This window comes from Rhinolophus hipposideros (genome assembly GCF_964194185.1).
Source record: "Rhinolophus hipposideros genome assembly, chromosome: 10".
Lineage (NCBI taxonomy): Eukaryota > Metazoa > Chordata > Mammalia > Chiroptera > Rhinolophidae > Rhinolophus > Rhinolophus hipposideros.
The window spans coordinates 4668629-4729576 of NC_138056.1; the positions used below are offsets into that span (position 1 = coordinate 4668629).

At 55.1% G+C, this 60948-nt stretch overlaps 7 protein-coding genes across 15 annotated transcripts; 5 read left to right on the plus strand and 2 right to left on the minus strand.

Annotated features, from left to right (window-relative positions):
- Positions 1 to 3322: 3322 nt before the first annotated feature.
- Positions 3323 to 7134, plus strand: CABP2 (calcium binding protein 2; the record flags this gene model as incomplete). Its single annotated transcript, XM_081062826.1, is given in 9 exon segments — positions 3323 to 3379; positions 3911 to 3946; positions 3949 to 4018; positions 4021 to 4088; positions 4625 to 4655; positions 5577 to 5711; positions 6165 to 6274; positions 6388 to 6535; positions 7109 to 7134. Coding segments are annotated over 9 exon segments (681 nt in total).
- A 5693-nt stretch (positions 7135 to 12827) lies between these two features.
- CDK2AP2 (cyclin dependent kinase 2 associated protein 2) lies at positions 12828 to 15010 on the plus strand. 4 transcript variants are annotated; one of them, XM_081063714.1, is made up of 4 exons: positions 12828 to 13499; positions 13807 to 13907; positions 13995 to 14127; positions 14498 to 15010. In XM_081063714.1, exons 1-4 carry the CDS (start codon positions 13418 to 13420, stop codon positions 14563 to 14565), a joined length of 384 nt encoding a protein of 127 aa, XP_080919840.1. In that variant the 5' UTR covers positions 12828 to 13417; the 3' UTR covers positions 14566 to 15010. The 4 variants fall into 4 exon arrangements, with proteins under 4 accessions (XP_080919840.1, XP_080919839.1, XP_080919838.1 ...); XM_081063713.1 differs by having other exon boundaries at positions 12860 to 13641; positions 14614 to 15010; XM_081063712.1 differs by having other exon boundaries at positions 12868 to 13499; positions 14614 to 15010.
- A 1134-nt stretch (positions 15011 to 16144) lies between these two features.
- On the plus strand, positions 16145 to 29383 carry PITPNM1 (phosphatidylinositol transfer protein membrane associated 1). 3 transcript variants are annotated; one of them, XM_081062214.1, is made up of 24 exons: positions 16145 to 16355; positions 17285 to 17403; positions 18885 to 19099; positions 19185 to 19306; positions 19500 to 19724; positions 21148 to 21474; positions 21550 to 21645; positions 21729 to 21836; positions 22535 to 22596; positions 22690 to 22940; positions 23248 to 23437; positions 23535 to 23642; positions 23885 to 24042; positions 24125 to 24333; positions 24806 to 24976; positions 25646 to 25810; positions 26031 to 26179; positions 26283 to 26393; positions 26842 to 26958; positions 27126 to 27274; positions 27360 to 27509; positions 27593 to 27776; positions 28088 to 28216; positions 28855 to 29383. In XM_081062214.1, the coding sequence occupies exons 2-24, from the start codon at positions 17326 to 17328 to the stop codon at positions 29116 to 29118; spliced, it is 3738 nt and encodes a 1245-aa protein (XP_080918340.1). In that variant the 5' UTR covers positions 16145 to 16355; positions 17285 to 17325; the 3' UTR covers positions 29119 to 29383. The 3 variants fall into 3 exon arrangements, with proteins under 3 accessions (XP_080918340.1, XP_080918342.1, XP_080918341.1); XM_081062216.1 differs by having other exon boundaries at positions 21732 to 21836; XM_081062215.1 differs by having other exon boundaries at positions 16153 to 16615.
- A 604-nt stretch (positions 29384 to 29987) lies between these two features.
- AIP (AHR interacting HSP90 co-chaperone) lies at positions 29988 to 36179 on the minus strand. Of its 2 annotated transcripts, none has more exons than XM_081062217.1 (6): positions 35895 to 36179; positions 32875 to 33054; positions 31411 to 31599; positions 30834 to 31010; positions 30604 to 30745; positions 29988 to 30294 (listed from the first exon to the last, which is right to left on the minus strand). In XM_081062217.1, exons 1-6 carry the CDS (start codon positions 35991 to 35993, stop codon positions 30089 to 30091), a joined length of 993 nt encoding a protein of 330 aa, XP_080918343.1. In that variant the 5' UTR covers positions 35994 to 36179; the 3' UTR covers positions 29988 to 30088. The 2 variants fall into 2 exon arrangements, with proteins under 2 accessions (XP_080918343.1, XP_080918344.1); XM_081062218.1 differs by having other exon boundaries at positions 30085 to 30294; positions 30612 to 30745; positions 35895 to 36118.
- A 5681-nt stretch (positions 36180 to 41860) lies between these two features.
- Positions 41861 to 46518, plus strand: TMEM134 (transmembrane protein 134). 3 transcript variants are annotated; one of them, XM_081062359.1, is made up of 8 exons: positions 41861 to 42106; positions 43064 to 43128; positions 43624 to 43713; positions 43867 to 43943; positions 45521 to 45566; positions 45733 to 45777; positions 45977 to 46030; positions 46121 to 46518. In XM_081062359.1, the coding sequence occupies exons 1-8, from the start codon at positions 41933 to 41935 to the stop codon at positions 46206 to 46208; spliced, it is 639 nt and encodes a 212-aa protein (XP_080918485.1). In that variant the 5' UTR covers positions 41861 to 41932; the 3' UTR covers positions 46209 to 46518. The 3 variants fall into 3 exon arrangements, with proteins under 3 accessions (XP_080918485.1, XP_080918486.1, XP_080918487.1); XM_081062360.1 differs by lacking the exon at positions 45521 to 45566; XM_081062361.1 differs by lacking the exons at positions 43064 to 43128; positions 45521 to 45566 and having other exon boundaries at positions 41884 to 42106.
- Positions 46519 to 51224: 4706 nt separating this feature from the next.
- Positions 51225 to 53924, minus strand: CABP4 (calcium binding protein 4; the record flags this gene model as incomplete). Its single annotated transcript, XM_081062785.1, has 6 exons — positions 51225 to 51253; positions 51370 to 51517; positions 51815 to 51924; positions 52907 to 53050; positions 53130 to 53160; positions 53559 to 53924. 6 exons carry the CDS (start codon positions 53922 to 53924, stop codon positions 51225 to 51227), a joined length of 828 nt encoding a protein of 275 aa, XP_080918911.1.
- Positions 53925 to 55864: 1940 nt separating this feature from the next.
- GPR152 (G protein-coupled receptor 152) lies at positions 55865 to 57388 on the plus strand (the record flags this gene model as incomplete). Its single annotated transcript, XM_081062494.1, has 1 exon — positions 55865 to 57388. One exon carries the CDS (start codon positions 55865 to 55867, stop codon positions 57386 to 57388), a length of 1524 nt encoding a protein of 507 aa, XP_080918620.1.
- Positions 57389 to 60948: the final 3560 nt, after the last annotated feature.

A 60948-nucleotide genomic window follows, 5' to 3' on the forward strand; every position in this document is an offset into this window, starting at 1 on the left:
CAGTGGCTTTTCTCCTTGATCACAAACGCTTCTACTCACTATATTCTGACCAGACATAGCCCCCATTACTTTGGCTTATACTTTGGGACACGCATATCTCACACTGCCCATCTTCTTAGGTGGTTATCTGGACAGGAAGTCACTCATCACATGTGGCACCCATCGTGTTTTGAGCCATTCCTATGTGCCAGGAACCTGCTAGGTCCTCCTTTATCATTTAATTTTCACAAAGGCACCATGAGGCAGATACTAGGTCAACCCCATTTTTCAGATAAGGAAACTGAGGCTTGGCAAGATGAAATACCTTGCCTGAGTCACACAGCGAATGTATGAGGAGCCCCACTCTGCAGGCCTTTCCTATGACCTTGCAGAAAATGGGAGAAGGCCCATCTCTGAGGGATGCCTGCCATTCTGCCTGGGAAACATCGGACTCCTGGCCTCTGGGGGGAGCTGTGACCCTGGTGCAGAGGGGCTGAAGGATGCTGAAAGCTGAGCCCCAAATGGTCAATAAGAATGGTCACCATGAGCCCTTCCCTCCCTTGACCCTTGGCCAGTGTCACTCGCCTCTGAAACATGGTCTTTCCTCAGATCCTCAGACCTGCTCAGGGCTATGTAGCAGCTGTTCCCTCTGCCCGCCTGGCCACCCCTCCCTTCACGATGTCATTCCCACCATCCGTCTGGTCTTGGCTCACAAGTCTCCACCCCCAGTCACAGCAAGGTCCCCACTCTCCTCCATCTCAACAGCCTAGTGGACCCTTCCCCTGCACTTACCCCTCCACTGTCATTCTGGGTGTGCTGAATGTGCATTTCCCGCCAGATGGAAGCTTCCAGGAGTCAGGGACCGAGTTCCAGCACCAAGGAAGGCACATGGCAGTTGCTCCACAAACATTTGCTGGATTCAGGCCGTCTGAAATCTTTTCCCACCTCTTGCCACCCATACCCTCTCCAGAGGCCACTGGCCCCCGCCTCCCTCCCGAGGGTCTCTAGCCAACATACCCTGTCGGTAAGTCCACAGCTGATTCCCGGCGCTGCCCCAGCGCCAAAACCACATTAAACATGGGTGGGCAACGCCAGCATGTTGCCCCATCCCTCATCTCCTCCATGAAGCCCCCTGATGGCTGCGTCCGTGCCCCAAGCACTTGGAGACGGCCTGTTCGCCCCTTTCTGAGTTAGAAATGCCTGAGAGCAGAGCCCTCGGGCAGATGGGGTCTGTCATGTGGCCCTAGCAGCTGACCTGGGTCTGGGTCCCAGCCGGCCTCAGATGTTTGCAAAAGGAATATGTGAATGGATGGCCGTGCGTGGCCGAGAACAGCCAGATCGAGCAGCTCAGATGGCAGGTGTCAGGCAGGATCTGGTTCCCTCGGACAAAAGCTGGTGCAGGGGGCAAGTAAATAAATCATGAGGGGCCTGGAGCAGAGCCGGGACAGGACAACTGACCTCATTCTGGGAGGTGAGGAGCAGGCAGCTAGGTGGTAAGTGGGCTGGGGACATAACAAGGGGGCACAAGAGGCCAGCGGGGACTGCCTGGCCCAGACCCACTGTTTTCCCTGAAAAGCAGGAGGTTGGAAGTCAGCAGAAGTAAGGTGGGAGGTGCTGGCAGGAGTCGGGAGGTGGGGAAGCACAGAGGTACCCTGCGGTGGGGAGAAGGGAGAAGGTCTGGGCTAGGGCTGGTGGGGAGCCTGTCTTTCCAGAATCCAGGAGCCATCCTGGGGGGAGGATGGTGGGGAGAATTTAAGAATAAGGATGGACAGACCAATGCGAGAAAGATCCCCACACAACAGAGGGAGGGAAGGGACAGAGAGACAGTCCTGAGTGGTCAGAGAGAGCCACAGATACCACAGAACAAATGTCAGCAGGGGGCGGGGGGTGGAGTGAGGGGCTGCAGGTCAGACAGACAGAGAGAGACACCAAAGGAGGGTGTCAGAGGACACCCCAAAGGAGGGGGGCAGAGAGGGGCAGAGAACAGAACAGAAACAGAGAAGGGAGTTCAGGGAGATTCAGAAACGAGGAGCCAGAGAGGCTGGGTGGCCCAGTGTCTGTACAGACAATCCTGTGGAACCCCAGGTGCCGTCCGTGGCCAGCATGAAGCTTGGAAGGTGGTGGGGTGGGGGAAGGCTAGGATTATGAGGGGCCGTGTGAAGGGAAAGGGGGTCCAGGAAAATATAGGGCTCGGGGGTCCCTGTGCCCTACCAGCCCATGGAGCAAGGAACAAGGAGGACAGTAGCAGGGACCCTATGGGGACACCCACAGGTGCTCACTAAGCAACCCCCCCCCACTAAAGCAGGACCAGGGGGACTGGAGTGGGGCCACGTCCCTCGGCCAGCAGGAGGTGCCAAGCCCTCGTCTCCATGGCCCTTCCCCAGGGCCCGGAAGGTGACAACCTCCCCACGGGGGACCCCAGGCCTTCTGAGGACACTGCGGGGCCCAGCCAGGCCCCTGCCAACCCAGCAGCCACCAGGCGGCGGGTTCTCCTGCAGGAGCTTGAGGCCCAGGTGCAGGCAGCCTACGGGCAGGTAAAGTGGGCAGGGGTGTGGGTCTACCTTCAACTGAGGGGACCATGAAGGGACAGAGGGAACCCCACACCCCAACGGGGGCCAGCCCAGGGAGGAAACCCCAGACATGTATGTTGATGGAGGGATCAGTAGTTTGGTCAGCTGACGTCCCTCTCCACCTCTGCCGTCACTGAGTCCTGTGGTCAGTCCATGGCACCCAGGGTCGGCTCCCTTTAGCTCCTTGTCCAAGTACAAAGGTCAGGGCACTGGTCAAGGCAGAGGTGCCAAGAGCAGTCTGGCTGGGCAGGTGTTCTGAGGTGAAAGCCAGGAACCTGCCAGGAAGGGGCAGGGGCTTCCTGGGCTGAGGTTGCTCCTCTCTGAACAGGCAGTGGGGGCAGGCTCTGCAGAGTTCATACCACCTGGTATCATCTGCCATTCTGACGGGAGAGATGCCCCAGCCCGCCCTGGCACACTGGGCACATGGCTTCCTCCTCCTAGGTTCAGGCCCTGCTTCTGAAGACATTAAGTTTCCTGATTGAGAGAGATTAGGGGTAGGGGTTGGGGGAAGAGGGATGCTGGAGAGAGGGCATCTGGAAGACCCTCAGAAGTGAGCACAGAGAGGCAGGGCATTCCAGAGGGCTCTCCTCACAGCAGAGATGCTCAGAGATAATCCCGGATTAGGACCCAAGTCCCTGTGTCCAGGGCTCCCCGCCTGCCCACCCGCACCCAATCTTCCCCACAAAACCCTAGGAAAATCCCCTGCAGTGCTCCCAGACTCGCTCTGGAAGCAGCTGGGGGCTGGCGGGAGCCCACAGCATCTGAGGCTTGTCATGATTCAGGGGCCCATGGGAAACTGTGCCAAGCGGCCCAGACACCGGGGACCTAAGGTAGGAGGGTCAAGGGGGAGAAGCCAAGCAAGGCCAGGAGCCTGGACTAGACCCTGTGGGTAGGCAGGGGCCTGTGTGAGGGCGGGGCAAGGGTTAGAGGGGGGCACAGAAGGGGGAAGGAGGGGTTGGTTCCCACTGCCCCAGGCTGAAGTTTTCTCTGGGAGTCCCTAGGCTCTGTCCCCCTGGTCTTGGCTCTTGTGGACCACTGGGCCTCCCCTACCAAGCTCATCAGGCCCCCCAGCTGCCCATCCAGCTGCCCATCCCTGCTCTCTGTTAGCCAGTCTTGACCTAGGGGACACAGAGCTTGAGCTCAAGATCTTCACCTGTCACTGGCTCTCTGAGTGACCTTGGCTAAGTCCCTTGTCTTTTCTGTGCCTCAGTTTGCCCAACTGCAAAGTAAAGGGTAGACCCTTCCAGTCTCCAATAGGTGAGGGCCTCCATTCTCCTGTGCTGGCTGCCAAAGACAGGAGAAGCTGATGAGTGCAGGTGGAGAGGTCCCAGTGCCCCAGCTCATGGCTGGCTTTGCTTCAGGACAGATGGCAGTGGCCCAGTTCCCCCCCCCAGGGGACTCCGGCCACAGCCTGGGCCCCAGCCTCAGCCCTGAGGAGGAGGGGGCCCCTGGGCCGGGCTTCCAGGGCTACTCGTGCTCAGCAGCCTGGTGGGGCCCACCTGCATCTTCCTGCGGTCCAGAATTGCTGCCACTCAGCTTGTATGTACGGCCGCCCGCCTGCCCACTGCCCTTGCCCCCTCTCTTTGCCTCTCCCTAAGTTGGGGGGCAAGGATTGAGTGGGGAGGTCGGTGCAAAGGCACAAAGATCTGGGGAGGTGGGCAGAAAGAGATCCAGAGAAACATCAAAGACAGCCACCCAGGGAATGGGCAGGGAGGTGGCAGGGTCCCCAGGAAAGGGATAGAGAGAACAAGAGACTGTGACATTGAGGCCCCCAGGGCCAAACCTGAGGTTCTGCTCAACCCCAGATTCACCTCTGGCAAACAGGGCTCCGTGCCCTAGAGGAGGGTGGCAGTGGGTGGGGGGAGGCCCTGGAAGAGGCCTGGGCAGGTAGCAGGAAAGGGGGCGACCCAAGACCCCCAGGCCAGTCAGCAGGAATGGGTGGGAGGAACCCAGTCTGAGCAGCGTCAGACAGACACAGGCCGTGTGCATGTGTGTTATGGGGGGCTGAATGGGGAGCCCCAAAGAACAAGAAAGAAGGGGTGCAGGGAATTCCTAACCCCTCTGTGCCCCCTCAGGACCGGGAGCTGCGGCCGGAGGAGATTGAAGGTAAAGGGTTTGGGAAAGAAGTAGAGTTTCTGGAAGGGTGGGTATGGGGGGTGCTCACAGGGGAGGAGGCATCGGGTGGGGGGGCCTTATCCCCACCTGGGCCTCACCCCAACCTGGGGGCCTCCCAGGAGGAACTAGGAACAAGAAGAAGGCTGCAGGAGACCCACACGATGAGACTGGGGACAAGACTGAGCAGGAGGGGTTGACAAAACCCCCAGCTATCAGTTGCCTGGTCTCATTTGCCAGATGGGTCATGGGCCCCTTTTGTATTTGTTCATTCAGCAAACATTTCCTGGGTGCTCACTGTGTGCCTGGCCCTGTGCTGAGCACTGGGAAACGTGGCCAAATGGACAGATATGGCCCGTGTCCTCTGGAAAGAGACATCAATAAGTCAACTACAAGTACAAGTGGTGCTAAGTGCTTTCAAGGAAATGAACAAATGGGCTGGAGAAGACTGAGTTTAGAGGGAAGACTTCCTTGAATAGGTGATAGAAGGACCAGAGAGGAGAGAAGCATGTTCCAGAATGTCAGCTCCATGAGGTCCGGGGTTTCCTTCCTCCCTCCCTCCCTCCCTCCCTCCCTCCCTCCCTCCCTCCCTCCCTCCCTCCCTCCGTTCCTTCCTTCCCTCCTTTCTTACTTTCTTTTTTTCTTCCCTCCCCTCCCCTCCCTTCCCCTCCCCTCCCCTCCCCTCCCCCCCTCCACTGTAACCCTAGAACAGAGCTTAGCACATAGTAGATGCTTCTTAAATATTTGCTGAAAGAATGAATTATAGGAAGAGCATGTGCAAATGTCCTGAGGCAGCAAAAAGAAACTGATGTTTAGGAGGAGGGAATGATTGGACCAAAGGGAGAAGGGTGAGCTGAGTCAAGCTGGGATCCAGGGGACATCGGGGGAAAAAACTGCCCCTGCCCTGCCTGGCAGAGCTGCAGGTCGCCTTCCAGGAATTTGACAGAGACCAGGACGGCTACATCGGCTACCAGGAGCTGGGAGCCTGCATGCGGACACTGGGTTTCATGCCCACTGAGATGGAGCTCATCGAGATTTCACAGCAAATCAGTATGTGCCTCAGACCTGCCCCACCCCCAGTTCTGCAGAGGCCAGGGCCAGGGTGGCTAGGCAGCCCAGCCACAGAGATACCTGCACAGGTTGGCTCTCAGAGCCTGGACCTTGGTCATTCTCAAGGCAAGGACTCTGCCTCCAGAGAATCTCAGCATCCCCTATGACAGCCCCATTTTTCAGATGAGCAAACTGAGTATCTGAAAGGTTAAGTGACTTACCTAAGATCACACAGCCAGATCCTCGGTGCTAGGACTTGAACCCAAACAAACTTGTCATGAAAATTAAGGGGAGCCATCAAAAAACACAGATGGTCCAGCCCGCGGGGCCCGTACGGAGCGGAGGGCACATGTAGTGCAGCAGGGGAGAGGGACACGAGCCAGAAGGAGAGGGCAGAGAGCAGAGGAGGGCCAGGGCTGGCCAGGGGTCTCTGATGAGCATGGCCGCCCCTAGGTGGTGGGAAGGTGGACTTTGACGACTTTGTGGAACTGATGGGCCCCAAGCTGCTGGCAGAGACTGCAGACATGATCGGCGTCAGGGAGCTGCGGGACGCCTTCCGAGAGGTGCGGCCACTGGGGCTGAGGGCGGGCAGGACCTGCGTGTCTGCTGTGAGTGAGGGGCTGAGTGAATGCATGATCCGGTTGGTGACCCAACTCCATGACCAACGCTGCCACAGTTTGACACCAACGGGGATGGTTGCATCAGCTTGGGTGAGCTCCGGGCAGCCCTCAAGACCCTGCTCGGGGAGCGCCTCAGCCAGAGGGATGTGGATGAGATCCTCCATGACATGGACCTCAACGGGGACGGCCTGGTCGACTTTGAAGGTACCACCTGCCACCACACCCTGGAAGGTTTCTAACAGATAAAGAACGATAAAGGCAGCATTACCACTGTGTGCCAGGCCCTGTGCTAAGCACGCCTGAGTCCTCTCCCAGAAGGAATGGACTATTATCATCCCCACAAGCAGGAAAAGAAAGTCAGTACTTAGGGAAGTGTGGGTGCTCAGCAAAAGGAAGTGGATGGAACCAAGATTTGAGTCCAGACAGCCTGATCCAGAACCCAGCTCTTCCTCTACTTTGCATTCCCACAGAGGGAAACAAGGATTAAATAATCATAGGAAGCCAAGGAAAATCAGTATGTAGGAATTCTCTGATGTAGGCCCCCAAATTGTTCCTGAGCTTCCTAGTGGCCAAAGCAAAGAGGAAAACAGGTTCAGTTACAAGATGTAACTGAAGCCCCTCTTCCTAGCCCAGAGGCCTATTCCCTATCAGATCCAGGGGACTCCCTTGCAGGCCCTGCCCTTGACCGAACTCCTTCCCACCTCAAGGCCAATATATTGGCCCCACCCTTAGTGGGGTCCAGAGAGCAGACCCGAAACCTTGGCTTTGTCCTGGCAGAGTTTGTGCGAATGATGTCTCGCTGAGCCTGCTCGGAAGCTGGAGGCAGCAGAGAGGATTCGGGGCCACAGCCACTGCCCACCAGTGTGTTCCCGGAAGCCCATAGCCTCTAGTTAGCCCCCTCCATCTCTCCTCCCCACCCTCTGCCTGTGTGCAATGCCCTTGCCTGCCCTCACCCCCACCCCTACTCCTCCACCAAGCCCCTTGTCCATCTGTTTGTCTGACAATAAAGTACCTTCATACCTGGGAAGACGGCTTCCACCTCTCACTTCCTCACCCTGGAAGACTCAGGGTTTGGTCCCCAAAAGTTCCGTCCTGGGTCCTGGGCCGTAAGCTGCCTCGATTGTGTGCTCTGGGTGGGCAGCAGTCCTCTCTGGATCCTGGACCCGGCCCACAGCAAGCGTTGGGAAACACATCTGGAGGAGTAAACCCAACCTGCTTCTCTCAGAACTGGATGTATGTTGGCCCCTCATCCTACGAATGACCCCTGTCTGTTCCAGGATTAGAGGGTGGGGCAAGTGTGTGAGGGCTTTTCCCAAGCTCCATTTCATTTACTCTTGGAGGGGTGCTGTTCAGAGCCCTTTGAGAAAGAACTTTAGTCCTTCCCAGCTTTAAGTCTCAGCTGGGAGGAGTGAGTTAGCTGTCAGGTTCTGGCTATTGGTCCCTTCAGGGTATACCTCAGCTCCTAGGCTGCCATCTAGTTATTCCTGGAACCCGCAGCCACTGACCCAGCATGATGGGAGCTAGAACGTGCACATTTCTGCTTGACTTGAGGCTCCTCTCCTTGGTGGTCACTGCCTCAACTCCCCTTACGTTAGCCGAGGCATGGTCAGGCCAGTCTCAGCTCAGAAGCCCTCCTGCCAATCCCACTTTCTTGCCTTTTCTAGCTTGCATTCCTAACTTCATCTCAGCATCTGCTTCCTGGGGGACCCGAATCGCATGTCTCCTCACTCCAATCCTGCCCTGGTCTTCATAGCCCCATTTTCCAGATTGAGGAAACTGAGAGGCCCAGTTTACGTGACTTGTTAGAGGTCACACAGCCCCACCACCGTCTCTCCCCAACAGTCCACGCAGCACATGCTGCCGGATTATTCTCCCTAAACATCAGCTGCATTTTGCAACACTCTGTTCAGGAACTGACCATGATTCCCCATGGTCCCAGGTGAACCCAGCCCCTTCGCCTGGCACCAGAAGGCTCCTGGAAGACGAGGGACTAGCATAAAGTCCCACAAATTATGATGAAGCGGAGGTGGGACTTGCACTCAGGCCTGGGGACTCTAAAATCACAGTGCCAACAAGAGAGGGTGCCTCAGGGTCAGACTGGACTCAGGATGGGCCTCAGCCTCTTCTAGCTGCAGCAAAGGCCTGACTGGCCACTGCCGCTGCCTCCTGGGAGGGCTGACGAGCCCTGACTTCCTGGCTGGGAAGGGGTGGGAGCGTCCAGCCCAGTGCCTGGTCCTCACCATCTCTGCTGCCAAGATGGCCCTGGGACAGAGCGGGTATGCAACCAGCGGTCCCTGCCCAGCCCGGGGCCTGGACACTGAGTTGCTAGGGCTGGGTGCAGCAGCTTCAATGCCACTCTCCTGGAAGATCCCAATTAATCCTTAATCCTCAATTAGGAGATCTCTCTGCCAGCCCGTCTGGCAGGCCTGGGGATCAGGAGTTGCTGTCCCGGGCTTGCAGCTTCGCTGGGAGCCATGGCCCAACTTCCTTCCCACAGCCCTGCCCCGTTGGTACAGATGGCTTTGCTGCCTGGCTATTGGTCCTCTTTGCAGGGGCGGGAGGAGTGATGAACAGGCGCCGGGGCAAGACCGGAACCCCATTCAGTCAGCCTCCCCAGCCTGGCAGGCTCTGCAGCTAGGGGGTCGAGGGGCTTTGCTGGGATGCTCTTCCTCATCTACAGTGTGTCTGCTGGCACCAGAAGTGACCACATTCCGCCCCCATCCCCAAAAGGCTGCTAGCCCGGAAGGTCCCAACAGACGACAAGCTGGAGCAGAGGCCAGGGCCAGAAAGGAACAGGGGGCAGGCCAAGCCTGTGCTGAGCTGAGAGCCCTTTCCTCGCCTAAGAGGGGCACCTGCCACCCTGCTCCACCAGCTGTGGCCAGCCAGAGCAAGCCACAGCCACGAGATCTGATTTCCCAAGAGAACTAGGTTTTTACATTCAATCTGCTTTAAATAGTTTGAATATAACATACATTCAGTAAGGCATGTAAATCTTGTGTGCAGCTCAAGGAATTCTTACCTGAGTACGCACCCAGGTAACCATTGAGATATTACACCCACGTACTTTAGAACAGTTCCAGGTTTACAGAATTATTTCGAGGATGATACAGTAAGTTCCCTTATACCCTACACCCAGCTTCCCTTATGTGTTAGGCAAGATTCTCCAGAGAAACAGAACCGCTAGATGTGTGTATGTGTGTGTGTAAAGATATTTGTTATAAGGAATTGGCTCAGGTGATTATGGGGGCCGAGCAGTCCCAAGACCTGTAGTCAGCAAGCTGGAGACCCAGGAGAGCCTGTGGTGTAGCAACAATGCATCCCAAGGCCTGAAAACCAGGAAAGTTGATGCTGTAAGTTCCAGTTTGAGGGCAGGAGAACATAAATGTTCCAGGTCAGCAGGCAGGCAAAGTTTTCACTTACTCAGCCTTTTTGTTCTATTTAGATTTTCAACTGATTGGATGAGGCCCACCCCATCGGGAAGAGCAATCTGCTTCACTTAGTGCACTGACTCAACAGATGTTAATCTTATCCAGAAAGACCCTCACAGACACATTCAGAATCGTGTCTGACCAAATGTATGGGAACTCCGTGACCCTGTCAAGTTGACATAAAGTTAACCATCATTCCATTATTAATATCTTACATTAGAATGGTACATTGGTCACTGTTCATGAACTTATACGGATATGTTATTATTAACTGAAGTCCACATTTTATGCAGCTTTCATCAGCTTTTCCCTGAGTGTCCTTTTTCTGTTCTAGAATGCCACCCAGGATACTGCATTACATTAGGAATCACGTCTCCTTACTCTTGGCTGTGATGGTTTCTCAGTCTTTCTCTTCCTCCCTCCCTCCCTCCCTCCCTCCCTCCCTCCCTTCCATGATCTTGACAGTGTTGAGGACTGCTCAGGTACTTCATATAATGTCCCTAATTTGGGAATTTGTCTGATGTTTTCTTCATTAGTCTGGGGTTATGGGCTTAGGGGCGGAACACCACAGAGGTACGGTGACGTTCTCATGCCATCGTATCAAGGATGCATAGTAGTATCAACATGGCATCGTATTGCTGTTCGTCTTGATCACCTGGCCTGAGGCAGTGTTTATCAGATTTCTATAGTATAAAACGACTCCTTTTACGTACTATACTCTCTGGAAGGAAGTCACTATGCACAGCCCACACTTAGGGGCAGAGTGTCGACATAAATTACTTGGAATTCTTCTGTACGGGAGATTTGTCTCTTCTCCCCACTTATTTGTTTATCCAATCAATGACATATTTATATCCATATAGGCTCATAGGTATTTATTTTATACTTTAAGTTCTAATCCACTACTATTTTATTTTGTTGTTCAACTAGTCTCAGCTTTGGCTCTTTTATGGGCTCCTGTCTCCCTTTGACATACCCTCATCATTGTGGGGGTTTTGTTTCTGTTTTGAGGATTTTCTTACTTTCTTCACTACAAGATGCTCCAGGATCGTCTTGTACATTTCCTACCCCAGTGCTAGAAGCAGCTATTTCTGCAAGGAACTCTGTTTCATTTCATTGGAAAATGGTGTTAGAAACCAAGATCTTGACGGCTAGCTAGGCCCTCTCAGCCAATACAGTAAGGAGGTGTGTATGTACAGTAACCTGTACATATATACATTTATAAATGTTTCTGTATGTAACCAACTGTATCTGTATGAAGCCAAACATGAGTTCATACTGATGTCTCCAATTTCAATTCACTACCACAGGGACCAGCTTTAGCTGTAACTTCTCATTCCCGCAGTGGGAAATAATCCATCCTACATCTACTTAATTTTCAATGCTAGTGCACATGTGTAGTGGTTTCACAACTGTTAACCCATACCCCCATGGGAAACCACTTTATCAAACTATATAGTACAGTGTTACGTGCAGTTCCCTTTGCTTTTATTCTTACTGACTCCACTCATTTCCAGTCTAGCACCTTATTCCCCTACCCCTTTGGAGAGACTGTTTCATACATTTGTCACACAGATTCTTTTGTCACATTCTGCATCCCATCCTGGGATCCCTAACCACCTAAATGATATTTTAAAAATTTGCACACATTAGGGGGTGGTCAGTTAGCTTAGTTGGTTAGAGCGCGGTGCCTGTAGCACCAAGGTTGCCGGTTCGATCCCTGCATGAACCACTGGGAACTGTGCCGTCCTTAAAAAAAAAAAAAAACGCACACATTAAAGTTTGCTCTTTGACAAATGCTTAATGTCTGGCATTCATCATAACAGTATCATAGAGAAGTTTCACTGTCCTAAAAAAAAGTCCCCTGTGCTTCATCTATTCAATTCTACCCCTCAGCATCCTGGCAAGCAGTAATTTGTTTACCTTCTGTATGTATACGTTTGCCTTTTCCAGAATGTCATATAATTGGGATCATACAGTATGTGGCTTTTTCAGGCTGGCTTCTTTCATGTAACAATATGCCTAGCTGTGTCGTTTCTTGGCTAGACAGGTAATTTCCTTTTATTGCTGAATAGTCCATTGTGTTGACATATCAGTTTATTTGTCCATTCACCTGTTGAAGTCCACCGCCTCTGGGAAGGCTTCATTTGATATCACCAGGCAGGCCCCCTCCTCTAAGTTCCAATGCACTTTTCTCAGTCTCCACATTTTCTTACCGTACTGTGTGCCTTTACCTCCCTGTGTCTCCCTTGGGACTAGGAGTTCCTTGAGGATAGAAGCCAGGGCCATTCATTTCCATATCAGTATCAGTGTCCGGCACAAGGCCTAAGATAGAGAATGGAGTCAGAACATGTCTGTTGAATGAATGAATGACCTAGGGATGCGAAAAATCTACAGACTTGGGGGGGCATGAAGGGCACACAAGGCCAGAGAAGTCTGGGGAGAAGGAGCCTGGGAGAAAGGGTTAGTGTTTGGAGGAGAGTGTAAACACTAGGGTACTGAGGAATGAGATTTGATGGCGGGTCTGGGTGGAGAAATGGAAAGATTTTGAGACACTGGAGTGGGACAGAAAAGAATGAAATAATAAGCACTTTATGAATATTTATTTAATCCACACAACAACGCTGATAGTTATTACCGTCCCCATTTTACAGATGGAGAAACTGAGTCATATTGAGGTGAGCAACTTACCCAAGGGAAGATTGCTAGTGGGGATGGTGTGAGATTTAAACCGTCAGTCTGACTCCAGTAGGTACTCTTGTCCATGGTCCACTTGCTACAGGGCCTGGCATGCAGTATTTAATGAAGATTTGCTCTTCCTGCTACTATCATCATGAGGCATAGGGGTGGGACCTTGGGGGAGCACGTTGAGAGAAGTCCCTGAAGTCGCCCTTGGACCTAACGCCAGCGTAGACCGGAGAACGAAACAACTTGGAGGAAGAGGTGCGGCGGTGGCGTTGATGAGGTACCCGTTGCCATGGGAACAAACGAAGGCTTTAGGTAGGCGCATGCGCAGATCGGGCACAGGTTGTTGAACCGGCGAAAGGTGACGTAAAAGCGCACGGGGTGGGGCGCAGGGCTCCGAACGTCAAAGCCCAGCGTCCTCCTACATCCGGAGCAGAGGAAAGGCGCGCTGCGCAGCGGCGGCAGCAGCCCCAGCTGAACCTAGACCCAGCGATACGGAGCTGACGTGCGAAGCAGCGCGAGCGAGGCGTGAGGGCGGTGCCGCGCCCGTGAAGACCTCCTCCGCACAAACCGCGGCGTACCAGACCCAGGTCCGGGATTCCGAGGCCCCGCCTCTCGGGCCTTGGGACTAATCGGATAGAGAGCGCGCGGGCCCTGGCCGCGAACTCGCCAATTGCGGAGGGCGTCGGCCACCGCCCAATCCGGAGCAGACAGGTGCGAGGTCCGGAAGGCGGAGACCAATCAGCAGCGGTTGCGACCTGTTGGAGTCGTTCTCGACCATTGAGGAGGCCTGAGTGACATCTTCGCTCACCAATCGGGAGTGAGGGAGCGTTTGTGCCCGCCCGCCCTTCCGGCCTTAGCTCTATTTACCAGGGGCGTGCATCCCGCCTGCCAATCAGAGCGCGGCTGAGTGGCCAGTCAGCCAACCCCGGAGGAGCGGCCGGCCGGTGTCCCCCGCACCCAGGAGTTGGGGATGTCCTACAAACCCATCGCCCCCGCCCCCACCAGCACCCCGGGCTCCAGCACCCCTGGGCCTGGCACCCCAGTCCCTACAGGTGAGGATCCAGTTCCACCGCTGCTCGCGTGCCCGGGCGTTCGAGGTCTCGAAGAGAAGATGGCCTGAGTTCTGCAGTACTGGGCCTGCCGCCTGTCCTCCCTGAGCCTCACTTTGCTGGCCTGTGAAGTGGGCGTGGTCGTGTAAGGGCCTGATGGGGTGCAGGGGGAGGGGTTTGTCCCTGAAGTTGAGCAGCCTGGAATGAAGAATCTCTTTGGAAGGAATCGGGTGCATCCGGTCGGGGGCTTGGAGCGCTGGGAGGGGGCGTCCCTGTCCCGCGCTGACCTCTTAACTCGCGCATGTTGCAGCCGGAAGTGTCCCATCGCCGTCGGGCTCGGTGCCGGGAGCCGCTGCCCCTTTCAGACCACTGTTTAACGACTTTGGACCGCCCTCCATGGGCTATGTGCAGGTGAGTGGGACCTAGGGAATCGCCTATGATCGGGGACTGGAGGCCCCGTGGGGCCTGAGCTCACCTCCCTGTTCTCTTTTGACATAGGCAATGAAGCCCCCCGGCGCTCAGGGTTCCCAGAGCACCTACACGGATCTGCTGTCTGTCATCGAGGAGATGGGCAAAGAGATCCGGCCCACCTATGCTGGCAGCAAGAGCGCCATGGAGCGCCTGAAGAGAGGTGAGTGACAGCAGGTTCGCCCACCCCCTCGTGCCGCCCTGCTCCCCCAGGAAGGAAGGACATCTGGAAGCCACGTGAGCCAAACCCAGGCTAGGTCACTATCCAGAGGTGTTAGTTCAATACTGAACTGAATTGAAACTGAGTCAGTTTCCAGGGAAGGACCAGGGAATTTGCATTTAAACGGGGCAAATCTGAGGATTAGCTAAACCTCGAATCTCATCTAGCCCTTCATTTGATTATAGTCCCTCTTACTGAAAGGAAGGGGGGTGGGGAGGGCGGGGTCTTCCTCTGGAGGGTGAGGGTGGGACTGTGGAGGGTCGCTGAGACCCTGTATGTTACTTCCCCATCCCCACCCTCACCCCCACCCCAGGCATCATCCATGCCCGGGCCCTAGTCAGAGAGTGCCTGGCAGAGACAGAGCGGAACGCCCGCACGTAACAGGACGCGCCTCCGCCTCCAAGTCTGGACCTTTTCCGGCCACTGCAGGTCACCTGCTTCTCCCTGGCCTTCATCCCGAGTTGCACTTCCTGTCCTGTGTCCCTTGGTGGGTGCCCTCCAGAAACCAGGGGTGGTTCACTCCAGTCGGCAGCACTGACTGGGACCCTGCCATGGTCAGCAGCAAGGTCACTGTGAGTCCCACCCATGACCTGCCAATGGTGTTGATCCAACTGGAACGTTCTCCTTTCTGTGGCCCCCACCACTCAGCACTTACCCAGGACTTCTCACCACTTTGTCCCAGACCCCTTCTCCCCCAGTGGGGCCTCAGAAGGCCTGTCGCCTCCCTGCCTTGTCTCCTGGGCCATAGCCACTCTTTTCTCAGTGTGTCTTTTGCTAAACATGCCCTTTTTGTATAAATAAAAGATAATTTGGAGTTGTTCTCTCAGGTCTTAGTCTTTCTGAGTCTGGTACTTCTACTAAGCCTGGGTGGTCCGGGAAGAAAGAGGGAAAGAGAAGACTCGAAGGGTGGGAGAGAGGCGGACTGGGCCTAGCCCAGCCTTGCACCCTACCCCACCACCCCGTTGTCCAGTTTACTTTGGGAGGGACCCTGCCCCTGTCGGCCATCAGCCTTCCCGGTGTAAGTAGTGTGGAAGAGTTGAGCTCCAGTAGCTGAAACTCTGCCCTCCTTCGCATGGTGCCACCAGAGGGCAGCACAAGGCCTTGGCCTCGTCCACAGCTGGAGGGCAATGTCACCAGCCTGGGCCTAGAGGGCTCTACCTCTGGATTAGCAGTGATGCTTGGCAGGGTGGAAATGCCAGTTCACTTAAGCCACGCCCTCACATGCCTTAATGCCCTCACATCCTAAAGTGAATCAGCCCTGGAGACTCTGAATACACACCATCTCTGACTGCAGAGAGGAGAGGGCACACCGTGGCTTTCCTCCCCCCAGCACCTGCAAAGCAGAGCCAAAGGGGAGAGGGCAGGCTTCCGGCGTGGTTGAGACCCAGCTCTATGCTGCCATCCACTGTCCCACTGCCTTTAGCAAACTGGGTGTGGTCCCACAATCCCAGCCCTCAGGTGTCTCAGCCTTTGCCCAGGGTCTGGTGGCTGGTTGGCCAGACTTGTGAACCCGAGAGACGTAGGTGGGGCCCCACTGAGAGGCTAGTCCTAGGATTCCGAGTGACTGTGGGCCTCTGCCTGGGTGTGTAGCTGAGTGACCCTAGGTGCCTGGAGCGCTGGAATAGGCAGAGGCAAGTCAGAGACCAGCTTCTGGCCAGACTTTGGTGGGGGAGGCGTGTCCCCTACCCTGGGTCTGTCTCAGGTTTGAGGGGTTCGGGGCGATGGGGCTGGGACCCTGCCATTTTTTCCTAGCACATAGAAAGCCTTGGCTAGGGTGGAGATAGAAACCAAGAGTGCTTTGGGGATCCCAACGAGTAGAGGAAGGAGTGAAAAGCGCCGGCCTCTTCCTCTGCTGCGTTGGGGAAGGAAGGCAGGGGCCGCCCTCCTCCGCCGCGGGCGGGGCTGCCCGGACCCCGTAGAGGTGGGGAGGGCCCGCCGAGCCCAGGAAGGGGGCGGAGCGGCCGCAGTGACGCGACGGGCGGCAGGGAGGGACGGCAGGGCGCCGGCGGGCGGATGGGGAGAAAGGTCGGGGCCATGGGCCGACGCTGCTCCTCCAGAGGGTCCGGCCACTGCTGGAATCCGAGGCCGGGGCTGGGGGCGCTCGGGGCTTCCCCCCACAGCCCGTCCGCCCCCGCCTGTACCCAGTGAGGGGCGCCCGCCCTCAACTAGAGGTGAGCCGGGACGTCAGTTGATGGGCCAAGAGCACGGCGGGGCACGGGGACGCCGGGGAGCAGAGGGAAGTGGGGCCAGTGGGGCCTCTCGCCTGCTCGCTGGGTGCGAGGTGGTGGGGTAAGATGGGTGCCTGCAACGGAACGCGGGGGCGCTGAGCGGGTGTCTCAGGGCCGGGGCCCGTAGGATACCAAGTGGAGCCACTTGCCTCTGCCCGAAGAGAGGGTCAAGCCCTAGGAAGGACGATGGGGTGGCTGCATAGGCAAGTGCCGGGGGTTCAGGAAGGGTGGTGGGGAGGTGGAGAGTCGAGCTCTGGGCTGCCGGCCAGGGTGGGGAAGGCGGGTCTGGGGGCCGGAGGGGTTATTTACCTGGTCCTGGAAAAACGGTTCAGGTGCGGGGGTGTGGGGAACACTGACATGCTGAGAGGAGGGCGCACCGAACTGCTCGGTGGAGAGACACCGTGGGGGACAAGACTTTAAGTAGACGCCGGGAGTGGGGGGACACGGGACCCCACCGACTCTGGGAAAGGGATCGTAAAGGGCGGCCCTGAGGGGCGGGTTGTGGAAGGCAGGCCCGGAAGGAGGGGTCCGGGGGCTCCAGGGGGCGGGTCCTAGAGGGATGCAGTTTCGAGGGGGCTCTGGACGCGGAGGGAAAGGACAGGCTGGCCGGCTCGCGCTGCCGCTCCGGGGGGCCCGCGTCAGCGCGCGGTTGCCATGGCAACGGGCGGGTGGGGGACGGGGCTGCGCGGAAAGGAGGTCAGCGTTCAGCCTCGCTGCTGCTCCGGGCCCCGGGCGGCGCTGGGTTCGCCTCTGTCTCCCCCGTGGCGGGCCCGGGCATGGGGTCCTGTGGCCCGAGCCCCTCGGCCTGGGCGCAGGGCTCGGAGCCGCGCGCCGCCGCCCCGCACTGACGGCCGTGCGGTGCCCTGCGCCAGGCGGAGCGGAGGCCGAGTGCGGCCGGCCGATCGCTTTCAGGATGCTCATCAAGGAGTACCACATTCTGCTGCCCATGAGCCTGGACGAGTACCAGGTGGCCCAGCTCTACATGATACAGGTGAGGGCGGTGGGAAGCGGAGACCAATGGGGACCATACATCATGATGGGGTAAGGGCAGGAGCATGCAGGCCGCACTTGGGGCAAAGGGTTGGGCCCAGCTCAACCCCGGCCACTACTGCTCCGGGGCTTGAAAGGGCTCTGAGGCCAGAGGAGGAGAGAGTGGTCACCCTTTGGATGGGGGAGAAGGGGGAAGGGCTGTGGGAAAGGGGGCAGAAAGGCACAGCCGGGCCTCCCCACCCCCCCAAGTGCCCAACCCGTGCTGGGTGCTCAGCCCATGTCTGATCTTTAGTTTTCCTTCCAATATGTAATCCCATGGAGATAGGGAAAGGAATGCATGAGGGGGCAAGGGTGAGAGGCGCGGAATGGGGAGGGGTCCTAGGTGGTAGAGAAGGCTGGGAGGGGGTCCCCAGAGGATGCAGGATCCTGGCAAGCCCAGGTCAGGAAGACGGGATGGAAGAGGATTAGGCCCCCAAACTGACAAGAGTAGGCCCCCAAACTGACGTAGAGGGCCCGACAGAGACCCTAGAGGATAGGGAAGAAGTCTGGCCTAAGAGAAAGGGTGTAGGGGTCTGGGCTTGGGCTGTGAGGACAATGGGCCAGGGCAGGCTCTCACTCAGGGAGGGTTGGTACAGGTCCTCAGGGAGGCCTGTTCCAGATGTGTTCCCAGAAGGATAGGATCAGTCTGCAGAGACAAGAGGGCCAGGAGCCAGCCTCAGAGGGCAGAGTGGGCCAAGTTTGGACTCCAGAGCTATAAAAGGGCAGGATTTGAGTGCTCTCAAATTACGAGGGGTTGTGGCAGGAGCCTTTCTTGGGGTCCCACGGAGGAGACCAGGGTCAGGTCCTCAGAGGGATGGGGTCCCTTTTACTCTCCTCAGTTCTCCCAGCCCACCACCCTGGCCTCCCTGTTGCCCCTGGGGTACATGCAGCATGCTGTCACCTCAGAAGCTTGCACTGGCTTCCCCTCTCCTCTGCCTTGAATACTTCCACCCACCCTACATCCAATCAGTACCCTCCCTCCCTTCAAGCCATGTTCAAATCATAGTCATGTTATCTTCCGGTCAGGCCTTCTCTGACCATCTATGGAAATTGCAATCCCCAACTCAATCCCCCTTACTCTCTTCTATGCTTTCTTTTTCCCATAAAACTTACCACCTTATAATTTGTTTTTCTGTATCTGTCTCCCTCCATTAGAACATAAATTCTATAAGGGCAGGAGTCTTTGTTTATCAACAGATCCTAATTAATATAATCCCAAATAATGCCTAGAATAAAGCAGGCACTCAACCCTGTGGGGGACTGGACAGCAGCTGTGATTCTGATTCCAGGAGCTGCAGGGGGCCAGGGTCAAGTTTCAAGGAGTTAGAAAAACTAGGACTAGGGTGTCCCTCCTCCCCCGCAGCTGTGTGAGGGGCCAGGCCAAGCTGGGGAATCCCAGAAGCTGAGCCTGAGCTGCGCATTCTGCTCTGCCCTGCACTACAGAAAAAGAGCCGGGAGGAGTCAAGTGGTGAGGGCAGTGGCGTGGAGATCCTGGCCAACCGACCCTACACAGATGGGCCCGGCGGCAGTGGGCAGTACACACACAAGGTGTACCATGTGGGCTCTCACATCCCAGGCTGGTTCCGGGCACTGCTGCCCAAGGCCGCCCTGCAGGTGGAGGAGGAATCCTGGAACGCTTATCCCTATACCCGAACCCGGTGAGTGGGTGGGTTGGACGTGGGGCCACACGGGGAACAGCCTTCATAGGTGCAATAGTGACCCTTGCCCCTGTCCTCTGCCTAGGTATACCTGCCCCTTTGTGGAGAAATTCTCCATTGAAATAGAGACCTATTATCTGCCCGATGGCGGACAGCAGCCAAATGTCTTCAACCTGAGCGGGGCTGAGAAGAGACAGCGCATCCTGGGTGAGGCCTGGGGGACCCTGGAGACCTTCTCAGGCCACCTGAATCCTCCATGGGCAGCCGCTGACAAGTCTCAGGCTCTCTCTGGGCCTTGGCTTCCGGTCTTCAAAAGGCTGCCCTCCGGTCCTGAGGCAGGGAAGGGGTGGTGAGGGCTGGAGGGGGCTGGTGGTGCTCAGTGCTGCTGGAATCCCCTCAGACACCATTGACATCGTGAAGGATGCAGTGGCCCCGGGCGAGTACAAAGCAGAAGAGGACCCCCGGTTGTACCGCTCAGTTAAGACGGGCCGAGGACCGCTGGCTGATGACTGGGCACGCACGGCAGCCCAGTCGGGGCCCCTCATGTGCGCCTACAAGCTGTGCAAGGTGGAGTTCCGCTACTGGGGCATGCAAGCCAAGATTGAGCAGTTCATCCACGACGTTGGTGAGCACCCAGCTGCAGGAGGGTCTGTTTACCCAGCATGCACCAGGCCCTGTGTGTGAGCCGGGAAGCTCCCAGGCTACAGGAGACACACGAGCATAACGCCCTCATTGCGCTTTGCTGTGGTGAGCACTGAGGCGCAGAGGGAAGCAGCACAGCCTGCCTGGGGGTCAGGGGAGACTAGCCTTAAGGTACAGGTAAGAGTCAGGAGGACAAGAAGTGGGTGACATGGTCTTCAGGTCTCAGATGAAATTCTAAAACGTTCTGTAAATCAAGTGGGACTTAGAGACTCTCAGGAGGGTCATCAGCCCTAACTGGCGACATGCTAAGGAATGCAGGCTAAGGCTGCTGTGACTTGGATGTCATTCTCTCAGGGTCCCTCCCACGCTCAACTCCCACAGTCCCATCCTCCGGCCCTGGTAGCCAGGAGCCCATGTTTCACGCCACTGTAAACCAACTCCACCGATTCTGCAGCTCAGCCCTGCCCCACCTCACAGGTCTAAAGCTGGTCCACCTGCCAGTAGAAGGATCCCTGGATAGGGACGTCCAGGGGCCTGGGTTCCACTCTACTGCGCACTCTCATGGAACGTCCAGTGAGCCACTTCCCATCTCTGCACCTTAATTTTCCCTTCTGTAAACGAGGGGTTGAGCCAGATATTAAAAGCCAATGTTGATCAGAAATCCTTTGCTAATCACTTTCCATGTAAGATCTCCTTTGACACCCATAACACCCCGCAAGGGAAAGACTATTATTATTCCCATTTTACAGGTGAGGAAATTTGCTTGGAGAGTAATACAGGCTCCTTGTCTTGCATTTGGAAAAATACCAAAAGGCACAAATAAGAAAATAAAAGTCACCCACATATAACCACTATTAAGATTTGATATATTTCCTTCCAGAAGTTTATGATTCAATCATTATTGCTTTATTTCCTAGATATTGAGGTTTCTAACTATTCCTCTGCTTAAGATGAAAATATCCCAGAATGGGTATCATCTTTCATAACAACCTTCATTAAGTGCCAACACTTCCATTAACTGTTAACACCTTCATTAACCATCAACAATTTCATTAACTGTTAGTGCCTTAATTGTTAACTCCTCTGAAGAAATCAGCAGGAAGCCAAATGAAAGAAGAACAAGCAGCTTCCTGGGGGGTGGGGATCGGGGTGGGGTCAGTGCTCAGAGTCTGGCTGTCCAGAGGGGTGGAAAAAGCAGTGGGCAGGGAGGGAGGTGGGGCAGGAAGACAGATGCCCTGGTTTCCTCTCCCATCCTTTGGATAGCACTCGCCCTGCCTTCCTTTGTGGCTCTGGGTGGGTGCTGTGCCCAGGGGAGCCATTACCCAACCTCAAGGACTGGGCGTGTGGCTGTTGTGGCAGGGAAACTCAGGTTGGGGGGCATTGTTCTGATGCCTGGGCACCTATAGGTCTGCGTCGGGTGATGCTGCGAGCCCACCGGCAGGCCTGGTGCTGGCAGGACGAGTGGACAGATCTGAGCATGGCCGACATCCGGGCACTGGAAGAGGAGACGGCTCGCATGCTGGCCCAGCGCATGGCCAAGTGCAACATGGGCAGTGAGGGGCCTGAGGCCCAGCCCCCAGGGAAGCCATGCACTGAGGCAGGGGTGGGGACCAGCCATGTTAGCACCTCTGAGGGGCCCGAAGCCCCCCTTGGCCCTGACGTGTCACCTGATGCCAGCTTTGGCAAACAGTGGTCGTCATCCTCACGTTCCTCCTACTCATCCCAGCATGGAGGTGAGGCTGAGGCGCCGGGAAGGGGTGGAGGGACCCTCACGCTGGGCCCAGGCTCAGGCTGATGTGGCCCTGCAGGGGGCGTGTCTCCCCAGACCTTGTCCGAGTGGCGCATGCAGAACATTGCTCGTGACTCTGAGAACAGCTCTGAAGAGGAGTTCTTTGATGCCCATGGTCAGCGCAGTGGGCCCTGGTGGAGGTGGGGGTGTCCCCGAGAAGCTCCTCCCACCCAATGACACAGCTCCTTGTTCCTTCAGAAGGCTTCTCTGACAGTGACGAGGTCTTCCCCAAGGAGATGACCAAGTGGAACTCCAATGACTTTATCGACGCCTTTGCCTCCCCAATGGAGGCTGAGGGTGTACCAGGTAAAGATCCTGAATCAGATTGCCAGCACCCTATATGCAGTGGGGACTCGGAGAACAGGTCAGTCCTAAGTTTCATGGGGTCCTAAGATGAATGTCAATCCAGAGAGGGTGCTCATTAAACACAGATGATTAATGAGTAGATAGTGAGTGGATGGAGGGGTAGCTGGAGTATTTTTGGGGTGCAGCCATAGCACAAAGAAAGGAGGAATGTATTTATCGGGGATCTAGGAAGATTTACATGGGAGCTGCCGTCTAAGCTGGGTTTTGAAGGATGGGACCAGCTGTGTCCAACAGAACTTTCTGTGATGATGGACGTGTCCTAGCCGCCAGGCACATGTGGCTACCAAGCACCTGAAATGTGACTAGTGTGACTAAGGCACTGAATTTTGTACTGTTTTATACTTTCATTCGTTTCAATTTAGATAGGCACATGTGGATAGTGGCTATCACATTGGACAGAGCAGAAGGAATGTTCCAGGCAAACAAGCACTGTGGGGAGGGGCGTCCCTGACAGTAGCAGGACCAGCAGAGAAAAGTAAAATGACCTGGGAGAGTCGAGTGAGAGGAAAAGGTCAGAGAAAAGTGGGGTTTGGGGGTGCCACTGAGGCAGAAGCAGAGCAGGACTATCTGAAGTGTCCGATGAAGGGAACCCCCACAGACTCCTCAGTCTCCTTCATTCGGTATCCCCTGTCCTATAGACCCTGGAGCCGAGGCCACCAAAGATATCAGGGACGGGGACCGAGCACCCAGGGACTCGGAGGTGAGTAGGATCAGCCACCCCATGTCGCAGTCATGCCCACCTGCCTGCCAGGCCACGGTTCTGACACCCCTGGCACCTCACTGTGCCCCACAGGGCCCAGACGGAGCTGGGGAGCTGGGGGCCGAGGCATGCGCGGTGCATGCCCTCTTCCTCATCCTGCATAGCGGCAACATCCTGGACTCCGGCCCTGGAGATACCAACTCCAAGCAGGCGGATGTGCAGACGCTGAGCCTGGCCTTCGAGGCCGTCACCCGCATCCACTTCCCTGAGGCCCTAGGCCACGTGGCATTGCGACTGGTGCCCTGCCCACCCATCTGTGCTGCCGCCTATGCCCTTGTCTCCAAGTACTGGTCAGGGATGGAAGGGTGGGGGATACACAGGGTCCCCAAGATGCAGACTTCCACCTGGGGGCACGTGGGACCAGGAAGGCCCCGGAGGGTGGGGGAGGAGGCTAGGAAGCCCGACACCTGGGCCAGTCAGCCACATGGCTGGACCTCAGTTTCTAGTCAATGGCTCCATCACAAAGCCTCTAGGGTGCTGACACTCCCACAAAGGCCCACAGCACTAAGACTTACCAGCAGGCCAAGGGGACTTGGAGGGGGCAGTGGAGGGGCTGCAGGCACCCACCCACCACACTTCCTCCTCCTCCAGCCTGAGCCCCTACAGCCATGACGGTGACAGCCTGTCCCGCTCCCAGGACCACATTCCACTGGCTGCCCTGCCGCTGTTGGCCACCTCATCCTCCCGATACCAGGGCGCTGTGGCCACTGTCATTGCCCGCACCAACCAGGCCTATGCCGCTTTCCTGCGCTCCTCTGAGGGCACCGGCTTCTGTGGGCAGGTCAGTAAATAGGATGTTCCTGGGGTGCTTGCTATGCAGCCCCTCCTGATGGCACCTCCACTGCAGCCCCTCCTGATGGTGCCACCCTCTCCCCTAGGTGGTGCTGATTGGGGATGGTGTCGGTGGAATCCTGGGCTTTGATGCACTCTGTCACAGTGCCAACGCGGGCACAGGGAGTCGGAGCAGCAGCCGCCGAGGGAGCATGGTCAGTGTGGCTGGACTTGCGGCCTCAGGAGGGTGGTGTCTTTTCATGTCTAGGGCTCTGGCCCTGGAAGGTGACCTCTCTGCGGGCAGGTCCCCTGCTGCCTCATTCTGTCCTCTCTGGGGCTCTGCCCACCTACTTTCTTTGAGTCCCTGCCCAACCTCCAAGCCTCTCTCCTCACTTTCAAATAAGTGGAAATCACTTTGTCTCCAGTCCTAAGGATGTGTCTGTCCCATTCCTTCTAGAACAATGAGCTGCTCTCCCCGGAGGTTGGCCCAGTACGGGACCCCCTGGCAGATGGGGCAGAGGGTCTAGGCGGGGCCAGCCCAGACCCCTCAGTCCTGCCCACCCAGCGCATCCCCAATGACATGGCCAGTCCTGAGGCTGAGGGCTCTCAGAACAGGTGACATTCCTGCCCTATCACCCCCACCCTGGGCTCATGCTGGGCTGTAGAGGCAGCAGCACTGAGCACCCCTCCTCCACAGCCTACAGGTGGCCCCTACAACTGCCTCCTCCTCCGGGGAGCCTAGGCGGGCAAGCACAGCCTCCTGCCCGCCCACTGCCACCTCTGAGGCTCCTGATGTCCCCATTAGCGCTGCCCGCCTGGACTTCAAGGTCTCTGGCTTCTTTCTCTTCGGCTCCCCGCTGGGCCTGGTGCTGGCTCTGCGCAAAACCGTGATGCCTGCCTTGGAGGGTGAGCCCTCAGGATGGGGGTGGGGGCCTCACACTACCTTCATCTGCCCCTCCCCCATCTCCGAATTTGTCTCACCTGAGATGCTGGCATTATTGCCATCCCTCACTGTACAAATTAAATGGCCTGGCTATGGCTAAAGAAGGGCAAACTGTGGCCCAGAAAAAAGGGACTAGCCAAGGCTGAGTTTCCCAAAGAGCACCAGGAGGAACTCACCCACAGATGCTCTGTGTGAGAAGGGGTCCGACAGGCATAGAAACCACTTGATCCTGAACCAGCTGAACAAATCGAATCTGATCTCTTCTTAGGCAAAAGTTCTGTCTCACTAAGCAGGACCCTGGTGACCTCCCAGGGAGTGCAGTTTGAGAAGTGCTGGCTCAGGGTTACACAGCATGTCAGGGTGCTGCTTCCCACACCCCTTCCCTCCCAGAATGCCCAGATGAACCCCTTCCCTACTTTATCTTCTGGGTACCAGTGGCCCAAATGCGTCCAGCCTGTGAGCAGATCTACAACCTCTTCCATGCGGCCGACCCCTGCGCCTGCCGTCTTGAGCCCCTGCTGGCCCCCAAGTTCCAGGCCATCGCCCCACTGGCCGTACCCCGCTATCAGAAGTTCCCTCTGGGAGACGGCTCATCCCTGCTGCTGGGTATGTCCCCAACCAAGACAAAGGGGAGAAGGAGGGCACCAAAGGGGAGGGATAAGGATGGACCCTCTCACCCAAGAAAACATGGAGTAGTTCCCACATCACTGATAACCTCTCGGGTCCCCACTCCCAGGACAGGGAGCCCTACTCCAGCCCCTTGGTAGGTCTGCATCCCCAAGACCTTGTGACATTCTCTGCCCAGGAGTGGAGGGCGGTGGTGACGACTGGGCTAGAGAGAGGAAGCAGGGTGACACCAGTGTGCCAGTGTTTGAAAGCAGCCAACAGTGCGGGGGGAGGGGGTCTGCTGTGTCTGTGTTACAGGTGCATTGTGTCCCCATATGCATTTGGGTTCACGTATCAGTGTGGGGCATGTACGTGTATGCATGCAAGTGGGTACCCATTTGGCCCGTGAGACAAATGGACCTGTGTTGGGGTGGTGGAGGCAGGCATTCTGGCAAGAATGCAGCAGGCTGTTGGTGTGAGCTAAGAAGGGAGAATGCTCCCCTTCCACCCAGCTGTGGGGCAGTTCAGCCTCAGCCAAGACCTGACCAGGGAGGGCTGGCAGGGAAGATGGCAGAGGTGTGAGGGCTGAGCTGTCCTGGAACCCCTAGGTGGGAAGACAGGAGGGCAGCCTGGCCCAACCTGCTGCTGAGGTTGCCCCTCTTCTCCCAGCCGACACTCTGCAGACCCACTCAGGCCTCTTCCTGGAGGAGCTGGAGATGTTGGTGCCCTCAACACCCACCTCTGCCAGCGGTGCCTTCTGGAAGGGCAGTGAGTTGGGCACCGAGCCACAGGCCCAGCCAGCTGCCCCCAGCACCACCAGTGAGGTGGTTAAGAGTAAGTCAGCCAGACACCCAGCCTGGGGAGGGGACCTTTATTCCACCTCCAACGCCCAGCTGAAACACCCCTGGCCCTAGCATCCGCTCTGGAACTCCCTCCCCCAGCACCCAGCAAAGCAGGCTTGCAGGAAAGGAGGGAGGGAAGAGTATCCAGGGGCCAGGCAAGTAGGCACGGGGTGGGAGGCCACCCTGACTCACTGCCCGCCATGGCTGTGCAGTCCTGGAGCGATGGTGGGGGACCAAGCGGATTGACTACTCGCTGTACTGCCCCGAGGCGCTCACTGCCTTTCCCACCGTCACGCTGCCCCACCTCTTCCACGCCAGCTACTGGGAGTCAGCCGATGTGGTGGCCTTCATCCTGCGCCAGGTGGGCCGGGGGATACGGGGTGGGAGATGGATGGGGAGTGGAGTGGGCCGGGGAAAGGCAGCCCCAGGACCCTGTTCACGTGACCTTGCCTGGTCCTGGGCAGGTGATCGAGAAGGAACGGCCACAGCTGGCCGAGTGCGAAGAGGCATCCATCTACAGCCCGGCCTTCCCTAGGGAGAAGTGGCAGCGCAAACGTACCCAAGTCAAGATCCGAGTATGTGCACTGTCCCTCGCACCCTCAAAAGCGAGGCCCTGCCTCCTCTCCCCAGCATCCCCGGCCCCACGGCCTTCCCGGGTCGCGCCCCGCCCCCATGGTCCTGGACCCACCTCCTCAGGCCTCCGCCCTGCCTCTGGGAACTGCACTAGTTTCTTCCCCAACCCCTGCCAAGTCAGGTCAAGGATGGCCGCGCACCCATCCCGCCTCATCCTCTTCATCCCGTCCTCTCATGGCTCCACCCCCTGGGAGCCGGAACCCAGTCCACACACACGCACTCAGGAGCTCAGCTCAGGGTTGGCAAAAGCGCCCACCCCTCGGGCCTCGCCCGTCTACCGCGGCAGCCCCGCCTCCTCCAGCCTCCGCCCCTGCCTGGGCTAGGCTCCCGCGCATCAGCTCCCCCCATCCCCAACATCTGGTGCGGGCTCACTCCGTCTCCTCCTGCCAGAACGTCACTTCCAACCACCGGGCGAACGACACGGTGGTGTGTGAGGGCCGCCCCCAGGTGCTGAATGGACGCTTCATGTACGGGCCCTTGGACGTGGTCACGCTCACCGGAGAGAAGGTCAGAACCCAGCGGACCCGCCCCTGTCCTGGTCCTGCCTCCGGCTCGCAGCCTGGCCAGGATGAGCGCTCAGCTCTAGCCACCCCCGTCACAGGCCGGCCTCTGCTCTCCTCCATTCAGTCAGGGGGTGCCCAGGGTCTCCGCCCCATGGACCCTCTCCCCACCAGGTGGACGTCTACGTCATGACGCAGCCACTGTCGGGCAAGTGGATCCACTTTGGTACCGAGGTCACCAACAGCTCGGGCCGCCTCACCTTCCCGGTGCCCCCCGAGCGTGCGCTGAGCATCGGCGTCTACCCTGTGCGCATGATGGTCAGGTGAGCGTGGGGCGGGTCCAGCTTCTGTGGGGCGGGACTCCGCGGGTCTTGCCCCAATGCTGCTTACGCCGCCTGCGGACCGCAGGGGCGACCACACGTACGCTGAGTGCTGCCTGACTGTGGTGGCCCGAGGCACCGAGGCCGTGGTCTTCAGCATCGACGGCTCCTTTACCGCCAGCGTCTCCATCATGGGCAGCGACCCCAAGGTGCGCGCCGGCGCAGTGGACGTGGTCAGGTAGGAGCGGCCGCCTCCTGGCTCACCGTGCAGACCTGCCCCCACCTCTGGTGCTTGGAGCTCACCACAGCCCTACCCCGCAGGCACTGGCAAGATGCAGGCTACCTGATCGTATATGTAACCGGCCGGCCGGATATGCAGAAGCACCGGGTGGTGGCCTGGCTGTCACAGCACAACTTCCCCCACGGCGTTGTCTCCTTCTGCGACGGCCTCACCCATGACCCGCTGCGCCAGAAGGCGATGTTTCTGCAGAGCCTGGTGCAGGAGGTGCGGCTGGGGAGAGTCCCACCTCCACCCTTGCCCCCGCCCTGGGCCATAGGACGGCCCATCTGGTCCCACCCCCATCACCCTCCGGACCCTTATCAACGATGGGAGAGGCGCCTTATGGTCCTCGTGCTCCTAGAGAGGGGCAACTAGAGAGAACCCTTTGGTTCCACCCTCCTAGGGGCCTGGTGATGTAGGACTCGACTAGCGACTAGCGGACTCTCGAAACTTCTGACCCTGGACTCCCACCAGACCCCGCCCCCTGCCCCATGGCCCCGCCCTTGGGGCAGCTCACTGGCGTCTCCCCCCCACAGGTGGAACTGAACATTGTGGCAGGCTACGGGTCCCCCAAAGACGTGGCTGTATACGCGGCGCTGGGACTGCCCGCGAGCCAGACCTACATAGTGGGCCGCGCCGTGCGGAAACTGCAAGCACAGTGCCAGGTGAGGGCCAAGTGAAGGCGGGGACTAGGAGCCTGGGCCTGAGGCCATAAGGATTACCTGTGTTAAGCACCTGAGGGAGGCGTCTATGAGAGGCTGGCAGGCCTCTGGGGACCTGGTCTCCTCTTAGGACAGGGGTAATGAACAACTTGAAGCTGCCAGGCAGACCGGGATTGATAACTCAGGCTGGAGTGTGCTCAAGACCTTGAGTGCTGGCTCCACTCTGGCATTGCCCTGGGCATGGACCTTGACCTTTCTAAACCCCAATTTCCTGTCTGTAAAATCGAAATGATAAAATGGCACCGACCTCTACAATTATGAAGATCATATGATTTACTGCACATTAGTGTGCAGAGGGCTGGACACAACAGTGTTTGCTAAATGTTAGCTGGTGTTATTCCCCCAAGAATCCCATTTTACAGATGAAGAAACTTAGGCCCAGAGAGGTACAGAGCTAGGAGTAAAGCCAAGGTGCCTGGCTCCCAGCCTGACGTTCCTACTTCCTGAGAGAAGACTCACAATCAGTCTGTGCTGGGCCTAGAATGCAGCCAGCACTCCCCAGGAGCCTGGAAAGGACAGGGGAGGGCAGCATGTGGGCCTCAGAGCAACATTCCCTCATCCCTACCCCCCTCTGTCCACAGTTCCTGTCAGATGGCTACGTGGCCCACCTGGGCCAACTGGAGGCTGGCTCCCATCCTCATGCCCCCACGGGACCCTCGAGGGCCACCCTGGCCAAGAGCAGCTATGGCGGGGCTGCCCCTGTGGACTTCCTCCGCAAACAGAGCCAGCTGCTTCGCTCAAGGGGTCCCAGCCAGGTGGAGCGCGAGGGCTCAGGGACACCGCCCACCACCCTGGCCCGGGGCAAGGCCCGAAGCATCAGCCTCAAGTTGGACTGTGAAGAGTGAGACCCAAACTGTGGCTGGACCTGGGTTATTTATTCACACATTCGAGGGGCCCAAGTGGCCATGTGTGGGAGGCGGCGGGCCCAGACCTCTGGCCCCAGCCCTGGCTCCCCAGCCCCACACCCTGCATCTTTGCCTGCCCCTCAGTGTTACTTCCCTTTTACGTGGGGGGATCCAGCCCGGGGGGGTGGGGGGAGGATAGAGTGGAAAGGACCCAAAGTCTTTTCCAATATGTAAATCCATGAAAATAAACACCACCTGCATCCTACCTGATTGTCCACCTGCCTGGCCTCACAGAGCAGCCAAGCCCATGGTTTCCAGTTCAGTGGGGACCCTGATGGGCAGAGCGGGACCAGGATGTGCCCAGAGTCATACAGCAGGGCAGAGCAGGACCAGGATGAGGGCCTGGGCCCCAAAGTTTTCATAGATGGTTCTGTCCTCCCCCTACCTAAGGCCTTTTCCTGGACTCCACCCACCAGCCCTCCCCACCTGGGCCAGCCTTTTCGTGCACAGGGGCCACCCTCAGCCCAGACTTGGCCGCTCACTAAAACCTCTGCCTCCAGAAGCTGAGACCAGGGGATCACTGGATCAGAGGCTGGAGGTGGGAAGGAGGAAGACCACCTCACTCGGGCACAAGCTTTGTCTCCCCCTCCAGACTGAAGGTTCCTGGACACCCCAGCCCTGGCTAGCAAGAAACATTTCCTTTTGGCAGAGAACATCCTCATTTCTCTGTCAAGGACCCTGAGACCCAGAGAGGTCTGAGAGCTGGGCAATGGGGTGCTCAGATTAGAAGCCTGATCCTTTGACACCCACCCCCCGGACCACCCATATACCAGCTGGGTCTCCCAATGGGTTAGCTCAGCAGGCCCAGAGAGAGATAAATAAGGCCTTTATGTACAGAGAAGCATGATATAGTGGGGGGGCGGGGGCTGGCAGTGGCAGCAGTGGGCTGGGCAGGGTGAGAAGGGCCCCGTCATTGGGAGAAGATGCCCCGGAAGCGGGCCTTGTCCTCCTCATCTTTCTGCCGGATCCGTGACTCCAGGGCCCGCAGCTCCCGGCTTACGATGGGCGCCAGGGCGGGGTCCAGCTCGAGTACCTTGGCAAAGTCAGCCTGGGCCTCCTGGGCATTCCACACAGCTGCGTGCGCCTTGCCCCGCTTGAAGTAGGCCTTGACATTGTCTGCAGGGGGTACCAGTGGGCAGTAAGCACACACGGGCACGAGGGGGGAACCAGCCAGCTGCCCAGTCTGCCTTCTGGTCCCGTGGGCCCGTCATGGGACACAGCCCTCCTGACACTCATTCATACCTCACGGGCACAACGGGACCCATGGCCATGCCTGGGTCGGGGGTATTTGGTTGAGCTCCTGTGGGAGCTCAGAATGGGGGTGATGTCAAAGGCTCAGTCTTGTGCCCCAGTGCCTATTGGTGATAGGCAGAAGGAGGCTGCTCGCCTGCCCCCCCCTGCCCTGGCAGCCCCACCCACGCTCACCTTCGTACTTGTTGAGGATGGAGGAGCAGTGGTCCAGCACCTCATAATACTCTTGGGCCACCAACTTGCACTGACAATAGTTGAGCAGCAGCGGGGTGATCTGGTGATCCAGCTCGATCCAGTCAGGAGAGCCGGGCTGTTCCTGGAGGCATTGGGGCAAGGAGAGGGGAAATGCTGCTGAGACCGGGGCCGCTGGCTCCACCGCACCCCCTCCACCCGCCGGGCAGCACCTTCATCTGCAGGTTCTTGAGGCAGGCGATGGCGTCGTAGTACTTGGCCGCGGCCTCCTTCACGTGGCCCTCACGGTACAACTGGTTGCCCTCCTGGTGGATGACGGGCACTGCCTTTGCCTTCTCCTCATCTGTCATTGCCCACGGGTCCTGCTGGTATGAGCCAGGGTTCTCCACCTGTCGGGGCATGGGCCAAGTCAAGGGGAACCCCAGGGGCACCACAGCTGCTGCAGCTGCAGCCCTGACCAGCCTCCAGACAACGGACACCAGAAGCAGAATCACAAGATCCTTCACTGACCATTCAACAAACATCTACGTAGCATCTCCTACGTGCCCAGCACTGTGCCAGGTTCTAGAAACAGAATAATGAACAAGATGGTGAAGATCGCGGCCCCAGGAGGGACCCCATGAGGACAGCCAGGGGTGCCACACAGGTGCTCTGGTACCTGCCCTGCCCTAGCTCCCAACAGTCCACCCACGGAGCCCACGAGACCTGGGCAGGCAGCAGCGCTGGCGCCACCTCTCAGGCTGCACCGTGGCGCGTTGGAGAGGCGCCTGGGCCTTGGCGGCCCCTCACCTTAAGCATCTCAATGTCGAAGACGAGAGGCTGGGGGTTCTGCTGCAGGGCATCCAGGTCGGCGTGGCCCAGGGAATTGTGCTCATGCATCTGGGCGATGCCACAGCAGTGGCGCTGGCCCTCCAGGGGGTCCTTGCCGGCTGCGATGTTGCGGAGACTTTTGGCCACCAGCGGATAGAGGACCACATGCTGCAGGGGAGTGAGTGGGCACTAGGGGCTCTGTCAGTGTGGCCCAAGAAGCCCAGCCCCCTGTCCCATCACCACTGGGAAAGGACACTGAGGCCCGAGAAGGGACGCGACTGCCTCAGGCCCCATCCACTCCAATGCAGGAGGGCTTTCCCCTCAGGACTCCGGTCTCCCAGCCCTCTCTCCCAGTGAAGACCCCAGCTCCTGCCACACACTCTGACCACCAAATGAAACCAAGCACTTACCCCCGAACCCCGTCCCACACACACACACTCCCCGTCAACCTGCCTCCATCCTTACAGGCCCAGTGGAATGCTTTTCTCCTCCTCCAACCCCTCCGTCCCCTCTTCCTCCCCCTTTAGGGGCGGAGCACACAGGCTGGACTCACCATTACTGGGGGCCCTCCACATTCTGTTCCCAGAGCCTCTGTCTTCTTTTCTGCCCCACCTCCACCCCATTCAGGGCCTACCTCAGAGCTGAGCTCAGGGCAGCAACTTCACAACCCTTGGGGGAGACCCTCAGGCATAGGGGACCCAGCCTTTGACTTTGCACTAGGAACCGCTGCTGGGATGACGGGAACCAAACTACCCCTACCCCAGTATAAGCAGCTCCTCTCAGTGCCCCTGCGGTCTGCATGCAGTGTGCAGAGTCTCCTGAGTCTTGACTCTGGGCTGGCCTACATGGGGCATTTTGAAGCTGGAGGTACACAGGCCCGATCACTGCCCTGCAGTAGCTGAGATCCAGGCAGAGGACCAGATCCTGGCCATGCAGGGCAAGAGGGGTTGGAGGACCCAGAGGAGGGGTTCAAGCCACCACCAGCAATCAAGGAGGGCTTCCTGGGAGTGGTGACCCAGGAATTCACTGTGAAGAATGAAGGAGGAGTTTGGCCAAGAAGAGGATAGAAAGGAAAGGCAGGGAGGTGAGTGGGAGGGGAAGAATGGCAGGGGCCAGACTCTGCAGGGCTGTGTGAGCAGCTGTAGCTTACGTTCTAGCCTGATGGTGACTGGGAGGCAGAGAGGTCTGAAGCAAGGAGTTATACAGGTCATTTGCATTTGAGAACCAATCCCCTGGCTGTAATCTGGCTAATGGAGAGGCGAAGGCAGAATTGAGGCCCGGACGCCCATATCCTGGTGGTCTGATGCCCTGGAGGGAGTTGGTAGTGGTCTAGCCAGGGCAGAGGGCCTGGGATGGAGAACAAGGATGGCTGGACAGACTCCACAGGCAGATGCGGGACACCAGTTACCTTTTTTGGGGGGTGAAGGGAGGGATACCAGTTACCTTGACATCGCAGCGGAACTGGGCAATCTCCCCCTCACGCATGGTGCACACAATGGTCTCCCACACGGGCAGCTTGAACTTCTTGCCAATGATGAGCTCCATGGGCTTGCCGCGCACCCGGCTGTCATCCAGCACGGCACCCTCCTGGTTACTGTGCAGAGTCCGGTAGTGGAATGTGGCCTGCAGGCCACATGTGGGATCAGGCAAGGGCACAAACCCTCACCCAGCACCCAAGGACAAGGCCAGTTACCAGGCTACAGACAACACAAGGGATAGGGCTCACCCAGGGGTCACCATCTGACTTCTACCCCAGCACCCAGGTGAGGAAACTAAGTCAAAGAGAGGGAAGGGGCCCAAGTACATGGCTCATGCGTGGATGGGCTGAGAGGGAGCCCAGAATCCTGGCTCCAAGCATTCTTCCAACAAATATTTATGGGGCACCTACTAAGTACCTGAACTCTGTGCCAGACACAGCACAGCAGTGAAGAAAACAGACAAAAGTCCCTGCCCCCATGGAGCTCACATGGACCATCTAGAGCAGGGGTGTTCAAACTGCAGCCCGCGGGCCAACTGAGGCCCACAATCCATTGTTAATTGGCCTGCAGCAAATTCCAAAAATATATTTAGTTTACTTAAATAAACCAGGTGAGGCAATACGTACTTCACCTCGAGTGAGTGGCCCGGCTGTTTGTGTATTTTACCGCATATGGCCCTTGGTAAAAAACGTTGAAAAAAGTTTGGACACCCCTGATCTAGAGGAAAGAGATGGGCCGCAAGCAAAACAATGTGCTATGTAAGGTGGAGCTAAGTACTATAGATTAGAAAACAAAGAGCAGCTGGTAAGGCAGGGGAAGTTTATATGGGGCGGGGGGCAAGGGTGCAACCTTTAAGCTGAGATCTGAAGAGAGTAGGGGAGAAGCAAGCCAGGCCGGTGCTGGAGTAGGAAGGTGATATGAACTATCTAGGCAAAAAGAAGAGCAGTGCAAAAGCCTTGCAGAGGGACAGTGTGTGGTGCATTCAAGAAGCAGCAGGGCCACTCTGGCAGAAGCAGTGATTGAGGAGGAGGGGTGCACCATGGGGTCACCAGGTCAGCAAGGATGGAGCCCACAGGGCCTGCAGGCCAAGTGTGGTGAAGATGTTGTTATTCACTCAGATGGAAGCCCCTCGGTGGCTCCAAGCAGAGGAGGGACCTGATCTGACGTGGGTTCTGCTGCTGCTGGGATGAGAACAGGTTGTAGAGGGGTGAGAGCAGAAGCAGGAAGGAGAGTTAGGAGGTTACTGCAATGACCCGGGGGGAGACAACGGCGGCCTGGACCAGAGTGGTAATGGCAGAAGTGGTGAGAAGTAGTCAGATCTTGGGTGTATTTTGAGGATTTGCTGTGGGACATGAGGGAATAGGAGGAGCCATGGAGACTGGGAGGTTTGGGACCTGAGCAACTGGATGTAACTTTTATCAAGATGGGGAAGGCATGGGTGGACAAGTCAAGTCTGAGTTGCCAACCAGATATCCAAGTGGAGGTGGTGAGTAGGGAGCTAGAAATAGTTTAAGAGACAGGGAAGGCTAGAGATATACATTTGGGGTTAGTCCAGGCAAGGAGAGTTTGTTTTAAGAGATGAGATTGGATGAGATCATCTGGGGGTGAGTGCAGAGAGAAGAGGGGAAGAGGTCTAAAGACTGAACGCATTCAACAGGATGTGATTAGAGGAGCCCATACTCTCCTCCACCACCACTCCATGCTGCTTCTCTGAGCTCCGTTTCCACATCAGTAAAAAGGAGTCAACAATACCTCCTACTCCACATTGTGGAAATGAAAGGAAACAAATTTGTGAGGTATTCAGCATGGTGCTCACATAGTGAGCACTCACTCAGTGCTGGTGCTTGATTATGAATATCACTTGTCCCTGTTTTTTCAGTGTCATTGTTCACAGGTCTTCACTACCTTTACAATGTTCTCTCCTTCTGGTGTCTATTCCATCCAGGATCTCCCTTGCCAGGACCTTCTTTAAGGCCACTAACCCCCAGTCCCATGGGGACATGCAACCACATGCACACCCTTTCTCTCGTCTGGGAAAGGATCCCTCTTCGTATAAACGATCACTAGAATTATGCAGCTCCTCTCTGCTCTCAGAGGACTCACATTGGGCCGGACTGAGGTCTTTACCTGCCTGACCTTCGTACAGCACTGGTCAGGGAGCATGTGCTCATTCAGTCCCCAGACTCAGCCAGGATTTGTAGTCATTCGTGTAATATGCCTGTCCTGCATGACTGCTCTCTGGGCACAGGGCTGCCCCCGGAAAGTTCCTTACTTTACAGACAAGTAGCAACTGGGAAAGGCACTCCAGGAGGAGGGAACTGCATGAGCAAATGCAAGGAAGCCTGGAGATGTAGGTTTTTGGGGGGAGGGGACTGGAGAAGCTGGATCTGGGGGCCTGGATGTACAAAGGAGGAAAGTAGGCAACTCTTTACTTGCCAAGCGAGGCCAGGTAGAGCAGTCAGAAAGCTGTCAAAAGGTTCTGATCTGGCAGACCTGACCTCTGAGCCTGTTCTCTGGGTTTGTGCATCCCAGGGCCTCAGTTTTCCCAGCTAAACAATGGGAGCTGGTCTAAGTATTTTAAGAAATCTCTTCCACCTATAAAAGATCTTGAACCTTGCAACCCAGAGGCCCCGGGGCTCCTCCCCAGTGCTAGGGTCACTCCTAGACCCTGGATCTCTAGTTCAGGGTCTTCTCCAGCGCAGGGTCTGTGCAAGCACTGAGATCAAACCCCTACAAACCTGTTTATGATGACTGACAGTCTCTCCAACCAATGCAGCCACACGGCCAAGACCGGGGGCGGGGCAGACGCGTCGAAATTCACCCCCTACTTAAATTCAGACCAATTAGCATCGAGCTCCACTTGTAAGTGGTAGGGTCACCGGCCTCTGCTATCTGGGCATGCGCAACCTCTCGCCTAAGGCCTCCTCCCGCCTCGCATGCGCACCGCGCCGCAGACGGGTTGAGGGGAGGGGGTAAGATACTAACCTTGGTTCCATCCTTAAAGTCAGGGAGGTCTCCTCGGCCATCCTGTATCACACGCTTCTGGATCCCGTCCTCCTCGAGTCTTGCGATGACATCCGCCATCCTCCTCACCCGCTGCTCTCTTTCGGTAACTTCCGGACTCGCTCGGCAGCTTCCGGACCTGCTTCGGCAACTTCTAGCGCTTCGGCAACTTCCGAGGTGCCGCCACTTTGGCTGAGGGCAGACGTCAAAAAGGGACTGAACGGGGAAACGGACGGTGATTGGTTCTCTGCGCGGAGTGCGCCGTTCTGATCCGGGGCGGGGCCTGAGGCTGGTGTGGGGAGTGACGCGGCCTGTCAGGAAGGCGGGGCCAGAACCTACAGGCGGCGTGGGGCGGGGCCGGGCCTAGCTATCTGGTCCTTGAATTGATTAGGACTGCGACTCTCCCACTGGGCCTTGTGCCACTCCATTTAAAGTTGTAGAAATGTATACTGTAACCGCATTACAGAGCTACTACCCTGTTTCCCCGAAAATAAGACCTAGCTGGACCATCAGCTCTAATGCGTCTTTCGGAGCAAAAATTAATATAAGACCCGGTCTTATTTTACTATAATATAACACTGGGTCTTATATAATATAATATAATACCGAGTCTTATATTAATTTTTGCTCCAAAAGACGCATTAGAGCTGATGGTCCAGCTAGGTCTTATTTTCGGGGAAACCGTAGGAGAGGAGAATGGGGGAGGGGGAGCCCTTCCGTTACTCCACCCCAAAAACTCCTTTTGTGTATTCCCTGCTGGCCTTTTCTTTTCTTTTTGCATATCTAGGTAGCACAATAGTCTTGGCTTTTGCTTCCTGGATTTTTCTTTCAAAAATGAAAAACAAAACCAGGAGTAAGGGGAAGGAGGGTTTCCGTATCCCTGTGGCACTGTAAGTTCGCCAAGAGACTCCGGGAGCCGCGCGTGGGGTCGGTAGTGGGTGTGTCATCACCATTGAATCCAGTGTCCGGCACAAAGTAAGTGCCCGATAAATATAAGGGAATACATAAATAATAAAAGGATGATGTATTTTGGGGCTAAAAACAACGTTTCTCCTCCACCTCCGGAAACTAGCAGTGGACAATGGCAGTAGGAGTCTTCTCCCCCCTTCAAGGTTTAGGTTGCACGTAAGGGGAATGTCTTCGGCCTGTGCACTGTCTTCATGCCATCCTCACAACTGCGGAGGATTATTTCAGTCCGCTACGACCCAGGTGCTAAATGCTCCAGATATTTCCACGGGATCGTTTCCGACAAGAAGTCCCCTGAGTCGGGACCTCTGAGGTGAAAGGGAAACATGTTTTGTTTGTTTGTTTTTGTTTTTTTTTTACCAACACAGGAAGTTTTACAGGCAAATTCTGCCAAATTTTGAAGCAATAGTAGTCTGTATCTTATACAAATTGTTACAGAAAGTAGAAAAAGAGGGAAAGCCAACTGAAATATTTTATAAAGACTACTTTAATCTTGATTCCTAAACCGGGTAAGTATTATCATCATGCAAAAAAAGTATACACCATTTTACTGATGAATATAGATATGAAAAATTGTAAATGAAATAGTAAGCTAATTGAATACACTAGTGTATATAAAAATGCATCAATATGCTAAATGAATGTTATTCACGAAAAGATGGATACTATACGATTTCATTTACATGAGATGCCTAGAGTGGTCAAATTCGTAAAGTCAAAGTTGAATGGTGGTTGGTTGCAGGGAGGGGAAATAAAGATTTGTTTAATGAGTGTAGTATAAAGTTTCGTTTTGCAAGATGAAAAAGTCCTGAAGATTGTACAATGTAAATATGCTAAATACAACTGAACCGTGAACTTAAAAATATTTAAGATAGTAAATATTGTTATTTTACCACAATTGAAAATTTTTTAAAAAAGCATCAAGATCACGTAGGGCTCATTCCAAGAATGTAAGAATGGTTTAATATTAGAAACATTATTAGTGTAACTCATTATTATATCAGTGAACTAAAGAAGAAAATTCATATGGTTATCTCAAAATACGCAGAAAAAGCATTTGATGAAGTTCTATGACCATTTATGATAAAAACTAACAGGAAAAATGAAGGAACTCTCTCAGGTTGTTTAAAACCATATTCGATTAAGGATAATGGAATAAATATTCACATTCCCTTCAAGGTCAGGAACGAGACAAGGAGTACTCTCTATCAATGATGCTGTTTAGTACAGTATTAGAAGTCCTGACCAAAGCAATAAACCAAGAAAAATAAGTAAGAGTGATTATATTTACAGAAAATATCCAACAATCTACAGACAAACTATTAACAAGGAGAGAGTTCAGCAATGTTACAGAGAGATAAAATAAGCTACCCCCAAAATGAATAACACTTCATACCATCAATAACCCACTCAAAAATATAATAGAAAATAAGGTATCATGCACAACAGCAATAAAACTCAGAAAGTAGTTGGCAAATAGAAACCACAGCCCAGAAGTTTTTGAAGAAAAAAAAAATTTTTAAGAATATAAAAGAAAACATGAATAACTGAAGTGTTAATGAATTCACATACCTTGTTAATGAATAGAACAGTTCAACATTTAAGGCTATGATTTCTTCTGAAATTAATCTAGAAATTCAATAAAATATCAGTGACAATGGGGAGGATTTTTGAAGAACTTGGAAAATATTTTTGTCATATTTCTATAGAAGAATAAACGTCCGTGAAAAGCTAGGTCAAGTTTGAAAAAGATGACCAAAGTGTGTATGTGTTAGGGGAGACTGGCCCTGCCATATTAAACCACACTGCAAACTATAGTAATAAAAAGCATCTAATACTGGGTAAGAATTAGTCAAGGGTACCAAAGGAACCAAAAACAGAGGTTGAAGTAAATATACTCATATATGTTAAAAACTATATACTGTACTTGATGTATGACAAAAGTGGCACCACAATTCAGAGGGAGAAAGCACGGATTGTTTGATAGGTGGTGCTAGGAAAACTGTCTCGCTCTGCATTGGAATCTGGATCCCTCCTTGTACCACATTCAATGGTATAATTTATAGAGTTAGGGACCATAGTGTGAATTGTACTAATACCTAACATTGATTGTTTCTATGTGCCAGGCACTGTGCTATGCTCCTGACTATGTATTAACTCATTTATTCCTAAATTAATGCTATGAGAGAAACACTATTGTTACCTCCATATGACAAATGAGGGAACTGAGGCACAGAGAGGTTATGTAACTGGTTCAAGGTAAGGTCAGGACTAGGGTGAGGTGAGTCAGGCAAGGTCAAATCCTGTATTTAAAATTTTGATATTTTGCTTATCGTGTATATTTGCCTTAAATTTGATTTTTAAAAACAATGTATTAAAATATTACTATCTTGCTCACTGAGATTTTTGGTTTCACCCTAATCCTGGCCTGCCAAGATCCCAAAGCAAGTAAGGAGAAGACTGGAATCTCAGTGCAGACAGTTTGGCTCCAGAGTCAGTGAACTATCTTGTTGCAACACTTTCTAGATAGAAAGTAAATCTATTAGGCCAGTAGAATAAGATGTTGGAGAAAATCTTTGTCACCTTGGGGTGAGGAAACACTTCAAACAGGACTCAAAGAGCACAAACCTGATGGATTTGACTATATAAAAATGAGAATTGTTCTTTAACTCAGGGCACCTTAGACAAAGTAAGGAAACAGAGGCAGATTGGGAGGAGACATGTGCAACATCAAAACCCAACAAGGGATTAATACTTAGATTTGTACAGACATACAAATTATCAGAAAAAAGACTAGAAACCCAATAGAAAAAAAGACAAAGGATATGGACAGACAATTCACAGAAGAGAGAATCACCATGAGTGAGGAAGTGCGTGAAGAGCTGTTCAAATTCTCCAGTTGTCAGAGACCCCAGATGGAAATAAGGCGCCACTTGAGATTCATCAGATTGGCAATTAGAAAGCGGAATACCAAGTGCTAAAAGATAGCCAGAACCCTCATTGGGAGTGTGTAAATTCATACAGCCACTCAGGAGAGCCCCCATGGTATTTTGTAAAGTCAAGGGTACATGTACCTTATGGCCTGGAAGTTCTACTTCCAGAATTCAAGAATTCTCTCACAGTCCACAAGAGGACAGTGTGAAGATGTCCACAGCAATGATGTATGTGACATGATGGGGGCCTGAGGCTAAGCTAAGTGTGCATCACTGGGGAAGGGGGTACGGGGCGAGCGGAATAATGAAACTGCTGACGCTGGACATGGTATACCACATGCAGCCAGTAGAAGCAACAAATGAGATGCATGTGGAGAACATTAGTGTTGAATGTAAAAATGTACAAATGTAAATAACAGAGTTTTATACATGACACCATGTTTGTAAATCTCAAACACGTCCACAAAGGAGCCAATGCCTTGTGTAGTAGAGGACCAGGCAGGATTCAAGGAAGCAGACTGAGCACACCGATATGGGGCTCGATGGAAGAGTGGGGAGAGGAGGGAAATTGTTCATAGTGATGATATGTTACAAACTGAGAGGCAGGTTGAGTCAACTCTGGACATGAGTTCATAAAATGAAGAAGAATGGGTGGAGGGGAATGAGCATTTCCAGAGCTAGGTGGACCTGCGTTCAAATCCCAGTTCTTCCACTTTTAAGCATTTGGGATTTTGACGAAACACTCATTCATTTCTTCCACAGATATTTATTGAGCATACTTAGTGACAACACTGTTGTAGGCACTGTAGACACAGTGCTGAATAAAACTGTAAAGATAATTTTACGTAAATGCTGTGTGGTGTGAAACCGACTTTAGATTACATAGTCAAGAATAGCTTCTCTGGGTCCGGCCCAGTGGCTCAGGCGGTTGGAGCTCCATGCTCCTGATTCCGAGGGCTGCTGGTTCCATTCCCACATGGGCCAGTGGGCTCTCAACCACAAGGTTGCCGGTTCAACTCCTCCAAGGGATGGGGGGCTGCACCTCCTGCAATTAGCAACAGCAACTGGACCTGGAGCTGAGCTGCGCCCTCCACGGCTGGGACCGAAGGGACAACTTGAGGCTGGGCAGCACCCTCCACAGCTAGGATTGGGGGACAACAACTTGACTTGGAGAAGCGTCCTGAAAGTGCACACTGTTCCCCAGTGAAGTCCTGTTCTCCTTCCCCAATAAAAATCTTTAAAAACAACAACAAAAAGAATAGCCTCTCTGAGAGGTGGTTAAGTGCTTTCCAGGTATAAGGAACAGCACGTGCAAAGCCCCTGAGGTGGGAGTAAACTTGGCCTGTGTGGCTGAGAGGGGTGAAGAGGGGCAGAGGGGTCTTCAGATTGGGAGGCAGGCAGAGACCAGAGCTTTCAGAGCGTTATGGGCCTTAGTACTAACCACAACGGAAAACCAAAGGATAGTTTTAAACAGAGGAAAGATTTAGCAGCATGCTTTAAAAAAAAACAATTTATTTAAGAATAATACATAGAAAAAAAGATCAGATATGTTTTAAAAGCTCACTCTGGCTACTGGGTGGAGAGTAGATTGGAGGAGAGTGGAAGCAACATAAACTCTTTGCGTCTGCACCTTTGCAAGGTAGTGAGAATGCCCTTCCGGTGCAGGACCCTGGTGAGTAAGGGTGGGGAAACAGTTCCCAGGAATTTCCTTGACCCTGGAGGAGCGGTCTGGAAGGCAGAAGGCCGAGTCTCGATCCTGGTTCGATGGCGCGCGGCAGGCAGCCCCTCCAGGCCCTGGGTACAGACCTGGGGATTGCACCCTGGCGCGGTATCGGCCGTCGCTCGCTGAGGCGGCCGCTGGGCGGCGCAGGGGGCTCAGCGGTCCGAACAAGAGGAGGCCCCACCCACTAGTCAGCTCGGCGCTCGGCAGCAGCGGCCTTCTGAGGGCGGGGCGAGGGGCGGGGCCGTTACGTGAGGGCGGAGCTTCAGCCTAGGCGCCGGATGTCTAGCTCCCAGGCGACGGCACGGGGCGGGGGCCTAGGCGCGGGGGCGGGGCCGCGGCGACTCGGGGCGGGCGGGCACGGATGGCGGCCGCGCACGGTCCCTGACTTGGCGGGGGCCATGAGCACCGCCCGGCCCCAGTTCAGCATCGATGACGCCTTCGAACTGTCCCTGGAGGACGCGGGCCCTGTGCCCGAATCCAGCGGGGTCTCCCGCTTCGGGCCGCTTCACTTCGAGCGCCGGGCCCGGTTCGAGGTGGCCGATGAGGACAAGCAGTCCCGGCTGCGCTACCAGGTGACCAGCCCGGCCCTCCTCACCCCCCGCCCAGCTCCGAGCGGGACCCCAGGCCGCACCCTGGCGAACCCCAAGTCAGGGGAGAATCTGTCTAGAGGCCCGAGCCGGAACGGGAGACCGCCCCGAACGTGGCCACTGATCGATAGCCCTGCCCAGACCCTGTCAGCTCTGATTTCGGTCCCCAGCCACCACTTGAGAGCCCAGAGCCCGGAACCAGGAGCTTGTCTCCAACCCCCAGCTGGAGATCCCATCTGGAGTCCTCACCCATCCTGGGTACTGCTCCTCTCCTCTCCTCTCCTCTGCTGGTCTGGACCAGACCTTCCCCATTCAGGAGCAGTCCCCTGAGCTCCAGGCCAGACGATCTTACAGGAACCTGCACCCCCCTCCTGCCCCCCCCCCCCGCCGCCTCTTCTGGAAGGTCCCACTCCATCTTTCTCCCCAGAGCCAGGGGCCCCTATTCACAGGATGGGTTCTTGCCCACACCTAGACTCCCACTAAACTGGAAATCCCTATTTTCCCAGAGAACCTCCACCAACTCTAGAATCCTCTTCCTGGAGATGTGTGTGATTCCTGTGCCCCAAACCTGGAAACCATGGGCCTGCCCTTCCCTGGCACCCCAAATCCAGAGCCTCCATATTGAGCCCCTGAAATACCATCCTGAGAGCTCCACCCTGACTCCCAAACCTGGGAGATCCCCTGGCCCTGGGACCCATGCTGGGAGCCATCAACCAGCCCCTCTGCTGCTCCTGCCCCCCAGTGTCCCCAGCTCGCACCTACTAGCGGGGTTTCGGTTTCTATGAATCATCAAACCTGTTCTGCAGGGCGGGTGGGGGGCCAGGTGAGCAGCTGTCAAGCAGCCAGGCAAACAGCTGTGTGGACTTGCTTTCCTCCTCTCCCTGAGAGGATAGTGAGGAAAGCTTGAGCCCAGTAACCCCTGAGCCCTGTGTTCTGGAATAGAACCTGGAGAACGATGAGGATGGAGCCCAGGCCTCTCCAGAGCCAGATGGAGGAGTCAGCATCAGGTCAGGGCCAGGTGGGGACCCACCCTGTACCCCTATCCCCGTGCCTCTGGCTGCTATCTCCAGGTCCCTTGCCAGTCCCCCACCTCACCTCAGCTCTCTCATCCTCTCCTACAAGGATTCCTAGCCTGACCCCCACTCTTTTTGTGGGTTCCCGTCTTGCAGGGTCACCCTACCTTAGTGCCAGCCTCACCCACCCATGCCCACCAGCCTCTATCCTGCAGAATCCCCCAGCCTGGTCTGGCCCTTACCTTCCCACACGTCACCTGTCCTGCAGGAATCCCTAGCTCGAATTCCCAGCCTTCCTCCGCCCAGTCCTGCAGAATCCCCCAGCCTTGAATTCCGCTTCACGCTGTCCCCTCTCAGTGTCTCCTATCCTACAGGAGCACCCAACCCTAGTCCCTGTACCCTCCCCCACCACATCATCATGATTGGGATTCTGAAGGGACCCCTTCTTTGCCTCCTCCTGCTCCCTCACTGGGCGCACCTGTCCTGCAGGGATTCCTGCCGAACATCCGTCCGCAGCTCGCAGTGGTCCTTTAGCACCATCAGCAACAGCACGCAGCGCTCCTACAATGCCTGCTGCAGGTGAGACCCTGCCCACCTTGAGCCACCTGCGCCGGTGCCCCAGTGCAGGCAGCCCTGGCTATTCCCCTCAGCCCTCTGGGTGAGGGAGAGTGAAAGGACGGGGTGGGCCTCCTATCACCTCTTTCACACCCATCCTGCTCTCCTGCCATTCAGTTGGACTCAGCACCCTTTGATCCAGAAGAACCGCAGGGTAGTGCTGGCCTCCTTCCTGCTGCTGCTGCTGGGGCTCGGTGAGTGTCCCTAAGAGCCCCCATTCAGGGGTCTGCCCTCCTCTTCTGCTGGCTCTGCATCCCCCTTGCCACAGTGAGCTTCCCAGCATCCTGAGGAGGCAGCTGGCTGCCATCACCCCACCCCCATTCTATAGGTGAGGAAACTGACCCCTTACAGGGGCAGACCCAGCCTCCTGGTCACACAGCCAGGAAATCACACGCTGTTGAAAATGGAACCTGGCACAGTGCTCCAAACGTTTGTCTTTTTTTTTTTTTTTTTTTTTTTTTGTTGAGAGCCCACTGGCCCATGTGGGAATCGAACCCGCAGCCTTCAGAGTTAGGAGCACGGAGCTCTAACCGCCTGCGCCACCGGGCCGGCCCTGTCTTTTTTTTTTTTTAACAGCCTATTTAATACATTAGGGAACAGAAGAGTAATAGCTACCATTTATTTATTCTGTGTCTACTTTGAGCCAGGTGTAACCTCCTTGCCTTACAGAAGTTACACAGCGGCCCAGAACCTGTGTGTACGAGCAGGTGCTCAGGGAAATGCCAATTTCCGTGGCCCGGAGGAGCTGGGATTTAAACCCACATCAGTGACACTGCCAGACCTGGGGGCCACCATAGACCCATAAGGGACCTTTATAGGAATTAGAAAAAGATGCCTCTGAATGGGCAGAGCCCACAGCCCTAAGCCAGGGAGCAGGGAGTGAGTTTCAGCCCCCATTATATCCTTTTTGAGGTGTTCTGTGCAGGGCACAAACCACGTAACAGTTCATGGTGGTCCCTCAAGCCTCCCTGCTGCATTGCCCCACTTGCTGCAGAGCCCAGCTCCCAACCTTCCCCCCATCCCATCCTCTAACTAGGGACCCGGGACTCTCTGGGTCTGACAAGTTGATCCAGAGACTTTCCTACCTTCCCCAATGCCCACTGTCCTCAGCCACAGTCCACATCCCTCCCTGCAGCCTACAGGCCCTGTCAGGCTCAACCGTGGGCTCTTATCTCTCCAGTCTCACCAAAAACTAGAAGCTCCTAGAAAGCCCCAAATTCCCTCCACACTCTGGGCCTTTGCTATGTTCTTCCCTCTGTGTGGAATACTCCTTACCCTCACTGCCTGCACGATGCCCGTAGCAAAGCCTCGAGTCAATTGCCTCCACCTTCCAAATGTAGCCCTGAGCAAGTTACTTTCCCTTTCTGTGGCTCAGTTTCATCTTCTGTGAAATGGGGGTGATAATACCTGTCTCATTAATGGTCAAGGTGACAGTTAAATAAGGCAGTGCATGTAACATGCTTAGCCCGGTGTCTGCCAGCACCTGGAAAGTGGTCACTAAATGTTAACTGCTATTGCTGCTGCAACCCCTGCACTGCCTCCAAGAAGCCCCTCTCTGATCCCCCAAGCTCCCATGCTGTCTGATCTTCCCCCCACCAGGGCTGTAGCTTGGAGGTTCTTGTTGGTTGCTCCACTAGGGAAGGGCCATGAGGGCAGGGACCTCATCTGCCTTTCCCCACAGAGTCCCAGTACCAGGTGCACAGCAGTGCTCCATAAATGTTGATTGACTGAAAGGCCACACCAAGGAGCAGACAAAAATCTCTCCTTGCAGACATTTCCCAGGGCCTGTCAGTGGCCTGCTCAGAAAACAGAGCTTGGTGAGCTTCCCCGGGAGGGTCTCTGCCTAGGGGACCTTCAGCTCAGGTGGGGGACACCGTTCTTCAGAGCTAAGCCCTGCTGGGGGTTGCGGGTGGAGGTCCCCGCCCTGCGCCAGCTCCTGCCCCCTGCTTCCTCCCTCACCCTCGTGGCTCCATCTGTGTGCAGTGCTGACCCTGATCGGCGTGGGACTGGAGGTGGCCCCCTCGCCAGGTGAGTGCCCCCTCCTACCTCCGCAGGCAGCGCTCACTCCCCTCTTGTGCCCAGGGTTCCTTGGCAAGCCCTCCCCCTTCCCAGAACTCACCACCCTCCCGGTGGGAAACGGCCCCTTTTACTGCGGAAGGTGAGACTAACCCAGGTATGGACTCCCCCTCGGCCCGCTCCCTGACCCAGTCCCTCCTCTCCCTTGCAGGTGTCTCCAGCGCCATCTTCTTCGTGCCTGGCTTTCTCCTTTTGGTCCCGGGAGGTGCGAGCAGGCGCCGGGTGGGAGTTGGGTGGGGCGGGGCCGGGGGTGGGGTGGGGCGGGGCTTAGCCACTGACTGGCCCCGCCCCACAGTGTACCACGTGATCTTCATCTACTGTGCGGTCAAGGGCCACCGGGGCTTCCAGTTCTTCTACCTGCCCTACTTCGAGAAGTGAACTGACAGCAGACAGCCGGGATCCACATCCGCCCCGGCGACCTGTGCAGCCTCCTCGTGTCCCCAGGGGGCGCTCGTCGGCCCGCGCCGCTCCGGTCGGGTCCTTCATATCAACGGAAAAGTCCCTTCAGGACCCTGGAACCTCCAGCCGGGTCTGGAATTTGCTCAGGAAGCTTGGGCCCGGCGGGCCCCGGGTCCACTACCTGGACCTGGGAAAGTCGCCGCCCCTCACCTGCTCTGTGCCTTAACTTATTCTCAGGCCCTGAGGCTTCTGGGTTGGTAGTGTCTTGTGCTAATAAATGGGTACTTATGGCCAGCAGAGACAATGCTCTTTCTTTCCCTCCAGTTCTGCCCAGCCCACCAGCCTGGCCACAGCCCCCTCCCTCAAAGGCTGAGCAAAGGATTGACCCTGGGGCTGAGGTGCGTCAGGACCACACATCTTCCCTCCCATTGTACACAGCACAGCCCTGATGCTCCAAGACTTGCCAGAGGCGCTCCTTAAGGGGCAGAGCTGGGCCTGGGCCATCTGCCCTGCAAGCCTGGAGGAGCCCCTTCAGCAACCCCGCTGCCCCAGCCCTTAGTACAGTCCACCCTGCCCTGTCTTTACCTAGAAGAGCCGACTGGTGCCTGCCCTGGCCAAGGGCATTCAGATGACGCAGGCCTGGGACCTGGAGGCCGCTATCCTGTTCCAGCCTGGCTCTGGGGCCCTGGGCTGCCACAGCCAGCTCAGAATGTGGGCCATGACAAGGCAGTGGCCCAGCCCCCTCCACCCACTGCCCTACTTCGAGCTGCAAGGGTTGGGAGCCGTAGAGGACAAAAGACATGGGAAGCAGGGCCTCAGTGATCAAAGACTCAGAACCACAGATCACTGGTAACAAATCATCTCAGAATTCGGGGATATCTAAGCATCTCAGAATCGTAAGAACCAGGAAACAAAACCTTTGAGATCCTTGAAATTTGAGGTCATATTAGCTACCATTTTATTTTAATCCTTAGAAGGCACCAGGTCCTGTGCTAAGTAAGTGCTAACACAGGTTATTTCTGGTCCTCACCACCTCAGCCCCATTTTACAGATGAAACCGAGGCCCAGAGAGCAGAGTTAGGAACAATCTAGGGCTTCCTGGACACCGGTGGGGAGGGGAGACATACTGAGCTAGTGGTAACTAACCGGCCAACGGAGGGGCTGGATGAACACGTGTGCGCTGAGGAGACCCTGTTTGTGTAATTACAGTCTGTCTCCTTCAGTAAAATGTGCCTTTAAGAAGGAACTTGGGCTCGCCTCCACTGTGTATGCAGGGCCTTTGGAGTTCTGTGACTTTGTTGATAAAAATGAACACCGAGATCCCTGCTTGCTTCCGCTCTCCTGGCCCACCCAGACTTCCCACCCTCAGCCTCCTAGTTAAGGCACTTTTGGGGACACTTCTTGCATGCAGGGACTCCTAAATCAGTAGTTCTCAAACGAGCTGTGATAAAGGACCAGTTCTCTCATCCATCATGGACCAATACTTTTGTAAGAAAATACAAACCAGAAAGGTGGTATAAAAAACAAAGACATATAGAATCAGGCCCACAGTTTGTATTACCAGATTAATCAGACATGAATTATGTTTCAGTAATCAGAACACACAGGAAAAAAGAAAAATTACGAAAACCGTTCATTGAAAGTGAGCAAATTGGCAAATGAATACCCAGATTTGCTACTATGCTGGTAACTTTGTCATTCAACAATCTTAACAAAGTGGTCCCAGAAGTTGTGACTGTCCCTATCACAAGACTATCTGGAGTCAGCAAGCTATCTCCCACAGGCCCAACAGCGCCCTCAAGCTAAGAATAGTTTTCACATTTTAGTAATGGTTGGAAAAAGTCAAAGAATAATAAGATTTTGTGACACACATGAAAATTTATAAAATTCAAACTTCAGTATCAATAAATCAAGTTTAATTCATTCTTCTTTATTAGAGTTCCAACACAGCCAGACCCATTGTTTACATGTTGACCCCGGCTTCTTGGAGACACAAACTACACAGCTGCAGTAGAGGACACATGGTCATCAGAGCCTGAAATCTTTACTGCCCTTTACAGGAAACATTTGCCAACACTTGGGCTATATATACTTTGACAGAACCCTGAATCGAAATGTTTAAAGTTTTAATGTGATTGATTTTGCTGGTTAATCTATGGCACCCAAGTTGGGTTGGCAGCAACACTATACTCAGGGAATAATGAATATCTAAACTCTATAATTTGTTTTTAGTTGGAAAACACATTAATAGTTGCATACATTAGGGACATTAGATTTCCTTAGTGACTTATGACCCTAATGCTGTTTGCCTCATAGCTCATAGCTTTCATTTGGTTACATTTCTCCTAGGAAATCTTTTTTTCAAGCCATCACTTTCAGCCTTTCCATTGTCATTATGCTTTGAACATGACTCATATCCTGCACTCAGCTGTGGGGAAGAGCCTAATAGTTGCCCTTTGATATCTGCCCTCTGCCCTTGTAGTTGTAGAACCTCTGGTTTTTCTCTGGGCACATGGCCACCCAAAATAAGGATTGCATTTCCTAGCATCCTTTGCAGATAGGTGTGCCAGGCAAGGAGCCCTGCCAATGGGGTATTATGTGGCTCATGCTTTTCCCCCCCTTTCTCCTTTGTTCCTGCCTCCATCCTGCCTCCTGGAAAACAGAAAAAAATGTGGGCATACTCTAGGAATGGCAGAGAATACAGCAGAAGGAGCCTGGGTCCCTGAAGACCATATAGCTGGATTTCACCTAAGAACCTAAGACTTCCTGTGGGGGAAATAAAGTTCTATCCAGTTTAAGGTATTATTTTGGGTCTCTGTCACTCACAAGGCACCCTATCTAATATTGATACTTTCTCCGGGGACTGAAACTCAGACTTTTAACTGAAAAACTAAATCTGTTTATATTTATTGTAATTTTTGTTTTTTAAGGATGACTTCTACCTTCCGTTTTAATGTTTTCTCTGGGCTTTGTTTTTCTTTGCTTTTTCCTCCTCTTTCCCAGCCTTCTACTGGCTTAACCAAGAATTCTTCACTTCCCCCTTTTCCTCTTCTATTGATTTCACTATTAAATGGAACATTCTCTCTATTTATATCATATTAGTAGTTACCTCTAAATAATTTTTAAAAACCTAAAGTTAATCAATTCATCTGCCCTCCTCTAGGGAAAACAAGAAAAAAAGATTTCAGTATGTCTAAAGCATCCCCTCCCACCTTCATTTTGGTTTTGTCTATTATTTTAGTCCCTCCTTGTTTTTAAAATCCCCCAAATTATTATTATTTTTTACAGTAAATTCTTCTTTAGATCTACCAATGTGCTTACTGGTTTCTTTCCTGACTATCATTTAGTACATACTCTGACTTCATTCTGGATTGAATTTCCTTCTTACTGAAGGCATCCTTTCAACAAGACTGTGTGGGAAACCCTTTCACTTTCCTTTTGTATTCTGGAGTTTCACTGCAATGCATCTAGGTATACGTTTATTTTTATTTATCTTTCTCTGGCTCCAACGTGCCCCTTCAGTCTGGGCAACGTGCCCCTTCAGTCTGGGCAACGTGCCCCTTCAGTCTGGGCACTTGTCTTTATGGACGTCTTTAGGGAAAATGTTTGCCATCATCTCTTTAAATATGGCCTCATGTCCTTTCTCTATATTTTCTCCTTTTGAGAATCCTAATGACTTTTAACTACCCTTTAATACTTTCCATCTTTTTATCCCTCAGTGCTACCTTATGGGTGATTTCTCAGATAATAGCTTCCAGTTTATTAATCTTCTTTTACATTATTTCTAGTCTGCTGTTTAAATTATCCATGGATATTTTTCATTCCAATGGCTATCTCCTTTATTTTTAGAAGCTGCGTTGTGCTACTTTTTTTTTTTTTTTAATCTCCTTGTTCAGTTTTAATACCATCCTGTTATTGCATATTGGTCTCTCTTCTTTCTTTTATGTCATGCTTTTTTTTTTTTTTTTTTTGCATTTATGATCTCTTTTAGATGGGTCTATTATTTACACTTTGGGATGCCAATTCTCCTGTTTGTTGCATCTCAGACTTTTAACTGAAAAACTAAATCTGTTTATATTTATTGTAATTTTTGTTTTTTCAGTGCCTACTCTCTCTCAGAGTGACTTGTTTCCTTATATGATTTGTGATTTGTTTGTCATGAGTTTATCTTCGAAGTGACAGGGGTGTGTGTGTATGTGGGTAAGTCCCATGTGCCCTGGTTTGAAAGAGTGCCCTTCTCAGCAGGTTTTTCCTATTTCTCCAGCTTTTCGTATGGAGATAGATCTCACTCTTGCTTGATGTGCAGGCCTGAGTTTTTGGTTCTCTTGGATAACTTTTACCACTCAAGGCCCTGGAGATCTGTATTCTTGCCAATTCCGCAGACTGGGAGGTGAAGTTATATTTTGGTTCCCTTTCCAAGGACAGGGTACCCCTTGAGACCCTGGAATGGACTCAGGATCATGTCTTGCTCCCCACCCTCTTATAGGTCTTTTGTCACTCCTGGTATCAGAGCCCAGGCTCTTGAACCTACAGGGCTAAAGCCCCCACTGTGTCTACTCCCCGCCACCACCCAGCTTGGAGTTCCCTCTTTGTCTTTGGTACCTAGGGCATCCCTTTCTTTCTTTCAAGTTCAGCGTTTTTTAAAAATTTCTACATGTAAGTAGTGGGAGGCATCCAGCCCCCCTCTTAATCAACTCCCAAGACTGCCCCATCTTTGAATGCTGCCAGTGCCAGGGAGCTCCCTACCTCCCAAGGGGCTGGAGAGATCCAAATCTTGCTCACACTGGGGAATGATGGGCAGGTTTTCTCCAGGCAGCTTGGGTGGAAGGAAGGTGAAGATGAGGGTGGGCAGGTGACATCACAAGCCAACTCTCCGGCCAGGTGTCGTCAGGGGCAGAAGAAGCCTGGCCTCTCCCATGCCAGGGCCTTGTTGGGAGGGTAGACAGCATGAATCCTGCGAGTCTGGGGCCAGAGGGGCAATGCAGCCCCCTTGTGGAGCTTCAGTGGGGGGAAAGCATCATCACAAACTCTGTGGGAGAGAAGAGGGTGGAGCTTGTGACAGTCCAGGTCAGGGATCCCAGATGCTGGGCTCCACCTGGGAGCCGGAAGGGTTGGGTTTGGGGGTGGTCTGGGAAGGAGGCTCACCATCGAAGTCCACAGTGCCGTCCCCATTGAGGTCCATATCTCTGAGCATCTCATCCAGTTCAGGGCCCACCAGCGGCTCCCCCAGCAAAGCAGGTGCTGCCTGTCGCAGCTCTGCCACTGTGATTCGTCCATCCCTGTCCCTGTCAAACTAGGATCCCGGCAGAGCTCAGCCCCTCCCACCCGTGGTGGCACCATCTCCACCTTAGTGCATGCTGTGCTTGGATGCCCCCCCCTCCCGCCTTCAATGGTCTAAACCGCCAACCCCCCACCCGCACCAGGAAGTCTCCAGGGGTGGATCCCCCAGATAGGGTCAGCCAAACCCTCTCCCACCATTCCCTGGCCCTTGTCCCACCGCCTGCAGGGCTCTGGATGGGAGGCCAGCAGGAGGCTATGCAGCCGCTCACCCACCACCCACCCACCTCCCACACCAGGCCTCGCCCCACACCTCTCGAAAGGCAATGCACATCTCTCGCACCCCCAACATGTGCGCTGTCTCCTCCTTCAGCTTTGGGCCCATCAGTTCCACAAATTCCTCAAAGTCTATGCGGCCACCCACTGCGGAGCCAGACAGAGTGTCACGATGGAGGGCTGGGGCCCAAGAAGGGACAGCACGAGAGTCAGCCCCTCCCCAACTCTGCATCCAGGAAGGAACACCCAGCATCCATGCCTTCAGGGGGGGTAGGAAACAGGAGCCCCACTTTCGGCTGGGGATACACTCAGGGAAGCACCCAGGTGTGGGCGAAAGCGATCAGGCTTTGGATCCAGACAGCCCTGGGTTCAATGTTGGCTCCGCTGCTGCTGATGAGTGGCCTGGCGTGACTGACTAACCCGCCTTCCTCATTCTAGGTGGGGACAGGAGCATCTACTCCTGGGGGACTATTGGGGTGGGAGTTCATGACTGTCACATGCATGGACCCTGTGGGCAGCAATAAATGCCCTGAAAGAAGTGGACCCATGCCGTCCCTCGGTTCTAAGATGCCATCAATTATGAAAACGTTCAGTAATCAAATAACAGCTTTGGGGAAAGAAAAAGAAGCATGACACAAAACGTTCACATCAATTGTAAATCACACCCCACTTTGAAACTGTAAAGAGAAAACAAAGGCAGGTGTCCTAGAACTGAGGGAATCTGATATTTGACAAATCAGCTAAGGATAATCACACAGTACCCGCCCATCTGACATTTAATCACAAGGAATGGCCAGGGTTCTGTCACGCTAGGCCTCACTGAACCTCAGGAGGCTCTTTTCAGGAGCCTCAGAAAGAGTGACAGAGACAGAGAGCGAGTTGGCTAGTACCAGCAGGGAACACTTTCTCACAAGGTCGGGGCGAGGTTCCTCAACCTGACTTCGAACACTGCCCCAAGAGCCTCTCTCGGATCCCCTACTCCTTCCCCTACCCTACCCCCAGCCCTGCATCTGACAGGGGCAATGTCAAACTGTCAAATTGCCCTGGAAACTGTCATCTCCCTGTCCCCCATCACCCGTGTTGCACTCCCAGAGCCATCCCGGGAGCGTGGGGGGGGTCGGGCACTGACTTCGCATTTTGACGTGCTGTGAGACTTCGATGAGCTCCATTTCCGTTGGCATGTAGCCCAGTGTCCTCATGCAGGTGCCCAGATCCCGGTAGCCAATGTAGCCATCACGGTCAGTGTCAAACTCCTCGAAGGCAGCATGAAGCTCTGCAGGGGAGGGAGGTTAGGCCCCGCTGCCAGGCTCGGGGGCACCTCCCACACGCTGCCGCCCGCCAGACTCACTCACCATCCAGCTCCTCCGGGCCCAGTTCACGGTCCTGTACGAGCATAATCCAGCATGTCCCCAGAGCCAGCCAGGGCGCTGGCCATCCTTCCTCCTCCAGCCCCCGCCCACACTGGCTCGGCCAGGGCCAGTCCCACAAGGGTAGGAGAAAGTAGCTGAAGTCCAGTGGACCCCAGAAAAAGAGACCACTTCCCTTTCTGCTCCTGGTGCCCTGAGCGTTCAAGGAAGCCTGGGTTTAAGGTCTAGCTCCACCCACTGCCCAGGGCAGTCCAAGAGCTGCCCTTCCCCAAACTCCAGTAACCCTGCCCCACAGCCCAGGCTCCAGAATCTAGAGCAGAAGTGGCAGGAGGCCTGAGTTCTAAGGGCAGGCTGGGCTGGGCCTGAGGTCATGAGTCCCCACTCCCACCCTCGGTCTCCCAGGCCCCACCTGACCTTCCCGAAGATGCGGTTGAGCAGGGGCCCATATATCTTCTGAGCAGCGTGGTAGGGAGCGGGACAATGCCGGTGGGACTGGCGACGACGAGAGGCTGGCACCGGGGCTGGCTCCTCCTGACCTTCTCCTGGCTTGGAGGGGTTCTTGCTGCTCCCTGGAGCCTCAGGGCCCTGGATGGGGGTCTGTTCCCAAGAGTTGCCAGAGCCTTTCTGGGACCCTCGGAGCCCCTTCTCCCTCTTGCTTCTCCTCCTGGTCAAGGGTTGCCCCTCAGCACCACTGGTGGGAGCCACAACCCCCACAGAGGGCTTCTGGGGGCGAGGGGCTGGGTCTGGTCCATGGTGCCCGCTTACCTGTTCTGTGGCCATGTGGAGAGGAGCGATAAGGCTCAGAAATACAGCACCAGGGAGCACTCTTGGCTCTCGGGACCCATAAAGCTGCTTATGCACCCGGAGAGCTGATGGCCTGGGATCAGGCCCTGAGGGGGATTAGGGTAAGTGAGGCAGGCAGCACAGGCCCTAATCCAGGCCCTCTGCTCCAGATGGGTCAAGAGCACTGTCCTCAGCAGCAAGGGGCATCAGGACACAGTGGCTGCAGTGAGTTTCGGACTCCAGCTCTGTTGTTTATGAACTGGAAGACCCAGGAAATGCACTTCTCTAAGCCTCAGTTGTCTCATCTATTAAATGGGGGCAATATTGCTGAAGAGTGGAGGACTCAACCCAGTTGTGTGACATGGGCAGGACTTAGCTAAGAGAGGACAAGGGAAGGCATCTCGGACAGGAGGAAGAGTGTGGGCAAAGGCTGGGAGGTGAGCAAGGATAGGAAGAGTTGCCCACAGTGGCCTCATGGGTGACATCCCGGCTGGAGCAGAGGGTGTGTGAAATTGAGGAAGAGAGGCCAGATCACAGAGGCCTTGAATGCCAGACTGAGCGGCCTGGAGTGAAGTGAGAGGAGGTGGATCCTGAAGGGACCCAGAGCCTGCACTGAGCTGCGGGGAACCAGGGTGAGGGGGTTTCAGCCATCTGGCATTTTTGAGGATTGGGGGGCCTGGCTGGTCACTTGGCCCTACTGGACGGGGGTTAGGGTTTCCCAGCAAGCAGCCCCATGAATGATTGATGTCCTCTCAGATTGGGTTTCATGCCGGCCGCCTTAGTGCCGCCGGGCGCCATGCAGCAGGCCCCAGCGTGGGGCCCTGCGGACCGACCGCTGGATCGCTGGGCAGGTAGGCACGCCCTGCTCCTTCCGGCCAGCAGCCTGCACCTCACAGGTAAGCCAAGCTTCAGCGGTCACCCGGGGAGCCCAGGGCTGTAATCCAGTAGGGGCTGGAGCTTACAAAGTGGGGTCTGCCTGAGGAAGAGCCCTGGGGGGACGCGGGAGGCCACCGGGCTAAAGGCCAAATGGCTGGAGCTATGGGCCACAGGCCGAATCCAGCCTTTCCAGGGACTCTGCTTCCTCCCCTCACTGTGCACTGCCATCAGCGCTTTCTCTGTCCTTAGAGGGAAACTCACTCCACCAGCAAGAGAAGTGAGTGTGAGCAGCCACACTCATTCTCATCACACTGCCGAGCCCCCTTCTCTGTTTAGTAGCTGCAGAGGGGGCCACCTTCTCCCTGAGCTGTGAGACTGGGGAGAGGGCCACAGTGGAGGACGACGGAAAGACTCAAGTTGCTCCCAGGATAGCCCTCCTAGCCCCAGTCCCTGAGCTATGGACATCACCCTGAGGATATGACTTGTACTCACTGTAAGGAGGGGCCTCCTCCGCCCCAGATTCCCTGTCCCCCGGGGATTCCTGTGCCCATGACCTGAGCCCTCCCTTCTTGGAATTTTCAACACTTGAACCCCAGGATACCAGACACAAAGGGGCCTGCAATGATCTGACCAAGTGGTTTTCAAACTGTGTTCCCTGGGGCCTTGGAGGTGCTCTCCCTTCCCTTCATCTGAGCACCCCCTTTTCGTTCATAGGAGCTCCACTATAATATTTTATTTAAAGAAAAGATTCACCAGCTTTAAAAATATCTTCAAAAGTCTCTGACTTAGCCTACTTGGGCATACTGGGATTCTGTGTGGCAGAATGATCGGATCAGATCCGAGGGCTGGCGTCTCCCTTCCTACCTCTGACCTTGGGCAAGTCACTGGCCCTCTGAACCTTCCTCTCCTCACCTGCAAAATGGATTGCATGAGGACCAAGTGGGTTAATCTAGTAAAGTTCCTGGCACAGGGTAACTACCCAGAAGGTAATGATGATGGCACAGAGAGGACCAGTGACTCGCCTGGAGATGTGCAGCCCTGTCTCTCATACCCAGTCATTTATGTCTTCATTGATTTACCAGGTGCCCACTCCATGTCCAGTGGTACACTGGGGACCTCAGATGGACACCGCTATGGAAGCCAACCTGGGTGTCGCTGGCCTCAGACCCCGCACAGAGCTGGACGACGAAGACTACTACCCACAGGGTGTCTGGGACACGGTCTTCCTGGTGGTCCTGCTGCTCCTGGGGCTGCCAGCTAATGGGCTCATGGCATGGTTGGCTGGCTTGCAGGCCCGGCAGGGTGCGGGCACGCGGCTGGCTCTGCTCCTGCTCAGCCTGGCCCTCTCTGACTTTTTGTTCCTGGCGGCAGCTATCTTCCAGATCCTGGAGATCCAGCATGGAGGGCACTGGCCGCTAGGAACGGCAGCCTGCCGCTTCTACTACTTCCTGTGGGGTGTGTCCTACTCCTCTGGCCTCTTCCTGCTAGCAGCCCTCAGCCTGGACCGCTGCCTGCTTGCACTCTGCCCACGCTGGTACCCTGGGCACCGCCCAATCCGCCTGCCCCTCTGGGTCTGCGCCGGGGTCTGGGTGCTGGCCACACTGTTCAGTGTGCCCTGGTTGGTCTTCCCCGAGGCCGTCGTCTGGTGGTACGACCTCGTCATCTGCCTGGACTTCTGGGACAGCGAGGAGCTGCCACTGAGGATGCTGGAAATCCTGGGGGGCTTCCTGTCTTTCCTCCTGCTGCTCGTCTGCCATGTGCTCACCCAGGCTGCCACCTGCAGGACCTGCTGCCGCCGCCAGCCAAGGCCCACAGCCTGCCGTGGCTTTGCCCGTGTGGCCAAGACCATTTTGTCAGCCTACGTGATCCTGCGGCTACCCTACCAGCTGGCGCAGCTGCTGTACCTGGCCTTCCTGTGGGACATCTACCCGGGCTACCTGCTCTGGGAGGCACTGGTCTACTCTGACTACCTAATCCTGCTCAACAGCTGCCTCAGTCCCTTCCTCTGCCTCCTGGCCAGCGCCGACCTCCGGGCCCTGGTGCACACGATGCTCTCCTCCTTCGCGGCGGCACTCTGTGAGGAACGGCCAGGCAGCTTTACGCCGGCCGAGCCACAAACCCAGGTGGACTCTCTGGGGCAGACTCTGCCAGAGCCAACTGCTGAGACCCAGCCACAGGAAAACCTCATGACTCAGCCCCCTACAAACCCCACAGCCCAGCCACGGTCGGATTCCACGGCCCAGTCACAGGCAGATTCTGTCATCCAGCCTCAGGTGAACTCCATGGCCCAGTCACAGGAGAGCCCTGGGGCCCAGCCACAGGACAGCCCTGGGGCCCAGCCACAGGACAACCCTGAGGCCCAGTCACAGTTGGACTCTGGGACCCAGCCACAGGACAGCCCTGAGGCCCAGGCCCCTGGACCCGCTGCCAGCTCAGACCCCAGTCCCTATGATGAAGCCTCCTCTCCCCCATCCACGGATCCCACCCCAGAGGTCCCTGAGAACCCAGACACGCCTGCTGCCTCTGAGGGAGAAAGCCCCGGTGGTGCCCTCCCAGAGGCGGCTCCTGGCGCAGGCCTCACATGAGGGTCCAGGAAAGCCCAGGCCCACCAGGGCAGCGGGGGAACAAGAGGGAGATGGAAGAACCAGCCAGTCAGAGAGGATGGGCACTGCAGAGGACGTCATCATGGGAAAACCCCCACCAAGTCCCTTGGGCCTGGCAGGAGGACTTGGGGAAGTAAGAATGAAGTGGCCAAAAGTCCCAGACAGTTTGTTGTGAGCATCACGTCCCTGTCCGGGTCCCACCAAGCTCTTTCATGCTTGCCCTCATCACATAGTGGCCCAACAGCTCCCTGAGCTGTCACAGCTGATGGGATCCTGGGCTCTGCCCTCTAATACCCCCAGCTCGCACTGACAGTTTTCCCCTTAGCCTCGGTCCTACAGGAGAAAGACAGCAGGGGACTTCCCAGGGCTTCATCAGACTCCCTTCCATCCTTCCCTCCCTCCCCTCTTCCCTGTTCCATTCTCTAACCCGGGCACCAGGAGGCCAAAGGAGGAAGTCCCTGCAGAGGAGCGAGACATTCAGGAGCCAGCAGGAGCCCGGGCCCTAGGAGCCCACAAGTTGTGAAGCTGGGGAAGGACTTCCCTCAACAAGGTGGCAGGAGAAGAGGCAAGAGCTGCCAAGCTTGGATTCAGATCCAGTTCTGGGTGACCTTGCACAAGCTGCTTCACCTTGAGCTCGTTTCATCTGCCATTGTGAGAATTAAATGAGAAAGTGTGTGAGGCACCTAGCAAGATCCTGTGGCACACAGTAGAGGCACAGCGAGCAGATGTTCTTCCTTCACTGGTGTTCAAAGTTGTTCCTGCAGGGGCTGGGCATGGATGGAAGAGGCACCACTGGGCCTGAGCGTCTGGGATCCTGTGAGCTTCAGGGCACATCAGCTGTGCCCTTAACCAGTTCTGGACTGCAGACACCCAGATGGCCTCAGAGAGCATGGGTCCGCCTCTGTGACATAGGCGGCTCCAGAGGACTTCAAGATCTGTTACATTTAAGGGTTCAGCGAATGTCTACCTGCCCCCCTGCCCACCATGATGGGAGCTGCAGGTACAGAGTGCCCTGGGCCTACCTCCATCTGAGCCCCTCCTATGCATTCAGCCCAGGGACAGAGGTGAGAGTATGTCCAAGCAGAAAGCTTTGAGGACCAGGGGCTCCAGAAAGGGCACACGTCCCCAGAGGTCACACAGCATCTCTGGGGCAGAGCCAATCTCTTCCCTCTCAAGTTACAGACACTGCAAGAAAAACTAGGAAGTGCTGAAGATCTATTTTCTGACCCCACTCCACTTTCACACCCATCACTCTCTTCTGACACCCGCTCCTCCCAGCTTTTTCTCAACCCCTAGTGTTCCAAAACTAAGCCCTCTTGCCCCTTTTCACCACTCCCCCCAATCCTTTTCCATTAGCTCAGCATTGTGACCTTTACCCTTCCCAGTGGTGCTTGCATTTCAAAAAGGGAGCAGGCTGTGCAGTCTGGAGTGATGCAGTCAGATCTGGGTTCTGGTTTCTAGCTTCCTCTTTGCCTCAGTTTTCTCCTCTGTAAAATGGGGTGATAACATTCTCCTTACAAGGTTGGCTGTTGTGATCATTTACTGTGCCCGAGGACTGAAGCACTCTGGGTGGTACTAATACTAGCAGCATAATCATAGCATTTCCTAGTGATGGAATTGTGGGCACAGGAGCTGGTGGGAGAAAGATTTCTGGACAGGCACAAACTGGTTGAACTCATTCGTTCAGCAAGTACTTGTTAGGTAACTTTCCAGACAGCCTCCCATTTTGGAGACACGTGGGTGAATCTAAGGACATGGCCTCTGGTGCCCCCACAGGTTGTTTGAATCCTGGCTCCACCACTCAGCAGCTATGTGATCTTTAGCAAGGCTTTTGGCCTCTTTGGGACTCAGTTTCCTCACCTGTAAATTGGGGTCATAATGGCTCCCATTTTCTGGGAGTGTTAATCCCTATGAAGTGCTTAGATCCTTGTCTGGCACAGAGTAAATGCTTACTAACTGTTAGCCATTACTTTGATTATATCAGTGGGCACCTCCAGGCCGCACCCAGGCCTAGGGCCAGCACTGACCCATGGGCCAGAGCCCACGTGGCAGCATCCTGCCCACCAGGCATTGTCCCCTTCACCATACTGCCTCCTCCTCCACCAGAAATGCTTTCACATTCCCCCACCTTGTTGCAGTGCACACTCCCTGAGGACAAGATCTGGACTTATGTCCCCCTTGGGGCACTCTGCAGAGCCCCTCCCCTTCTCCTAGCCTTTTCAAGGGGTCCTAAAGCCTTTCAACACGGCAGGCAGACCAGGGACTAAAACCTCAGTGTCAGCCACTTGCCTTCAACTCTGGTCCATACTCCAAACCCTGCCTCTTGGAGAAGGGGCCATCCCTACCTCCAAGGTCCCCAAGAGGATCCCACCCATAATGGGTGACTGCTATCCAGGAGAAAGAGCAGTGCCATGAAGGGTTTTGAGGGATAAAGATGACCTCCTGGTAACCTACAGAGGAGGGTCTTGTGTTGGAGAAAACATGCACACCCAGGGCCAGAGGGGATGAATGTCAGGGGCTCCCCCTGACATTACATAGCTCCTCAATCTCACCCCTAGCACACCCCATGGGGCTGGGCTCCTGTTGCCTTCTGGAGGACTCATCCCTTCCCCAGGTGAGAAATACCCTTCCCTCTCCCTCATGGGGACCAGACATTGATTTTGAGAGTTGTGAACATGAATATTTTTCAATTCAACATTTGGGGCTGCTGCTCATTCATTCATTCAACGTACGTTAATTGAGTACATACTATATGCTAGGTCTTCTTGTTCTAAGTGCTGGGATCCAGTGGGAAATGAGACAAAGTGCTATCCTCTGTTTGCTGATACCCTAGCGAGTGAGGCAGACAAAAGCCAAATACACAAATAATTATATAAGGTAACACCCGGTAGTGATTGAGAATGATGCAGGGGGACCAAGTAAGGGCCATAGTGATGGGTGGGGGTGGGGGGTGCTCAGGAAGTGTCCTCGGAGGAGGTGACATTTGAACAGAGACGGGGAGGAAGTGAGGGATGGAGCCTTGACAAGATCTGGGGGAAGAGTTTCCAGATGGAGGGGACAAGATATGCCAAGGCCCTGAAGTAGGAAGGAAGGTGGTGCGTTTCAGGGAGAGCAGGGTCAGTGTCACAAGGCCACATGCAAGGAAAGGACAGTAGTAGGTAACGAACAGAGGTCAAACAGGCAGTGGGTGGGGGTGGGCAGTAACTGTGGATGTTATTTCAAGTGTGGCTTCCAGGAGCAAAGGGAGGGTCCAGAGTACGGGATCTGGTTTGGGCTTTAGACACAATGAGAGGGAGGTTTTATGGCTGCCGTCCCTCTTCCAAGCTATCCACATTCCTGTCCCAGGGTTTATGGGGCAGTGGGGAAAGCAAGGACTCTGGAACCAAACAAATGGAGACTGAGTCCTGGAAGGGTGACCTAAGGCAGGCACCCCTTTTCTGAGCTGTTTCCTCAACAGGGTGTGGTGAGAGGAACGAGGGGGCGCAAGCCACAGCCCACCTGGGACATGCAGGGGACTTTGCGCAGCCCAAGAAAGCTAATCC

Bases quoted from the DNA above. Each gene is read 5' to 3' on its own strand.
- PITPNM1 (XM_081062214.1), top strand. From the start codon at position 17,326: ATGCTCATCAAGGAGTACCACATTCTGCTGCCCATGAGCCTGGACGAG. The intron at 21,646-21,728 runs GTCAGCGCAGTG...TTGTTCCTTCAG, and splicing joins GGAGTTCTTTGATGCCCATG to AAGGCTTCTCTGACAGTGAC. The intron at 26,394-26,841 runs GTATGTGCACTG...TCCTCCTGCCAG, and splicing joins GTACCCAAGTCAAGATCCGA to AACGTCACTTCCAACCACCG.
- CDK2AP2 (XM_081063712.1), top strand. From the start codon at position 13,418: ATGTCCTACAAACCCATCGCCCCCGCCCCCACCAGCACCCCGGGCTCC. The intron at 13,500-13,806 runs GTGAGGATCCAG...CGCATGTTGCAG, and splicing joins TGGCACCCCAGTCCCTACAG to CCGGAAGTGTCCCATCGCCG. The intron at 13,908-13,994 runs GTGAGTGGGACC...CTTTTGACATAG, and splicing joins CCTCCATGGGCTATGTGCAG to GCAATGAAGCCCCCCGGCGC.
- AIP (XM_081062217.1), bottom strand. From the start codon at position 35,993: ATGGCGGATGTCATCGCAAGACTCGAGGAGGACGGGATCCAGAAGCGT. The intron at 31,011-31,410 runs GTGAGGGGCCGC...ATGCCCCGACAG, and splicing joins TCGACATTGAGATGCTTAAG to GTGGAGAACCCTGGCTCATA. The intron at 30,295-30,603 runs GTGAGCGTGGGT...TACCCCCTGCAG, and splicing joins CATCCTCAACAAGTACGAAG to ACAATGTCAAGGCCTACTTC.
- TMEM134 (XM_081062359.1), top strand. From the start codon at position 41,933: ATGAGCACCGCCCGGCCCCAGTTCAGCATCGATGACGCCTTCGAACTG. The intron at 42,107-43,063 runs GTGACCAGCCCG...GTTCTGGAATAG, and splicing joins AGTCCCGGCTGCGCTACCAG to AACCTGGAGAACGATGAGGA. The intron at 43,944-45,520 runs GTGAGTGTCCCT...CTCTCCTTGCAG, and splicing joins GCTGCTGCTGCTGGGGCTCG to ACATTTCCCAGGGCCTGTCA.